The sequence below is a fragment of the Mustela nivalis genome (genome assembly GCF_964662115.1).
Source record: "Mustela nivalis genome assembly, chromosome: 16".
NCBI lineage: Eukaryota > Metazoa > Chordata > Mammalia > Carnivora > Mustelidae > Mustela > Mustela nivalis.
In genome coordinates this window covers 68,802,433-68,871,675 of record NC_139035.1, presented here as the reverse complement: position 1 = coordinate 68,871,675, position 69,243 = coordinate 68,802,433, and the positions used below count along the sequence as shown (strand labels likewise).

General features: G+C 50.4%; 4 protein-coding genes across 21 annotated transcripts; 1 reads left to right on the top strand and 3 right to left on the bottom strand.

The window, feature by feature from the left end:
• The first annotated feature begins 3,493 nt into the window (after positions 1-3,493).
• S100A9 (S100 calcium binding protein A9) lies at positions 3,494-6,350 on the top strand. Its single transcript, XM_082703800.1, has 3 exons — positions 3,494-3,659; positions 4,028-4,200; positions 6,005-6,350. Exons 2-3 carry the CDS (start codon positions 4,051-4,053, stop codon positions 6,239-6,241), a joined length of 387 nt encoding a protein of 128 aa, XP_082559926.1. The 5' UTR covers positions 3,494-3,659; positions 4,028-4,050; the 3' UTR covers positions 6,242-6,350.
• An 11,400-nt stretch (positions 6,351-17,750) lies between these two features.
• S100A12 (S100 calcium binding protein A12) lies at positions 17,751-20,321 on the bottom strand. Of its 2 annotated transcripts, none has more exons than XM_082703857.1 (4): positions 20,223-20,321; positions 19,900-19,993; positions 19,207-19,353; positions 17,751-18,007 (listed from the first exon to the last, which is right to left on the bottom strand). In XM_082703857.1, exons 3-4 carry the CDS (start codon positions 19,342-19,344, stop codon positions 17,867-17,869), a joined length of 279 nt encoding a protein of 92 aa, XP_082559983.1. In that variant the 5' UTR covers positions 19,345-19,353; positions 19,900-19,993; positions 20,223-20,321; the 3' UTR covers positions 17,751-17,866. The 2 variants fall into 2 exon arrangements, with proteins under 2 accessions (XP_082559983.1, XP_082559984.1); XM_082703858.1 differs by lacking the exon at positions 20,223-20,321 and adding an exon at positions 19,702-19,804 and having other exon boundaries at positions 19,900-19,941.
• Positions 20,322-36,904: 16,583 nt separating this feature from the next.
• Positions 36,905-42,179, bottom strand: S100A8 (S100 calcium binding protein A8). 2 transcript variants are annotated; one of them, XM_082703798.1, is made up of 4 exons: positions 42,147-42,179; positions 37,829-38,001; positions 37,236-37,398; positions 36,905-37,092 (listed from the first exon to the last, which is right to left on the bottom strand). In XM_082703798.1, the coding sequence occupies exons 3-4, from the start codon at positions 37,374-37,376 to the stop codon at positions 36,964-36,966; spliced, it is 270 nt and encodes an 89-aa protein (XP_082559924.1). In that variant the 5' UTR covers positions 37,377-37,398; positions 37,829-38,001; positions 42,147-42,179; the 3' UTR covers positions 36,905-36,963. The 2 variants fall into 2 exon arrangements, with proteins under 2 accessions (XP_082559924.1, XP_082559925.1); XM_082703799.1 differs by lacking the exon at positions 42,147-42,179 and having other exon boundaries at positions 37,829-38,274.
• A 1,186-nt stretch (positions 42,180-43,365) lies between these two features.
• On the bottom strand, positions 43,366-47,734 carry LOC309850178 (protein S100-A15A-like). Of its 16 annotated transcripts, none has more exons than XM_082703778.1 (4): positions 47,171-47,734; positions 45,850-46,011; positions 44,269-44,397; positions 43,366-43,824 (listed from the first exon to the last, which is right to left on the bottom strand). In XM_082703778.1, the coding sequence occupies exons 1-4, from the start codon at positions 47,717-47,719 to the stop codon at positions 43,648-43,650; spliced, it is 1,017 nt and encodes a 338-aa protein (XP_082559904.1). In that variant the 5' UTR covers positions 47,720-47,734; the 3' UTR covers positions 43,366-43,647. The 16 variants fall into 16 exon arrangements, with proteins under 16 accessions (XP_082559904.1, XP_082559915.1, XP_082559905.1 ...); XM_082703789.1 differs by having other exon boundaries at positions 45,850-46,060; positions 47,171-47,252; XM_082703779.1 differs by having other exon boundaries at positions 45,850-46,033; positions 47,171-47,247.
• Between the last annotated feature and the right edge of the window lie 21,509 nt (positions 47,735-69,243).

Genomic DNA, 69,243 nt, shown 5'->3' with positions numbered 1-69,243 from the left:
GGGGGTCAGACAGAGCCCTGGGGCCATGAGGCCAGTGGTATTCATGGAGCCCACAAGACTGCATCGAAACCCAGAGTCAGTGCAGGAAAGGACGGAAGGCCGGCTGAACCAGCCTCTTTCCCTAATGAATAAGAAAAGGGAGTCCCAGACACAGAAATGCTTTCCAAAGCCCATCCAACAAGTCTGGAGAAGCTAGGACTAGAGTCCAGCTCTTGGCCCCTCCCTCAGCCGTGAGCTTGCACCCAGGACCCTGCAGGCTGAAGGGCACAGAGCCTGGGGAAGGTTCACCTGTGTGCCCGTTACGGCCCCACTATAATACCTGGTTCGATACCGACAACGGAGAAGGGACAAACTTCCCTGAGACACAACAGCAGGCGGGAGCAGACCCGTGCAGACACAGACCCACTCTTGGTCCTGGGCACCGGGAAGGAAGACATGCTTACATGGTCGCTTAATTGTTTTAGACACAGCTGAGGAAACCGTACCCTTTTCTTTCAATGGCAGCCTCCAGAATCACTGTCTGAAACCAGGGGAATGGCCCCAAATCAGGCCCTAGCAGGAGGCTCTGAGATTCCCCAAGGAGAAGACCCCACTCCCCATCACCCCACATCCCAACCTCTGGCCTTGGTTGGCAGAGAGGGGGATAGATGGCGTCGGGGCAGCGATGGATGGAGCCAGAAATAGCCCATGTCAGGACCTCCACAAGCTCAGCCCTAGGCTCTCCTGAGCTGGGACCAGCCTGGGCCCAGGGGGCCACTGTGGTCTGCTGATACAAGGGCGCCCACTGCCCACCTGTTTCAAAGTCTGCCCAGCAGCTCACTCCCACCCGCTGCTGCTCCTGGTCTCTGCCTCCCCCATTTTACTTCAATCCTGGGTTAACCCTCTGCAGTCACAGACAAGGCTCTACGGAGAGTCACGGAGCAACAGATCAGCATGCGACTTCACGCTTCCTCATTTCTTCATTTATTCGTGCATTCCCGCATTTACTCATCCAACAGACATTCATCCAGCGCCAACGGAGCCAGGCCGGACCCAGGGCCGCAGAACTGACTTGCATGGCAGGCCAGACAGTCAGGGCCTTGGGCTGGGCCCACATTCCAAGCCGTGACCCTGGGGTCACGCTTTCTTCAGCACACACCATGCCTTCCTCTTAATGCTTTTATTTTTCTTTAGAATTAGTGGACCAATTTTATAAGCAGGAGTTTTCACATAAAACTGATATTTTCTGGGCCTTCGGGAGATGGGACGACAGCTGGTCCACTTTCCCACCACAGCCTGAGGCTGAGGACGGCTGCCCTTCCAGGAAAGAAGGGTCCCATTTGCCACGGTCTCCGCCACTCCCTAGTGTCCCTGGCCGGAGGCTCCAGAGCCAGCAACCTCCAGGGTCGGTCGCTCCAGTGCCTGCCTCCTGTGAAAACTCCTGCCTGGGGTCCGCAGCCAATAGCGCACGTGCTCTCGCAGAGCCCGCAGAGGGCGCCATGGGGCACAGGGCCGAGGTCCCAGGCACCTGCTGGGGCGCCTGGCAGATTCCCTAGCAGCCCGAGCTTCCAACGCAGGTGCAAACAAGGGAGGGCCAACCTCACCCTGCTCCCGTCACTCCGTCGGGGGTGACTGGCTCAGCCACTGCAGCACACATCCAACAAGGCTATGCTAAATGCTGGCTGTATGTTTGGCACTGTGCCAGGCCCTGCCCTTAGCGATCACCTGCCCAAGATGCAATTAGGAATGTGAGATTCAAGATCATGTCCCCTCCATGTGTGATGACTCATCCATCACGTTCCCCCAGCATCTAGCACTACTGTGTGGCACATAGTAGGTGTTCAACCAATACTGATATTAATGAATGAAACAATAACTAATAAGAATGCCTCCTACCTACTGAGTTCTTCCCCCCTTTACACGTACGGTCTCAATTCTCAAGACAGGCTGTTCTTTTCCTGTTTTAATGACCAAGAAGTGAGCCCAGAGAGGTCAAGTAAACTGCCTAAGGTCACACAGCCAGTCTGAGCTCTTACCCACAATTCCATGTGCCATCTCAGCAGAGCAAGGCAGGACATAGTCAAGACCACGGTGCAGCACACACAGCGGCTGCCTGGGGCTTTCAGGTTCATGAAGACGGGACAGAGACACTGGTGGAGGTGGAAAAGGACACCTTTCCAGATGCTTCCTGGGCCGGGGTGGGGGGCGGGGGCGGCACGAAGCTGCCACACTGGGCGAGATCCTTCAGCAAGTGTGAGGTCTCCCGTCAGCCAAGCCCTGGGCTGTGTCCTCAGGAGGGTGGGAACATGAAGAACCTCCCTAGAGGATCTACAGGCAGTTGTCAGAGAAAGGCAAAATATGTGCACAACCCAGGAGAGGACACGTTGAGAGTTGGAAGTTGGGGGAACGATTCTGGGGGGAAGAACAGTTGTTTTCAGTCGGGGAGAGCAGACAGGCTTTTGGCCGGGTTGGCGCCCGAACCAAGCCACGAGGGGTCGGTAGGGCTGCCCTCTGTGGTGGGTGAAGGACACTCGGGTGAAAGCCCCGAAGACAAAGGCCTGGGATGCGTGTGGCAGGTGGGCCCCGGAGACCCCAGGGGAGGGGCTGGAGAGGGCCGGAGGGGAGGCTGGTGGGGCAGGGCCGTGTTTCCAGGGAGTTTTTTGGGCTGTGCTAAGCAGCTCAGCTTTCTGCCCAGAGCAAGGGAGGTCTGTAGTCAGGGAGGGACGTGTCTTGCAGAAGAGAAGCTACATAAAAATATTTGTCTTCTAGGTTGTAAGTTCCTAAAGGCATGTCTGTAGAGACGCCTGAGGCTCTCTCACTCAGACTGTAGGAGGGAGGTGTGATCGGAATCACCCTTAAGCAAGAACCAGAATGACTGGGCCCAGTTCCTGCGAGGTCACCAAGCAGGCCCCGCTCTGGCCTCAGTTTCCTCCTCTGCCATTGAAGGAGCAGAAGGCTGGCTGAGGACAAAGCAAAAGCTGGTGCCTTGCACTCCCCCTTCACCCGCTCCCCTCCATATGTGTAGCATTCCTCAGGCACCCCTGACTGCCATAAAATGATAAATAGTTAACTTGCAGAAATCACAGACCTGCAATAAACGACCCTTGCTGATTGGCTTTGACTCCCGTCTCTGGTGGTCTTTTAAGGTGGGGGTAATACTCTATTGGCATTTCACCATACAAGGGGCTGGAGCACTTCCAACAACTCTCCTAGCCCCAACTCACACCCCACGAGTCTCAGAACCCCACGCCAACACCTCACCCTCCAAGGAGGGCTTATCAGGGAGCCAGGCAGACATAGGAAGACTCTGAGGGCCTGGCTGGGCCACACACAGGCAGAGCAGGGGCCGAGCAGTGAAGGCCACCCGGGGAGGGGTGGCTCACTGACTCAGGTAGGGCAGAGGGTTGGGGTGGAGAGGAAGTGAGCTCTCTAGCCAGCTTCCTCCCCAACAGCTCCAGGCCCAGGGCTGGGCATTTCACAAAAAAGCCCAAGGAACTTTGTGGACATTTCCTGTCCCGCCCCAACCCCTTTCCTGGCACTGACAGTCCAACTCAGGGTTGCCACACTGCTCACCTGTGAAGCAATCTTCGCACGAGAGCTGAGGGTCTGGCCAGGGGCCGCCTATAAATGTTGGGCACACACGGCACCATCACATCCCTCTGTGTGGCTCTGGGACTTGGGTAAGTAAGCTCTCAGCTTCCCCCAAAACCCCGACTCCTTCCTCACCTCCCTGCCACAACAGGTCTCCTCCCAGGCCTCCTCCTGGAAGCCCTCCTGGGCTGACCCACCCACTTGAAAATTCCCTCACCGTTTCTTGGCTCAAATTCTGCCAGAGCCCCTTGTCCTCAAACACCCTGCTCTTTAGCCTTCTCCAGACACCCAAGCCCACCCCTCCCATGTGTGGGGCGTATCTTCTCTCAGTCCCATCGCAGCTTCTTTTCCTTCTGTGTTTCTCCTGCTGTTCCTACGTGCAGCCTGTGGGAGGTGTCCGGGGAGCTCAGCAGCCTTTTCTTCTGAACACCTAAGCTCTCGCTTACCCGATCCTCAGACAGGGTGCAGGAATACAGGAAGATGGCGGACCAGATGTCCCAGCTGGAGTGCAGCATCGAGACTATCATCAACATCTTCCACCAGTACTCTGTGCACACGGGGCACAAAGACATGCTTAACCAGAAGGAACTGAAACAGCTCGTCAAAAAGGAGCTGCCCAACTTCCTCAAGGTAGGCAGAGGATCCTAGCAGGCCTGGGGCAGCCCGGGCAGTCTGGGCTGAGGCGTGGAGCACGAGGGGGCTCTCTGCAGGGCCAATCCTTCAGCCCAGCCTGCAGAGGCACCGGCTGCCCTGTCCCTAGAGTTGCTCCAAGTTAGAGAGCATAGTGACTGGCAGCTATGCTGTGTGCAGGACCCGTCCCGGGTTGGAGTGCGTAGTGGCAAACAGGGACCCATGGTTGGGATACACAGCAAAGATGTTGAGCAACAAAGAACGTAGATAAAGCCAATGCCCATCAGTGCCCCCAAAGGGTGCAAGACAGAGCGCTGTGGGTGACTTGGGCTGTGTGGGGGGAGCCGACTAGGTGGGTGGGCAAGGAGGGCCCCTCCAAGGAGGTGACTTTGGGCTAATGCTAAACTGAGGAGGGAAGAAACTGAGGACACCTCTTGGCAGAAGCGGGGAAGATGTTCACCCCCAGGGCGGTCTCAGTGCGAGGGCTGAGGGGCTCCAGAGTAGAAAACACACCATGTGCAGAAAAGCCCCTGTGGGGCAGTTGTGTGCACAAAACACACAGAAACATAATTAGTTTATTCCCCTGATCTGCAAATGACTTGGCAGCTGGGGGGGGGGGGGTAGGAGGAGAATTTGTTTTATCCAATCTTTCAGTTTTCTTTACAAGTTGGGGGACTTTGGGAAAACAGAGGCCTGGACTCAGAAGAGTGAGGTCTCTGAGTTCCAGTCTCAGCTCCATTCCTGGGGAAGGAGGCAGCCTTCCCCGAAGCCCCACACAGCTCAGGAGGCGATACAGAGGGAAGACTGGCTGCTCCCCACAGGTGCAGACACGGGGAAGCAGGGCGCTTGGTCAGCACAGACAGGAGAGGGTCCAGCCAAGAGCTAGTGGGGGGAGGCTCTCCTCCGTGTGACTCCCACACCTGGCCTAGCACCCACCTCCCTTGTCCAGGAGGGAAAGCTGAGACCCTGCGGAGCCGCCGCTCCAGAGTGAACAGGGAACAGGGCAACAGGGAAAAGTGCAGAAGAGAAGGCCGTGTGGAGGGGCTGCTGGAGGAGGAAGGGCATGGGGTCTGAGCTGGGCACCCACAGGGTCTGGGGAAGGGACTCGGCTGAGCTTCTCAGCCAGGGGGCGGGACCAAGGGCAGCCTGGCCCCCCCACCTCCCACCGCACCCCCCAGCAGACTTCGTCACACCCTTCGGGGTAAATGGACAATATCCACTGCTCTCTGGCCCCACACAGGATACAAAGCATCTTGTTCTCCTAGATGCTGCCCCCTGTGTAGGTTGAAATGAGTGTCACTAATGAGTAACCTAGAGAGAGAAGGGAGAGGCAGGAAAAGAGAAAGGAGCAGGACAGTCGGGCGCACGGACTGGAACAAGGCTGGGCTCATGACCCCCTTCGGCTCCCAAGCCTTGTCAGTCCGCAGGAACTAGTTCCCCTTTTCTGCGACGGCTTCCTCAAGGAGGGTACCCAAGTTCACCTGTTAAGCTTGTTATAAAGACCAAATGAGGAGACATTTCTGTGCGTACTAACTACGTGACCTCAAGCAAGTCTCTTGATCTCAGTTCTTCTGTAAAACAGAGAGAATCATAGTGCTCAGGTTATATGCAGAATAACTCAGCAAGTGTCACATGTTCAGCATCTGCTAGACCATGGGCGACCGCCAATGGTCATTTTTAATTTTTTACCTGAGGCCTAGGAGGCAGATTTCCTTGTGCCTTTGCCTGGGGTCATTGGCTGAGCCCCCGTCCCCAGCACTGGCCAAACCGACAGCCCTAACCGCCCTGTCCCCCCAACCCGCAGAAGAAGAATGACAATACCATAAACAAGATCATGGAGGACCTGGACACAAACGGGGACAAGCAGCTGAACTTCGAGGAGTTCTCCATCCTAGTGGGCAGGCTGACAATGGCCTCCCATGAGGAGATGCACAAGAATGCCCCTGAAGGAGAAGGCCACAGCCACGGGCCAGGCTTTGGGCAGGGTGACCAGGGCCACTGCCATAGCCACGGTGGCCATGGCCACGGCCACAGCCACTAGCCAGGAGGCCAGGACACCCTGCTCCTGCCCAACGAGGGCCCCAGAGAGGCCCCACTGCCTTAGCTGGGGGTCTGGGAAATGGGGGGCAAAATAAAGTCTTCTTCCAAGCAAGCACTGTGTGTCCTTCTTCCACCACACTTCCTGACTTGTCCTTCCAGGGGCCTGGGTGGCTCATGGCCCTACCCCTTAACGGCTGAGCCCCTTCACCTGCTAATGACAGAGTGAGAAGCCACAGCTAAATCCCTTGGACTCACTTCCTGACTGTTTCCCACTCCTACCTCGGTCCCCACTACTCAGGTCCCCTCAATCCGGCTCAGGACTTCCCTGTACTGACCGTCATCTGGCTCTCGTCCCCATAGAAGGCAAAAGGCGGATATCCCTTCCTCTCGACATGCAGTCCACCCCGCCTGCCCTGACTTTCCTGCACCCAGGGCTGTCTACCATCTTCCATAGCCATCTGTAGTCTCCTAAGAGACCTCGCTCTTCAGGGAGTTACCCACAGGTGCGCCCAGAGCAGTTGTGTCTAAGAAGGGAACTGGGTCGGCTGTGTTTGCCCGTCACCTGTGTCCTGGATCCACAGCACCCTCCCCATGGCCAGGCGCTGGAGCAGGTGCGGCAGGGATGAGAGCGGGTGAATCTGACCCGTACCCACCCAGTGCCCGCAAGATGGAGAGAGAAGAGCCCCTCCTGCTGGTTGGAAGAAAGAGCTCCAGTCCTGTCCCTGCAGCCATTAAGGCCAACCACTTCCACGAGGACGTGGTACTTTAGGTCCAGAGCTCCCTGCACAAGTGAAGAAAGTGAGACAGAGTGAGGAAGGGCCCAGTCCAGGACATAAAGCAGTGGAGCTGCTCAAAGTCGTGCAGAAGGAAGCCTGGAGGGCTCAGTCAGCAAAGCGTCCGTCTCCAGCCCAGGTCATGATCCCAGGGTGCTGGGTTTGATCCCCCAATCAGGCTCCCTGTTCAGCGGGGAGCCCGCTCCTCCCTCCACCCCTGCCCCTCCACCTGATCATGCTCTCTCACGCTCTCGCTCTCTCGCTCCCTCTCTGTCAGAAAGACAGCTCAAGTGGGCGGGACGGCGGGCAGAAGGAAAGGGAGAAGCAGTCCCAGGAGCCTGGGATCATCACCTGAGCAGAAGGCAGACACTTAACTGACTGAGCCACCAGGCACCCCAACAAATAAAATCTTTTAAAAACAAAACAGTGTGGAGACAAAAGGGCCTCGAATCCCATCTTCTCCATGGGCTGGCTGTCCCGGCTCTCTCCCCACTGCTGAGCAGGTCAGAAGAAGGTCAGGTTTCCAGTGCCCCACACTGGCTGCCTGCAGCCGGTCACTGGGCTGTCTGCCGGGCGGACTGTGCCGGCCTCTGCTCTAAGGGGCCGGGGCCTCTGCTGTGGTTACAGGGATTTGATGGCCCCACTTGAGGGTATGGTGTTTCCAGGAACTCCTCCAGTCTGTGTGAGCTTGGGGAGCAGAGTTTAGAAGCCCCAGGTCCCTTCCCTGCCTGACTCAGGGAGCTGAGACTGGGGAGACTCATCTTCTGATCAACCTTCTCCCTGACCTTCACGACCAGGTAGGAGTCACCTTCTGGGGGCAGTCTGGAGAAAGAGAACCAGCTGGGGGACCTGGGGATGCCCCAGGGTGGGGCAGGCACCTCCACCCCTCAGCGCCCCCTCCCTTTCCCAGTGTCCCATGAGTATGTGCGTGACCCTGCCTCCTCACCCGGCCGTGGTCTCCACGGGCCAGGCTGCGGCACGTGCGCTCCTGGGCCTCATTCCCAGCAGCGGGGCGGCAGCTGGTCCATGGAGGCGTCTCAACCAACAGTGACCCTGCAGGTGTTCCAGAATGTGCCACGTGCTCCTTTCCTGCGGGTGGTGTGCAGAAAAGAGGGAGGAGGCGGAGCGACCAAGACTGGTAGACGGAAGGCTTCTGGATGTCTCAACTGGAAGGGAGGGGGCAGCAAGGCGACGGGACTCCCAAGCCCCGCCCGGCTCCCTTCCGGCTCCCTTCCGGCTCCCTTCGGTTCCCTTCCGACTCTCTTCCGGTTCCCTTCCGGCTCCCTTCCAGCTCCCTTCCGGTTCCCTTCCGACTCTCTTCCGGTTCCCTTCCGGCTCCCTTCCGGCTCCCTTCCGGCATCTTAGCCTTCGTCTATCACCCCTAGAAGCTTCCCTTTGAGGAAACGGATTTGTCTTGAAAACAGTCTGAAAATCATTGCTTAAAACCCGCCTGCCCCCCATGCTTGCCTGATGCTCCCCCGCGTCCCCAGCAGGTGGTGGCCTGGCCTGAACCCCTCCAGGAAAGGGAGTTTCCTAATGTGGCGCTGACCCTGGGAAGGGTCTGCATCGCACCAAGCCAGAATCTGCCGCCTTGTCCCTGCCGGCCCTCCGCCCTGGTTCCCCCCCCCATCCTTGGAGGCACAGGGAGAATCTAGTCCCTCCCAGCCATGCAGCCACCCACCTTTTCAAAGTGCTTCCCCTAAAGAACACCCAGACTTTCTCCAGCCTCCACACCTGTGCACCAGGAATGCTCTCAACACCCTGGGGGCTCCAGCAGGTCTCCGAGGGCCTCTGTCACTGCCTCCATGAAGCCTTCCCTGACCACCATCTTCTGCAAACATGTAGAGGCTTACCCTCCAGGCCCATGGAACTCTCTGACTTCCACCACTGCACTCCTCATACAGACCTGGAAGCCCTTATCAAGTCTGATGATGGCCCCGAAGGCAGAAGTTACAGCTCAACTGCCCCAGGTGCCAGAATGAAACACTATAGATGAGCAAGTGGAAGTCAGGGGGTCACGGGGACAGGGGTGGGGGTGGGGGCAGTTTGCTGAAGAGGGTGGAGCAGCTGCGGGGCTGCAGGGGACAGAGCTTCGTAGATGCCAAGAGTTCCCCTTCTTCCGTCTCTCTGTTAGCTCAGTCTGGGAGTAGGACGGAGTTCTAGGATCCAGGGGAATGCCTGACAGTGAGCCCGCCACAGGGCCCTGAGGGATTGTAGGAGAGCTGGTGCAGCTGATTTAGCCCCTTCCATCCCAAAAAACTGGTTCTGTAAATAACCCTAAAAATTTATAGAACCACAGAAGACCCTGAAGCCAAAATCATCTTGAGAAAGAAGAACAAATCTCCAGGTATCCCAACCCCAGATTGTAGACTATACCACAAAGCTGCAGGAACCCAAACAGCGTGGCCCTGACATAAAAAATGGACACACAGATCAATGGAACAGACTACAGACCCCAAATAAACCCACGATCATATGGTCAATCAAGTCAACAGAGCAGGCAAGGGTATCCAGGGGGGAAAGGACAGTCTCTTCAACAGATGGTGCTGGGAAGCTGGACAGTGCATGCAGAAGAATGACACTGGGCCACTGTCCAACACCATACACAGAAATAATCTCAGAGTGGATTAGAGACCTCAGTGTGAGACCTTAAACCATCCAATTCCTAAAACACAGGCAGTAAACTCTTAGACTTCAGACTTTGCAATGTTTTCCTGCATAAATCTCCCCAGGCAAGGGAAACACAGGCAAAGAGAAACTACTGGGACCACATCAGACTAAGAAGGGTTCGCGCAGCGAAGGAAAAGATCAGCAAAAACAGATTCAACCTCCGGAACGGGAGAAGAAACTTGCAAATGGCATATCTGATGTGGGATTTATGTCCAAAGCATATTAAATGACTCAAGCACCTCAACACCAAAAAACAAATTTTAAAACAGGCCAAGTGCCTGAAAGGACTTTTTCCAAAGAAGACACACAAATGGCCAAAAGACACACGAAAACATGCTCAGCACCTCAGCCTCAGGGAACGCAAACCCAAACCACAGTGGGAGATGGCCTCACACCTGTCCAAACGGCTGCGTTAAAACAGAGAAGCAGCTGCAAGTGTTAGTGAGGAGGTGGAGAAAAGGGACCCTCGTGCACTGCTGGGGATGTAACCTGGGGCAGCCACTCTGGAAGACAGTGCTGAGGGTCCTCACAGTTAGAAACAGAATCACCGTGATTCTATTTCTAGGTATTTACCTGAAGAATACAAAAACACAAATTCCGAAGACATGTACACCCCTCCGGTTACTGCAACATTATTTACAGTAGACACTGTATAGAAACAACCCAAGTGTCCATCCGCAGACGAACAGATGAGGAAGGCGTGGTGTGTACACACGACGAAATGTCACTCAGCCGCCTAACGGAAGGAAATCGTCCCACTAAACATGGCTGGACCGAGAGGGTACCGTGCGCAGTGAGGTAAGTCAGAGGAAGACAAGTACCATATGATTTCACATGTACACAGAATCTAAAAAAAAAAAAAAAAAAAAACCAAAATGAAACAAACAAACAAATAAAACCCAAAAAAGGCATAAAAGGACTCAAATACAGAGAACAAAGTTGTGGTCGCCGGGGCAGCGGGGGTTGGGCGTCGGGGGGCGGGGGGAAACAGGTGAAGGAGAATAGGTAAATTTGACTATAACAGATTTCCAGCTGTGAAATAAGTACGTCACAAGGATGAAATGTATGGAACAGGGAACACAGGCTACAGTAACAGTGTCGTGCGGTGACTCTGCTGACGACGTGTGCCGGCTTGTGTCGTGCGCCCTGACGCGGCATCGCCCATCAGCCACACTCCAACTAAACATTAAGAGTAGAAAAGCCAGTCCTGTTGGGTAGAGAGGAGCTGGCTTCCTTCCTCAGGATGAGGGCTCAGATTCCCGCCTGACGTGAGAGTCATCCCCTGTGATTAAGGAGTCCTCCGGGAAAGAGGAACTTCTGGGGTTTCCCCTCCGCACAGCGGCCAAAAAGAGCAGAGCTCACCATGAACGCCCATCCCTGGCTCCTGTAAGGAGGAGCCGTCCCCTTGGCAGCAGAGCGTGAACTTCTGGATGACTTTCCGGGAGGGACAAGGAAGGGAGAGTGGCGGCCGGACCCTTCATGGCGCTCTGAATGTGCTCTGGGGGCCACGGGATGCTCTAGGACTGGACGAAGAGAAGGGTTCTCTGCTCATTCACTTGTTTGTTCATTCCTTCGCTCGACACACTGACGGGTGGGGGACAAGGCCTCGCCTGCAGGCCTCCTCAAATGATTTCCATATGGAGAATGCAAGGTTGGAGAGGTTAAAGTTCGGTGGGACTTTGAGGTAGGAACGTGACCCTTGAGCAGAAGCTGGAGGCAAATATAGACCCACTTTAAGCCTGTGCACCTCCTGGGATAAACAAGCAGGTGCTCAGATGAGGCCTAGAAGTGGGCAGCTGTGGGGTCTGGTCGGAAACAGGGAGCCCTGGGGGTGGCAGAGAAGTGGGAGAGGCCGAGGGGCCAGCCCGTGTCTAGGCCGGCAGCTTGCACTCTCCACGGGAGGACGGAGGGCAGGAGCAGTGTGGGCTTTAGGGAAGGATGTGATTGAACCACACTTCTATTTTCAAGTCTCTCTGTCTGTGGGTTATGGGATGGATTTGGGGTGGGAACGAGATGACAGGCCCAGGCCGGTGAGGAGGCTGCCAGACAGTCCCATGGGAGCTGACCGGGCCCAAGATGGCCCTTCTCAAAGAAGCGTCCAGCCAGGATCTCAGCCAGGCAGGCCGGCCCCCCACACTCTGCAGGGTGGAGAGGGTAATTCTGCGCTATTTCCCAAGACCGCGACAGGAAGAAAGGCCTCCATTTTCACCAGGCTGGTGAGGCAAGTTTACACAACCCTGACACAAACCCTCCTCTGAGGAAAACTCCAGAATCTAGCCTCCACACCCACGCCCTCCCGAAGTTACCGTAGAAAACCCTGTGTCACAGATTTTGACATTCCAATTACCAAAGCGACAGCAGAGCTGAAGCAGAAGGTTGCCCAAGTCCTCTTGCCTCCTGGGGCTCGGGCCCGAGATTGTCCTCCACCCCAGCGCTCCAGGTGGCTCCACGAGGCCCCAAACCCGGCCTGACTGGGCCCCACACCCTGCCTCAAAGGTCCCCTCACACACACGGGACAGGGAACGTGAGCACCTGAGAGGGCCAGCTGGCCTCTTCCTTGGAGCACCCCCAGTTTTCCCACTTTCACCCATGCACCCAGAATCATCATGTGCGCATCAGAGACGGGCAGCTGTTGCCGAGTCCCAGGGGAGCAGCCGGGGCCCAGTTCCAGTCCACCCTCCTCTCCCCCTCCCGCCTCCCCTGCCCCTTCTCCATGCCCCACACGCCTCCCTCCGTCAGTCTACATTCTCGCTCCGAGTCTTCTCCTCTTATCTGCTTTCTGCCCTCCTGGTCTTGGGGCTGAGACCAAGGAGCCAAGTGGGTAGGGCAATGCCTTTGAGAAGTAACTCGGGGTCCGATCTAGCCCGGCATGACGCCCCCAAAGCAGAACATGTGCAGCCTCGACAGCACCTAGAGAAATCATGAGGGGAAAGAGGAAGGCCTGCAGCCCTTGAGCCTGGAAAAGAGAAGCAAGGGAGGTCATGACAACTGCCTTCAAATGTTGCTGAGGTCGGGGAGAGGGGAGTCCCCCCGTTGCCAGCACCCTCTGTGCCGGGCCCACCCTCTCCACAGCCGCCAGGAGCGGCTCACTGCTTTCTGGACCAGGCGCTCTGTTAGAAAACACCAAGTCGGTCCCACGACACCAACACCGCTCCGTCACGCATGGATCCAGCGGCTGGACCTTGAGGAGCAGCGGCGTGGGGACATCACCCCGGGCGCTGGCCAGGCCTGCTTGCTTGAGTCCACGTCTAGAGGAGAGTCAGACAGTAAGCAAACCGAGGAATAAAGAGTCGGTGGTTTCAGAGGTGAGGAGCTGCACAAAGAAAATCGAAGAGGGAGATGGGATGCAGTGTTGGGCACGGAAGCAGCCAGGGCCTCCCCGTGGAAGCAGCAAGGGGGACGAGGCCCGAGAGTCAGGCTTGGAGAACTTCTGACGGGCTTTATTCTGCTAAGTGACACAGTGGACTTGGTCTGGAGGCTGTTGGGCTGCTCTGCGGAGGAGGGTCGGAGTCCAGAGTAGAAGTGTGGGGAGTGGCTAGGAGGCTGTGGCACTGAGCCTGGGTCTTCAGATCAAACACAGTGTTAGGTCCCTGCCCTCCAGGAGCCCTCAGCCTAACAGGGCAACAAACACCCAAGTAGATATTTTCAATAGGATGGTGTGGACCAAAGAAAAGCCAAGACGGGATAACCACAGGTGTCCTGGGGAGCTCGGAGGACCCACCTTCTGCCTGTGTCCTTGGCATGGGTGCAGGCGGAGAGAGAAAGAAGGTGAGGGTAAGCACCTGCGGATTAATGCCAAGGTGAGTTTTGAAAGGGCAAGAGTTGAGCTACTGTGTGCCCAGCGCTATGTTACCTAATCAGAGAAATCAGAGAAGCATAGAGTTCACTTCCTTTTGACTTAGATGACTTTTTATATTGGCCAAACTAAAACATGGAGTCCTAGTCACTTTTGCCCTGGGCTCCCGGTAGCCACCTCCTTGAGTGCATGTGCTTTCCTGACTTGCAAAGTCCTGATATGCACGTTGGCTTGGCCTGGCTTGGCTTGCAGTGGCCATCAGCCCTCCTGAGATGTCTCTCTGAAGGGGTAGGTGTTGCACCCAAGACGATGGAATTGGTGTCCCTTACTGAATAATACGCCGCTGCTCATAGCACTACCCCAATGTGCAGGCGAGCCCAGCATTCCAGGAATCTACTGGATCTGAGGGATCTGAGGGGGTGAGCTCCCCGGTGGATGCAACGACGACTGGGTTGGGCCTTGGTGGGCATGGGATCTGGATCCCAGTGATCTGGCGCCTAAACCAGGGTAGACGCCTTAAAGAGACAAGAGGCCACTTCAGGAAAAGAGGACAACAGCACAGCAGGTGCAGAATCGAAAAACTCCAAAAGTTCACAAGGAAACTAGAGAACATTCCAGAATGGCCACTTCTGAGTGGTTCTGAGACCAGAACCAAGAGTGGAGGGCAGGAGGTTGATGACAAGATGCTGCAGAGAATAAGTCCGGTCTCCGGTCCTGTGGTTCAGACCTGTGGTCCTTGGATCCGACCGCTTGATTCACGATGCCAGCTGTCATCTGGGGACAAGTCTCTAGTTTTGTCTGGCCCAAACAGCACTTTCCAGGTAGAAAGACTGAGGTTCAAACAAGGGAGGCCACTTGCTCAAACTCACAGAGCCAAGAAGCAGTGGCTCTGGGAGTCTAACCAGGCACATTGGAATCCAGGCTGGGGGCCTTCCCTTGCCCTCAGGTACCTCTGGCTGATGAACTTTTACCAAGTTTGGGGGCCTTAACATTTCTCTAAATAGGATGTAAGTTCAATAAGTGGTTCAGTTGGCTCTTTTGAAACTAAATCATGGCTGGTGAGTGTTTTCACAACAGCAAATACACTGGGTTTGTTCCCAGTGATTGGTTGTTTTCCAGCACATTCTAACAGGACTCCGTATCTCAGAACTGGTCACAGACCTGTGAGAGCTCTGGTCTGGGCAACAGCAGCCTGGTCCTGGTCCAACCATTTCAAGATCTTTAGGGAAAGACAGAACTCAGCTGCCCTTGGTTCCCTGTCCAGCCCTGGTCAACTTTATCCAACTCTATCCTAAAATTACCCTCATCTTTGCTTGGTTTTAAAATACCCTTCACTGCTGGGCTTGCAGCAGCAAGCAGCTGACCAGTGACAGCCATGACTTCCTAGACAAGTCAGTGTCTTGCAGTGACCGCTGCTGGCTGTTGAGGGCTTGCATGGTATCAGGAGCTGTGCTGAGTGCTTCCCCTGTTCTGTTAGGTTGTCTGGTCCTCACACCAACTCTGGAAGAGAGGGACCATGGTTATCTTCACTTTACTGATGGAAAACTGGGACTTGGAGATTTTGAGTGACTCATTCGAGGTCTCATGGTAAGTAAGTGGTGAAACTAACCCTAACCCTCATACTCTCGACCGCCACCCTTTTATGTGCAAGAACACACTTCCTTCCAATGCTTCTAGATCCCACCCGAAGCTCTCCCCTCTCCCATCAAAACATCTGGAATGTTAACTCTGGGTGACACCTGAGTGTTCACCTAGTCTAAAATCTTCAAAATGAATTTCTTCAATTCTTTTGGATTCTTCAGAAATGAGAACAGAAGTCCAGAGAGGCAAAGTGCTTCACCTACTGGGGTCACCCAGCAAGTGAGGGCTTTCCTGACTCTTTCCCTGTCATCATCTAGGCTGGGGCCATTCCAAGATCCCCTTCTCTGGGTTCTAAATTCCTTCCTCTTCTGCCAATCCAACTTCACCCCATCTCAGCCTACGACACTTTCCTCCTGCCTCAGCTTTTCCTCAGATCCACATCCCACAGATGTGGCAGGCAGCCCACCAAACCTCCAACCCCAGGCCTCAATGGTCAGGACCGGTCACTCCCTGGATTCCGTGCTCAATCCCAGCTTCCCTCAGCAAAGAATAAACAGAACGACAGACCCACCCCTTCCCCAATACAAAGATCCCCTTCTTAGCTGTCATTCCTGGGCTCCAGAAAATTACCTAATCTTCCTGCTGCAGACAAGCCAGAGGGAGCAGCCGCGGGAGGGTCGCCCAGAGCCCCGGGCTGGATCCTGGGGCTGCTTCTGCAGCTTCCCAGGCTGCTCAGCTGCTGGCGTGAAAAGTCAGAGACTGGGGGCTTTAACAGTACACACATACTTCTCATGATTCTCGGGACTGGAAGTGTGAGAGCAGGGTGTCAGTGTGGTCAGGTCATGGTGAGACCTGTCCTCCTGCCTTGAACACAGCACCTTCTGCTGTGTATGCTCCTGAAGAGAAGGCCAACTCTCACTCTCTCTCTCTCTCTCTCTCTCTCTGTCTTCTTCTTATAAGGGCACTAATCTCATTCGGAGGGCCCCAGCCTCACGACCTGATCTAACCCTAACCCCTGGGAGGCCCTACCTCCAAGCACCAGCACGTTTGCCCATAACAGTTCAGTGCTCTGACACCAGCTGCACGGAGTGTGACCTCAAAGGGACAACCACCTTCGGCAGACTGAACTCAGCCCCAGAAGGGGCTGAAGACAGGGACGCCCCCAGGGACTTCTACTGACTCAGATGAATGCACTTCTCACCAGGAGGCATTGACCCTGTCCCTCAAGGACACAATCACTGCCCTTAGGGTCCTCTACAGTCTCTGGTAGGACAGAATCCTACCGACAGCCACACTGGTGTCCGTACGTTCACCCATGTAAGAGAGGTTCACGAAACCCCGTCATGTGCCAGGCACAGTGAAACAGCACCTGCCCCACGGAGGAGACCGACGTTACGCAATCCCGTGAGGAGATGCCGAGTGACAGCAGGAGAGAATACAGAGGGAGAGCTGCACCGTTCTAGGGTATTGAACAAAGAACCTGGCCCAGACCACAGGAAGGAGAGAGGCTGGCCGGTGAAGGGCTCCTCACCAGGCCGCATGCTGGGTGGAGCTAACCCCCATCTCCCTGCTCCCACGTCCCTTGTCACTCCCAACGCCTTCCTGCCCCCGACCCACACCCTTGAAAGAATCAAAGAAATTCATGGAAATTCTGTATCATTTTCCCCCTTTCAAAGTTCTACCCCAAATTTCATGTCCAGGGGTCTACTCCTCCAGGATACCTCACTGACCCCAACACCCAAGCCCAGGCCACTCTCCTGTTCCCCATGCCCCCTCTGCTTCCTTCTGCCAAAACAAATACAACAATGTGTGGGGATTTCTGCTGCTTGGGTTTGCAGCTGGCAAGGACTTTGTCTCTTGTCTCTGCATCTGCAACATCCAACCCCGTCTCAGGGAAACATCTTCGGAGTGACCCTGGACTTCTCATTGCCACCTTCAAGTGTATGCAGAGCCTGAGTATGCTTTAACTCCAGCACTCCCGCCCCCCTAGTCTGGCCCCCTCATCCCTCAAATGGGCTGGGGCTGCATTTCCAGGGTGATCGCCGTGAGCTACACGTGATCACTGGCCTTGTGAACAGTGACTGTCAGCATGAGGGTGGATTTCAGAGTCTTAGAAAAAAGGGAAAGAATGCAAAATATCTCAATAATAACCTCTATACTTCTGGGGTGCCTGGGTGGCTCAGTCAGTTAAGCGTCTGACTCTTAATCCCATGATCTCTGGGTTGTGATCTCTGGGTCGTGAGATCGAGCCCTGCATTGGGCTCTGAACTGAGCAGGGACGGGGGAAGGGGTCTGCTTGAGATTCTCTCCCTCTGTCCCTTCCTCTGCCTCTCTCCTTCCTTCTTTAGCTTACTTCATACCACTTACCACTGTCTCCCCCACTCATAGGATGTGCTTTTATTTGTCTATTTGTTTGTCTGTCTGTCCGTCTGTCTGCTTGTTTGTCTGCTCTCCTCCCCAGCTGGACAGGGTTTTGTCTTCGGTCTCTGGCTATCACAGACATTCAGGGAATATTTGTTGAACAAACGAAAGAAGGAGCCAAACAGTGGACGTTTAATAGCTGGTGATAAACGAACAAACAGACAGGGCTTCCCAAGGCTCTAAACGAGGTCTGTCAGACTCTCGGGGGTGAGGTATCCTCCAGTTTGGGGACCGCGGACGTAGAAAGAAAGAAAGTGCACACTACTGAAAACTTTTTGAGAATACGTTTATTAACTCTCCCTTTCCACGTGCAGGGCTGGGCTGCAGTGACTACAAGGAACGGTTTTCTTGGGGACTCTGCCAGAGAAAAGCCCGTGAGAGCTTCCTATTCCTTGTGCATATCCTCGTGGGCAGTAATTAGCACACGGGCCAGGAGGGATACGAATTCGGGGAAGCTGACCTCTCCATCTTTATCAGCATCCAGCTCTTGGAATGTCTGGTCGATGGTAGCTTGATCTTTGGTGTTCTAGAAGGGGCATGAGAGACAGGTGAAATGCCAATTGAGTATTACCCCCATCTTAAAAGACCACCAGAGACGTGAGTCAAAGCTAATCAGCAAGGGTCGTTTATTGCAGGTTCGAAACTGGACCTCTGCGCCGCTCGTTGCCGATAACGCCGAGAGGTCCAGAGCTGGGTTGGTGCAGGGTTTTTATAGACAGGTACAAACAAGTTTCGGGTGGGGCTGAGCTGATTGATTGACAGTTTGAACAGGTATACTTGGCGTCAGTGAATTGGGTCAGGGGACCCCGTGGGAAAGCAGACAAAGCAATCTTACAGAAGCAGAACTGGCCGGTTAGCCCACGCATGCGGGGGGGGGGGGGTGGGGGGGGTGGGGGGTGGGAGCAAGCACTATCAGGATATTGAAGGCCTGGTTACTATCAAGACAATTGGGAGTCTCCTGGTGGAATGTTACATTCCTGCTATCAAGCATCCCTGTTAATGAGATTTAAGTTTAGAAGAAATTTAACTTTATTTACTTTTCCTTCTACCTCTGCCTCCTTTGGTTCTTTATGGAGGGGAGGGTGACATTAGGGCTATTGATAAGGTAACTTCTTTGTTGTAAATCTCAAGGACATTTGCAAACCAAGGGAGACTCCTGTCTTGCAGGATTGTGATCTCAGCAAGTTAACTATTTATCATTTTATGGCAGTCGGGGGTGCCTGAGGAATGCTACACATATGAAGGGGAGCGGGTGAAGGGGGGGGTGCAAGGCGCCAGCTTTTGCTTTGTCCTCAGCCAGCCTCCTGCTCCTTCACAGGGAGCTCAGACTCTTCCTCCCCTTTCTCCAGGCCTCTCGCCCCTCAGAGCTGGGCTCAGGGAGGCCCAGGGATGATTAACTCATTCGCCAAAACTGCGCTGGAAAACCCAATGTGACAAAACAGAAAGGGAGGGACGCAGCTGTCATGAGCTAACCCTCGAGCCACACAGGTCTCAGCCGGGTCCCTGCAGCTCACCAGTCCCCCCAGGTGAGTGAGCCATCCCAGAGGGAGAGGTGAAGAGAGCCTGAGGTGACAGAGTGAGTTCTGGAGAGAAGAAGGTGCACACGCGTGCACGTGTGCACGCACGCGCACACACACACAGTCCCACAGCTCAGGAGAGCGCCCTCAGGCCAACCCCAGCCCAGGCCTTCAACGAGTGAGTTCGGGTGTGAGGGACATCACCTACCTTGAGGGCATTTGGAAGTTCTCTTGTGATCAGCTGCTTCATCTCACCCTTGGAAAGCTTGTCAGGGTCGTCCCTCCGGACTGAGAACTGGTGGAACACGTTGATGATCCCCTCCATGTGGTCCTCCAGCTTAGTCATCTTCTCAACCTTCAGAAGACACAGGAGGTCCAGGGCGGGTCCAATCCCACCTGCCCCCCAGTCCCCTCTCTCCTCTTGTTCCGGTTCAGACGAGGGATGACTCCCCCGCCTCTGCTTGGTGTTCTCTCTGCACCCTTTGGTCTGCTGTGAATTTTTCATTTGTAGTTAGACTTCAGTTTAAAGTCTAAAAGAATCAGCCCCCATGGCCACAGTGTCCCGTGTCCCCCTGTCTCCTAGGGAGTGTCACTCAGGGTGCTGTTCACTCAAGCACACGCAGGAAGGGTTTGGGGGCTGGCCAGGCTCTTCCCTCTCCCCAGATGACGGCACTTCAGCCCCAGGTCTCCTGCGGACATTTACCAGCCTCTTCCACCTTCACAACCCCAGGTCCTGAGCCTGGCTCTACCTGGTGCACCAAGGACTGGTCTCCTTGAGGCCAAAATGCCGTCAGTCCGGAGGTGCTCTGGCAAGTAGAACGTTGTGACTTCCAACAGCCTGTGGTCACCACCTGCAGTCACGGCCCTATGAACCCCCCATAGCCAGGGACAGGACACTCACCTTCAGCGTGCTGGAGAGTGGCAGTGCAGCAAGCAGTCAGTGCTGGTGAGGAGTACGGGGCCCGGAGGCTTTTATAAGGCACCGCAGGCTTCACCTTCAACATGGAGTGAAGAAATCTCTCTGATTCATCTTGCAATTGCTAGACAATGCTTTGTTGCTCAACGGAAGCTCCAAACCTGTGGCTTTGACTGGAACGTGAGCCCTCCAGATGGCTCCCATGGCACACGCCACCCACCCCTGCTCAGCCTGACACAGACCCCCAATCTCACCACCCCGCCCAAAGGGCCCTCAGCTCTGGGACGGGACCCCGCCTTCAGGTTCACCTCTGTCCCCTGTGTTAAACTGTGGCCTTTTACTGGGAAACCCTAGTAACAGGAATCCTAGGAACAGGTTTTGCTGTCTGGATGGCACATACCGGGAAAGGGAAGGACCGGGGAGAGGCGTTTGCTGAGTGTCTATTACAACAAAAACAATAATGATAATAAAAGCCATCAAAGTGGACGTGCACTCCCGGAACAGGGAAAGGGCACTCAGTTAGTAATAAGGTATCAAGAAAGGTTCATCACTTGTAACAAATGCATCATATAAAGACGAGATGTTAATCATGGAGAGACTGACTGTGTACAGGTATTTAGGAACTGTCTACAGTGTCTTATCCACTCTTCCATAAATCAAAAACTGTTCTAAAAACTTGAGTCTCTGTGTTTTGAAAAGTGAGTCCATACTGGGCTCTCCAGACGCTGCTTCATACAAACCGTCACTTGATCCTCTGAACAGTGCTGTGGGACGAGAGCCCATTACACAGATGAAGAAAATGAGTTTGGAGGAGTAAGGTATCAAACCCAAATTTGTCTGCTTTCAAAACATTTGTCATTGATGTCGTGTTTTCCCTAAATCAGAATAGGGTTTGTTTGGGGTTTATTTTGGTTTTGTTTTTGTTTTGTTTTGGGGTTTTTTGGTTATCAAAATATAAAACATGCTCATACATTTTGTAAAAATTATAATTTGGGGCAGATTTAGACACTCTTCTATAAGACTCTGATTTCCCTTCCAGTTTTTTGCCTAATACAGTCAAGTCTTGACTAGCTTTTTCAAGAATTCTTCCCTCCACGTACCCCTACACCCCAATCACTATGTGGGGAGTGCCGTACTTGACTCAAACACAGAGAGCACAAGTTCTGGGGCTGCCTTCCCGAAATTCAGAACAAAGTGGGTGCCGACACCTTCCTCAATAATAGCACAGGGAGTTCACCACCAATGGGCCAGGGCAGGGAGGGGGGCTGAAGGGTCCAGAGGGGTGGGGGAGTTGCCAAGGGCCAATTGCCCAAGATTAGAGACCCAGATCCCACTCTGGGATGGGCTGCTTTGGTGGCCACAGTGGGCAGCTGTGGAAGGGTGTTGGGGAATAGCTCTGTGCCCTTGGGCAAGCCCTTGACATCTGTGAACCTGTTTCTTCATTTGTGTTGTCATCTTGCTGTCCCTTAGTTCTCAGAGTTGTTATGAGGCTGAATTGGGAGAATATGTAAGAATGTGCTTGAAAAGAGTAAAAAGTGATCTTTACACTTGTTTTCCCTACAACCTTACCTCCTTGACTTGGATGTGGATCACTCCGGGCAGCCCAGCCTTCTGGGGGCCTGGCCACTGGCCACTGGGGCTTCCGGAAAGGGAAAGAGACCTGACCACGACCATGGTAGAAGAGCCTACACACCAGTCTCCCATCCAAGGAAGACACCTCACCCACCCAAGCAGGGGCCCCAGATCCGTGCCAACCAGCAAAGTCTCGGGAAAAACAAGGGAGTCGACGCACATCCGGCACCTGGCACATTTCTTTCTCCCTTTTCCCCCAACCCAACCCTAAGGAAAAGGTAGGATTAGCCCCAAGGAGAAAGGCCAAGCTTCTGGGATGTTTCCTCTGGCTCCATGGTGTCCCACTGCTGGCCTCAGTTCCAGGGGCCCCCAGAACTGTGCCTGAGACTGACGGCCTCCTGGCCACCACCTGGGCTGGTCCTGTGTCCCGCACACCACCGGAAGTCCTCCAGGCCAGGACTGAGCAGGAAGGCGCAATCAAGGAGAATGGAAAACATGGAAACTGTTCTATTCAGAGTTGGCTGTGGATAGTGATGAGGGAGCACGTGGCTGGCTGAAGACAAAGCAAAAGCTGGCGCCTTGCACCCCCCTCTCCATCCGTGCTCCCTCTGTCATCTGTGTAGCATCCCTCAGGCAGCCCTGACTGCCATGAACAATAAGCAAATAGTTAACTTGCAGAGCTCACAATCCTGCTAGACAGGAGTCTCCCTTGGCTTACAAATGTCCTAAATCTCACTAACAAAGACGATTGATAGCAGGATTGGGACATCCCACCAAAAAGTCTCCCAACTATCTTAATGTTAATGGCTGGTCTAAAGACAACATTGATCCAGCAGCAAGGGCAAGGCCTCCGGTAGGCCTGGGACTTCCTGGCATCTTGTAGGCATCTTTAGCATATGAAAACTCTGTTGAGACCTCCCTTCCCCTCAGTGGCAGGGTACATAACCTGCCACCCCTCACAACCCAGGGAAGCAGCTCTTCCTGCCCACGGGTCCTGTCCCCGTGCTTTAATAAACCACCATTTTGCACCAAAGAGGTCTCAAGAATTCTTTCTTGGTCATCGGCTCCAGACCTCAGCCCACCAAACCTCACCTAGGTTCTAGAACTTCATCAGATAGTACTGTCCTATTGGAGATGCATCATCAACATCTGTCCAGACCCACAGAGTGTGTCCCAAGGGAGCCCCACCCAACGGGGCACAGTAGTCAACGGCTCCCTGCTGGCTCATGGACGGTGGCAAATAGACCACACTAATGCAGGATGTCGGTACCGAGGAACTGTGATGTACAGGAACCCTCTACACTGTCTGCTCACTTTGTCCATAAACATAAAACTTCCCCAGTCTATCCATTTAAAAAATTACATCTAGAGTCACTTACATTCAAGAGTAATAACATACGACACGATAAATAATAAGCTTTTCACAGAAACATGGAGCCAGACTGACACTTTTGCAAATCCCTCTGGGAAGTTAGTCCGAGTGCTTTGACAGTGTTGGAAAACCTTGCAAGAACACTTTAGCTACTCATAAAAACATGAATTCAAACCCTTTAACCTCAATTTGGAATCTGTAGGTGCTCTGATGGGGATGCCCTGTAAAAGCCCATCACAACAATTTCAAATTCGTGTAATGTAAAGAGACGATGGGTTGAGCTGGGAAATCCGAGGAAAGGTACATGGGAGTTTCTGGTAAAATACTTGCAATTTTTCTGTAAGCCTGGAATTATCAAATTAAATTATATCAAATTGAAATTACATCAAAATTTAGAATTACCCTTATTAGTTTCAGGAGCATGACCAAAAAGAGTCTCGTATCCCCATGTACAACACCTTTTTATCATTAAAATTTTTGCAAGGGCTAAAAAAATACCCAAGAAAGTACTCATGACAGCCCAAATGACTCCTTTAGTCACAGTCAAGAAGTGGGAAGAGGGGGCGCCTGGGTGGCTCAGTGGGTTAAGCCTCTGCCTTTGGCTCAGGTCATGATCCCAGGGGCCTGGGATCGAGCCCCGCATCAGGCTCTCTGCTCAGCGGGAAGCCTGCTTCCTCCTCTCTCTCTGCCTGCCTCTCTGCATACTGCCTACTTGTGATCTCTCTCTCTCTGTCAAATAAATAAATAAAATCTTAAAAAAAAAAAAAAAAAAGAAGAAGTGGGAAGAGGCTGACCCAGACCCGGAGGTGGAGCCGGGCGACCTGAAGGGTCAGGATGGCAGCCGTCAAGTCGGGTTTAGGGTCCAAGTCTGCCTGAGCCTGACTCCGAGGAGAGACAGTAAGGCACTCCCCGCACAGCTACCTTCTCTAACAGGGAAACAACTCCCACGCAAGCAGGGAGAGGGAGGAAAAGTGCCATTGCTTGAAAGGATGGGACACTCTGGGTCTAAAAGGGGTCCCATCCCCGGAGATGGGGAGAGAGCCTTGTGTGGGCTCTGTAAGGGCCTATTTAGCCAGAGAGATTCCATGTGGTTAAACAATGATCTTGTTGTTTATACAGTAAAACTTAAACTGTCCCTGACCCCCCTACCCCTTCAAGGAACAAGGAACTTACTTAAAAACAAGTCCCGGAAACCAGTCCCACATAACAAAGCCCAAATACAAGGGTGGGTCTGAAATGCCAATTGAGTATTACCCCCACCTTAAAAGACCACCAGAGACGTGAGTCAAAGCCAATCAGCAAGGGTCGTTTATTGCAGGTTCGAACCTGGACCTCTGCGGGCCGCTCATTGCCAATAACGCCGAGAGGTCTAGGAGCTGGGTCGGTGCAGGATTTTTATAGACAGATACAAACAAGTTTTGGGTGGGCTGGCAGGAAGGGCTACTAAAGATGGCGAAAGTTCCCGCCACAAGACCTGAGCTGGGACAGGAGAACAAAGGCCCAAGCAGGAATCTGAGACCCCCGCCCCGGGCTCCTGTGGACCAATGGGATCCCGATGAGCGGCGGGATATCCAAATAAGGGAAACTTGCCAAAAGACCCCTGAGCTTTCCCCAAGACCCCTTAAAAGCCCCCTCCTCCCTGCCTTGGGTGCGACTTCCGCCACTCTGCTTTCCAGAGTCGCGGAACCTCGCCCGAGGGTGCCCACCTCCTCCCGGCGCAACTTTCCTGGCTCCCCTTCTCCTGAGCCCTGAAACTTCGCGGGGGAGCGTTTTTAATAAATCTTGCCTTGCACCCACTGTGCCTGGTGTTGTGTTTATCTCGCCGGAAAAAAACTTTACAGTTTCGGGTGGGGCTGAGCTGATTGATTGATAGTTTGAACACAATGGGGAGTCTCCTGGTGAAATGTTACATTCCTGCTATCAAGCATCCCTGTTAATGAGATTTAGGTTTAGAAGTATTTACTTTTCCTTCTACCTCCGCCTCCTTCGGTTTTTCATGGAGGGGAGGGTGACATTAGGGCTATTGATAAGGTAACTTCTTTGTTGTAAATCTCAAGGACATTTGCAAACCAGGGGAGACTCCTACCTTGCAGGACTGTGATCTCTGCAAGTTAACTATTTATCATTTTATGGCAGTCAGGGGTGCCTGAGGAATGCTACACATATGGAGGGGAGCGGGTAAAGGGGGGGTGCAAGGCACCAGCTTTTGCTTTGTCCTCAGCCAGCCTCCTGCTCCTTCAGGTCAGGCCAGGTGGAGACATCCAATCAGTGGGGACACATACTGTCTCCTAGCTACCAAGAAGTGTGGGCCCCCGCACTTTGGGTGCCTTTTGGGTGCCAATTCTGACCAAGGTGATAGGCTAGTTCAAATATCTACTATAGGATAAATTGTAATTCAATTAGTCATTTATGTGTGACCTAGCAGGACTGTGCAGCTTCCTCTGTGTTACAGTCTCATTGGCCACCCATGCATGGCCAGGCCCAACCACATGGCCTTTACCCTTAAAAGCTAGTCTGTAAGGCAGAGAGAGGTCGCCTCTTTGCAAGCGACAGCCCTGGCCGGTCAGTTTGATTCTCGACGCTTAGTGCGAAATAAAGCTTTGCTTGACCTTCGCTTTGTATCAGTCTCGCTCCTTTGACCATGGACCCAACAGGCTCGAGCCTCTGAGCCGGCAAGGGAAGAAGGGACCCTGGCGAACACCTCCCTTGCCTCCCTCGTATCAGCGGGCACAGGGCCAGCAGGGGGAGCGGGGTGGCACAGCCTAGCACCCGCGGGCTCATCCTGGGGGGACTCAGTCCAAGCTCCCTCCCTGGAAAGAGAGGCAAGAGCACCAGGAAAGCAGGGGTGTTGCTCCTTTTTGTTTTAATTAGAAATTATTTTTATTATATGATAACATTTTTCCTTACATTTCTACTTCAGGGATTCGTCTCATACCTTTTGCACAGTTGCCTACTGAAGGTCAGGGGTGGGAGTCTGGCAAGTTTTAAATTTTAATTGAATTGGGTTTGGGCTGCACCGCACAGAGCTCCCCCCGTTCTGTACATCACAGAGTCCACCAAGGTGACCGGAGTTACCACCTGTGGCCTCACCACACGGCGCAGAATTACTGAGCCTGTGCCACGCGGTGCCTATCACCCCCGGACTTATCTATCCTTTAACTGCATGTTTGCGCCTCTCCCTTCCCCCCGCCGAGCTCACCCACCCCTCTGGTAACACAGTGTCTTCTCTCTGTTTACAAACTGTTTCTGGTTTTGTTCGCTTCTCCATTTGTTTGTTTTTTAGATCCCACATACGAGTGAGCTCTTGTATTTACCAGGTGTTTATCCTGCTCAGTCTGACTAGTTTCATTTCAGGTAAGATAGGCCCACCCATGTGGTCACAAATGGCAAGATTCCATTCCTTTTCATGGCTGGATAACATTCATTATAAATATATACCACATCTTATTGATCTGTTCACCTGTCACTGGAAACTTAGGCTGCTTCCACGTCTTGTCTATTGTAAATGATGCTATTTGCAATAAACACAGGATACATATATCTTTTCAAATTAGTGTGTGTGTTTGTTTGAACAAGTAAGTTTTCACCTTTATCCTCAGTTTTGGCAAGCGGAGTGTCAGTTCACAAAAGATCTTGGGGCGGGGGGGGGGGGGGGGGACATCTGCCTAAGTGGCTCTAAGAGGCAAAGCTAATCCCTGGGTCAAATTTCAAAAAGGATCCCAGGGTTTTCAGGAAGGGAGACACCAATTCCTCTATACCTTCCCCCATTTTCCCATCAAAATCCCCAAAATTAGCAGTTAGAAAGGGGTTCCAGGTTGAACAAGGATGACCACGACCAAGGAAGAGAGGTTAAGGAGGCCTCCGGAACCCAGACTCCCCTGCACGGTTTGCATTAGCCCAGTTTCCATGGCAACATGAACTGAAAGGAACTACAGAGCCCCAGGACCCCACATGGGCACCCCTGAGGCCCGGAAGTGGACCCAGGCCACCCCTGCAGTGCGCCAAGGCAGCCGTGGGTTGGGTTCATCCCTAAAACAGTGGCCGGCTTCAGCTGCCCGACCTTAGAGCCATGAGAAGGACCTGCCCTAGGGGAACAACTGAGTGAGACCCCAGCCCTCACCCCCTTGGCTTGTTGAGGCAAAACAGGTCCCAGTGAGGACGCAAGGATGCCCCTGGGGTGTTGGGACATTTCTAGGGTAGGGGAAGCCACCAGAGGAGAAACTAAGCAACTGACAAGGAAAAGAATACATGTGACGGTATTTTTATCCTGAAGGGAGGAAAGATGTCACAGCCAGAGTTTGGAAACCCATTCAGTCTACCCGACATCATGGGCTACTTCTCCTCCACAATTAAACGGCTGATATTGGGACGAGGCTCTGACCTTGGCTGGAAATCTGGTGGGAGCGTCTGCCCAAGGTCCATGCTGCCTTTCTTTCTTCCTTTTCAGGTGAAATAACTCCATTATTCTACACCTTTACTGAAGCATAATTGAGGTCCCAAAGTGCACATATTTAACGTGTGCAGTTTGCTGAGCTCGGACGTGTGCACACACCCATGACGCCATGACCACAGGCAGGGAGGGACTAGACACATCCATCACCTGAAGTTTTCTTGTGTCCCTTTGTCTTAGTTTTGATTTTTGTGGTAAGAACACTTAGCACTGGACCTACCCTCTTAAGAAACGCTGGAGTCCACACACCGTGTGGTTGACCACAGTCCAGCTGACACCGAGAGCTGCTTGTCTTCGGCAACTGTGACCCGACGCCCGCCTCCCCATGAGGACTGCAGGCTGCTCGTTCGTATGTGGCTTTCTCTCCCTCCCTCTGCTACTCCCTGCCAGACCCTTTTGAAATATGCCAATGACTACATGAAGCATCTACGTTTATTATAACCCAAAATAAAACACAAACACCTGTGAGTCTACAGGATGCTCTCAGGCATCGGACAAGCCCCTGGGGACTGGCAGAGTAGTCCAGAGAGCAGAGAAGGAAAGTGGTGAATTCTAAGCCTCCGAGAGCCCAGCTGAGGTACCAGAGTGATCACATCTCCCTGGAGGACAGGCTGGCCCACAGGGCCTGGGGGAAGGTAGTGCCAGGAATAAAGGGCCCCTGTGACTCCAAGCAAACCTCCAGGGCGAATGGTGGGCCAGTGAGGTGCCAGATGCCCCAGGAACAGGCTCTCCTAGTTGGGAACCAAGCTGAAAGTTGTAAAAGTGGCAAACATCAGAGAAAAGGAGAAATGAAAGAGGTCATGACATACCCTGCAGGATCTTCAAGGGCTTCATGTGGAGAAAGCCCAAGGGAACACAAGGCAGTTTTGCCCAGGCCCAGTCATGGGGAGCCAAGCTTTCACAAAGGGCTCAGCACTGAGGGCCAATTCCAGAAGGGCAGGAGAAGGCTGTGGTCCATTGCAAGACAGAAAAGACAGAGGGACACACTTCACTTGAAAAAGCAGCCAAGGGCCCTGTACAGGCCAGGACACCACGCTGGGACTTGAGGTCCACTCAGAACATCAATCCAGTAGGAACTTCTAAAGCTCTGAAGGTCAGAGAAGGCGCTATTTATGAGACAACCTCTGAGGGCCTTGAAAAAATAAAGTGGCCATCCTTTCAACCTTACCGGTGGAGAAGGTGGCCATTTCCTGGTGCCCTGAGCCTGCTCTGTGAATCTGCCTTGAGCATTCAGGATAAGGCTCACGTACCTGGAGATGAGAGTGTGCAGCTCCCCCTCCCACAAGGGTTCAACTTAGTTAATAGGAGGGCTTCCTCCTCCCACACCTGCAGAAATGCTAGGGGAAGGCCATCCAAAAGGAAGTCAGGCTGCATCGTACTGCAGAGAACAAGGAGAAGAAAGAGGGATCCCTCAGCAGGGATCAAGGGCCGTCCCTTCCCCGCCTGCGGGAGCCCCAGAACTGGGGAAGTCCTCGACCTGTGGCTGAGACAGTATGGGTGAAGACTTGCACTGTGTGTGCGTCCCATACTACTGGCTCAGAGCCTGTACCAGCAGCTGTCCAGCCCCAGGCCAGTCAGGCCCATCAGGGACTCCACCAGACTGAGTGGGAATCCAGACAGAGCCAATGTTGGGGTTTATGCGTCCATGCAAGCAATTACTGCCCTTCAGGAGATAGCGGGAAACCTGCTCCTCACGCAGGTTCCCCTGTAGGGTTCCTGGGGGTCCCCACTCCCGCAATGTGAACTGGTTTTCAGCAAGGCAAACCATTTCTTTTTCTTTCTGTTCTTTTTTTCTTTTTTTTTTTTTAATCAAACCCTTGGACAGCACAGAGTGGTTTGCAAAATACTCAGGGAAAAAGAAGGCAAGAAAAGTGTTTTTTGTGTTTTTTTTTTTTAAGATTTATTTCTTTATTTGACAGACAGAGAACACAAGTAGGGAGAGGGGCAGGCAGAGAGAGAGGAGAAAGCATGCTTCCCGCCAAGCAGAGGACCTGATACGGGGCTCGAACCCAGGACCCTGAGATCAGGACCTGCGCCGAAGGCAGAGGCTTAACCCACTGAGTCATCCATATGCCCCAAGAAAAGTGTTTTGTTTTGTTTTGTTTTTAATATTTTATTTATTTATTTGACACAGAGAGAGATCACAAGTAGGCAGAGAGGCAGGCAGAGAAAGAGGAGGAAGCAGGCTCCCTGCTGAGCAGAGAGCCCGATGCGGGACTCGATCCCAGGACCCTGAGATCATGACCTGAGCCGAAGGCAGAGGCTTTAACTCACTGAGCCACCCAGGCACCCCAAGAAAAGTGTTTTTTGAATTTGTTCAAAATTTAATTCTCTCTGTGACCCAAGACACATAACAGAAAAGGAAAATGCATCAGAAATTAATCTTGCAATTCCAACCTCAGACTGAATTTCTAAATTTCTGAACCTTTTCCTAGAGGAGGGGATGCAAGGGTAGAAATGTCTCCAGAGTCCTGGCATCTGGCCCCACCTGCCCTGCTTCCAGCCTGGGGGTTTCAGATCCAGACACGGAGAAGGCTGTCAAGCCTGCAGAGAGAACTAAAACATGCCAGCAAGTGAGTGTGCTTTCTGGTAGTGACACTGGTAGTCTCAGAGAAGCACCAAGTCCCACCTGGCTGGGGTACATGGCTAAAATTTCTGCAAGAGTAGCAGTTATTCAGAAGGAGAAATGGAGGAGGCAACAAAATGCAGAATCGAGAGTGCTCTGAGAAGGGTTCATTTACTTCACGAAGCCTGTGCCTCCAGCCTTCACACCCCTTCTCATTTGTTTTCTTGTCTTATAACGCTGGCTAGGGCCTCTGATGCAATTATTCAATAGAAGTGGAAACAGGAGGGCACCTGGGTGGCTCAGTGGGTTAAAGCTTCTGCCTTCAGCTCAGGTCATGATCCCAGGGTCCTGGGATCAAGCCCCGCAACAGGCTCTCTACTTAGTGAGGAGCCTGCCTCCCCCTCTCTCTCTGCCTGCTTCTCTGCCTACTTGTGATCTCTGTCTGTCAAATAAATAAATAAAATCTTTAAAAAAAAAAAGAAGTGGAAACAGGGTCATCCTGTCTCCTTCCTGTCATTAAAGGGAAACATCTAATGTTTTTCCATTAAGGTTGAGATTAATGATTTTTTTTTTTAAGATTTTACTCATTTTATTTGACAGACAGAGATCACAAGCAGGCAGAGAGAGGGGGAAGCAGGCTCCCTGCTGAGCAGAGAGCCCGATGCGGGACTCCATCCCAGGACCCTGAGATCATGACCTGAGCCGAAGGCAGAGGCTTTAACCCACTGAGCCACCCAGGCGCCCCTGATTTGGTCTTAATACACACATTTTATCATGGAGGGTCCTAGGACCAAAGCAGAAGAGAAACCCAGAGCCTACTGTTTTGGTCAGATATTTTGCTCTAGAAAGTGCAGGGTTAAAAAACGTGCCATAGCAAAACACAATGCTGAGGAAGCTGAACTGGATGGAGGCTTTGCTGGGGCTACATTGCAGAGGGCCCTCTATATGGGTTGGAGAGGGGCCTCCATATGGGACTAGGTTCAGCTGTAAATTAGGCCTGTTCATGAGGAAGGAGAGAAGGCTCCTGCCCACAGAGAAGGGAGGCCACAGACCACTGCAAAGAGTTACTACAGGTCGGCACACCTGGGTGGTTCAGTGGGTTAAAGCCTCTGCCTTCGGCTCAGGTCATGATCTCATGATCTCAGGGTCCTGGGATCAAGGCCCACATCAGGTTCTCTGCTCAGCAGGAAGGCTATCTCCCCCTCTCTCTCTCTGCCTGCCTCTCTGCCTACTTGTGATTTCTGTCTGTTAAATAAATAAATAAAATCTTTAAAAAAAAAAACAAAAAATAGAGTTACTACAGGTCTACACCCTGACCTGATCAGCCAGTTCTGACCTCAATTTTGCAAATCAGAGAATTATTCACATGGGAATTTCCACAGCTCTTAAGACTGGAAGGAAGGCTCCCAACTCAGGAAGAAGGGAGAGTTGAAACAGTCCCTAAGAGCTTAGGGAAATCAAGATGCTAATCTTGTTATTCTATTGATGTCTGGAGGATTGCTCACACCAGGAAAAAACCCACAGTAAGTCAGTTTCTGAGGCATGCCTGGTGATGTCCTGGACAGAGGAGAGGGGCCCAAATGACAGACTCATTCTAGCATCTGCCGTGCTTTGCTACTCACTCCTGGATGGCAGAGACCCTGTAGCGGATGAGAACAAAAAGTCCACAAACAGAGGAAGGGTTGCCCTGTGCCCACTCAGGATGGAAACCCACTAGAAGAGAGCGTTCTGGAGTATTAACCAAGAATCCTCTTCTGGAGACAGGGATCCGACCCTACCTCTGCCACTTGCCAGATTAATAAATTCTATCAATGTTCTTAACCTCTCTGAATCTCCTCATATGTAAAATGGAAATAGTACTTACCTTGCTCATAAGACTGTAATGAGAAATAAGATCAACTATCATGAAGTCTAGTGCTAAAAAGCAAAATTATCAACAAATATACTGGGCACAAGTCAAAATTCTTGTTTTAACTCATTAATGAGAGTCGGCATAGATTTCTTAAAGCTGATTTGAAGAGTACTCAAGGGGACGCCTGGGTGGCTCAGTTGGTTAAGCAGCTGCCTTCGGCTCAGGTCATGATCCCAGCGTCCTGGGATCGAGTCCCGCATCGGGCTCCTTGCTCGGCAGGGAGCCTGCTTCTCCCTCTGCCTCTGCCTGCCATTCTGTCTGCCTGTGCTCGCTCTCTCCCCCTCTCTCTCTGATAAATAAATAAAATCTTAAAAAAAAAAAAAATGAAGAGTACTCAAGGATCTATACGGTCAGGAAAGGAATGCCTGAGTAAGACTCTTAAGAGAGAAAAGACTCGACTTCCAACGGGGTGAAAACACCATGACAGTAAGAGGGTTAACATCTCTACAAGCCTATGAAATCCTATCATCACATCAAGCTGTACCCTTTCTGACTCGTTATTCAAATACACTGTGCCAACTGTGTTACATTTCCCAAAAGAACAACAAGTCACAAGGACTTGCTTCTATTCTAGACAGACTGTAGCATAAGATCAAAGATGTAGGCAACCACCATTTGTCTTCTTCTGGGTTCAAGATGATTTTTTTTCCTTTCATACTGACACCCAGCAGCAACCCAGTAATTGTTGGTAGCTTTCCCTGCCTTTTCCCATTTGAATTTAGGCTGCATTCCCCAGTTCAGGGGACCAGAGAATAGGCTGGTAGATAGACCCGTCCAGACTGGTTGTGGCTCCCAAGTGGAGAGACACATGGGAAGCCTCTTCCATTGGATTAAGCTCTTTTGTTCAAATGTTATATACAAACTGCCCAACTTCACATCCTCTCCATGCACTTTAGGACTTTGGTCACAAACATGAGGAACTTGGCTGAAGTCAGGAGCCTGGGTGGAGAAGCAGATTTCAGACAGGTCATCCTTACAGCCCCGGAAATCTCAGCGGCCGGATCTGCCTCAATTGGTGAGCCAAGTTCTCCTGGTGGACTCAACCATTGCATGAGGTTTCCTGCTAAACAACTTATTTCTCAACTCCCCCTGCCTTGTTCTTCTTTTGTAGCTGGGGAAACAGGAAACCAAATCACCTTGCTCTGGGCTACAAGTCCTGTCTTACTCTGCCCAGTGGTTCCTGTAATGGGCACAGTCTGTTTATAAGTTACAAGCTTCCAAGGGCTACCTCCCTCAACCCCACCTCTTTCTCCAGGCTGCCAGTGCCAGCTGAGCCACCTCCCTTGCCCAACCATGAGTTTGGGTATCGACTGTTGACAGCCCCGTGTCAATGCAATTCTTCACAACCAGTGGACCATCATTTATGGTGAAACTCCAGAGGGCATCCTGGGCCACCTTCTCCATGGTGTCTCCAAGCTGGCACAAAGAAAGTAGACTCATTGGGTTTTCCAATAAAGACAATTAATAATGGTAAATCTCTGCCCAAAGGACCCACTAATGGCAAGCCCAAAAGTGCATTTTCAAGGAGAATCAAAGGCACTGGGATACACAACTCCACCATGACTCAGACACACACATGCACACCACCACCATCACTGGATAACTGAGAGACAAACTGGATTGCTCTCCCCTTTGGAGCACTCTCCCATGACATTTCCTAAATGCTGAGTGAGGCCTGGGTATGGCTTGTTGAATCTGTAAACCTTTCTCATCCTCTTCTTCCTGGACCACATTTGGGCCAACAGCTCACCTTTAAAGTATCCCTCAGAACCAGCATCATCTCCGTTTCTGCAATGCAGACAGTGTGTTCTCGCTCCCAACAAATGGGAGCACTTGCTTTGGGGGTGGATAAAGCTGTCCTTCAGGAAAACTGAGAAGACAGCAATCTGGTCCCTGAGCTTTCCACTTGCCCAGCCTAAGCCCATCTCCATGTTTGATGGTAGATTCCCCCATCCCATTCTAGGTCCCAATCTCTTAGTTTTTTAAATTATGACACACAATGTTACATAAGTTTCACAAGTACAACATGGAGATTCAACATGTTATGTTGTGCTCAGAAGTGTAGCTGTCTCAGGCTCCTCGGGGGCTCAAGTCATGAAGCATCTGCCTTTGGCTCAGGTCAAGATCCTGAAGTCCCGGAATCAAGCCTGCATGGGGCTCCCTGCTCAGTAGAGAACCTGCTTCTCCCTGACCCTCACCCTGCTTATGTTTGCTCGTTCTCACACTCACTCGCTCTCCCAAATAAATAAATAAAATCTCTTAAAAGAAAAAAGAAGTGAGGCTACCAGTTGTCACCATATGCTGCTATTCCAGTACCATTACTATGTTCTCTCTGCTGTGACTTTTATTCTGATAACTTCTTCATTCCGTAACTAGAAGCCTGTTTCTCCCACTCCCCTTTACTCATTTTGTCCACCCCTCAACCCTGTTCCTCTCTGGCAGCCATCAGTTCACCCTTTGTATTTATGGGTCTATTTCTGCTTTTTGTTTGTTTGTTCATTTGTTTTGCTTTTAGATGAAATTGGACGGTATTTGTCTATGTCTGACTTACGTCACTCAGCATAATACCTGTTGTTGCAAACGTCATGATCACATTGATTTCATGGCTGAGTAGTCATCCATTGTACATATAGACCACGTCTTCTTTACCTGTTCATCTATCAGTGGACCCTTGGGCTGCTCCCATTTCTTGGCCATTTTAAATAATGGTGTAGTAAACACAGGGGTGCATGTATCTTTCTGAATTAGTGTTTCAGTTGTCTTTGGATAACTACTCAGTAGTGGAATTACTGGATCATAAAGTATTCTTTTTATTTCAGAGGAACCTCCATACTGTTTTCCACAGTGGCTGCACCACTTTGCAGTCCCACCAACAACAGTAAACAAGGACTCCTTGGGCCCCAATCTGAAATATTTGTTGGCCGCCAACAAATTTCTCCAATATGTTAGCTGATATTAAAACTGACTACTGGGGCGCCTGGGTGGCTCAGTGGGTTAAAGCTTCTGCCTTCAGCTCAGGTCCTGGTCCCAGGGTTCTGGGATCAAGCCCCGCATCTGGCTCTCTGCTCAGCAGGGAGCCTGCTTCCTCCTCTCTCTCTCTGCCTGCCTCTCTGCCTGCTTGTGATCTCTCTCTGTCAAATAAATAAATAAAATCTTTTTTTTAAAAACTGACTAGTAACTAAAGCTTTGGTTGATGGATAAGGGTTTAAACCATTATCTTTTCCTACTTGATTGCACTGTTATGTGATTAAAGTCTACTACAAACAAAAAGCCCAATGATCTACAGTGAGTAATCTTGACCACTGGAAGCCAGTCAATCTGAGTGACATCTTGTTGGGGGAGGGGGTACTTGTTCCCCCTGAAATCCTGGGGGAATTGGCCACCTCCTCTTCTCCCCTTGGGCACAGAGTACTTCTGACTTCTCCAAAGAACCCCTTCCCCACAGTTGATCTCAAGCTTCTGGGATCAGAGGCACACAATCACCCCAGGGAGGGCTCAAGCGTCCCTGCCATGTTTACGCAGCAACTCAGTGCCTCCGCATGCAGAGGGATCCGCTTCCAGCTCCAGCTCCGTTTCAGAGATGCACAATAGACCAAGTTAAGAACTCTGGTTTACAGATTCTGGTGACAGCTCCCGAGCCCCATCTCCATCACTAGCACCTCTGCCCCATCACCTATGTGGGCATAACAGAAAATTTCCCAAGGCATAGCCTGGAAACTCATCTTGGGGGTGGATACTGGTGAGAGGTGCCCCTTTCATCGCTGGCCTTCCCACTCTACCAGAGTGAAGATCAGGGGTGATCATGGATAAGCAGAGGGTTCACCACCCAGGGTAGCATTTCAGTGCCCTCTTCTGTGACTTGAGTCATTTGCCTATGCCTATGCCTTTCTTATTTCATCACATTGTGTCGCTCTCGACCCGCAAGAACGACCCGCAGACGAGGTTGAGTGGCAAACTTCTTTATTGTCAATCTTGATTCGGGAACCCTGAACACCGATTACAGCCCCAAGTTATAGGATACAATGGATAGAAAAACAACCAATCACCATACCGCACACTATAACATCCAATCAGTAAGGGTAAATAAGGTCCAATCAGAAAAGATACAGGTGACTACAATCCAGATCATGCGGGGAGCTCGTGCCTACTGACGTGAGCCCCCGAAACTTATTGTTCACTCTGTTTTTGTGCCGTTCCCATGGTCGTGGTTAATCTTATACTAGTCCCGATACTTCAGTACAGGTTGTGCGTTGCCTGGAGCGCTCCCACATAAACATTCACCTGCCCTTCTCCTCAAGCCTCGCCTAGTACGTGACTCCCAGCTTCTGCTGCATGGCTCTCCACAACATTGGGTGGTTGAAACCAGAACGAGACGGAAAGCTTCCAAAATCTCAGAGGAGAAATTATAAGTGTGGGACCTGGGGGGCTGTTAGGGTTACTTAATGCTGGACTCTGGACACCCACCTCTGGCTCACCACACACAGAATCCATCTCTCTCCCTCACACTTGCACATCTACTTAGTTATCTCCCTAACTTCCCGAGAGTCACATATAAGACATTTTGCTCTAAACTAAACTTTAGTGCCCAGTGTGAGGGGCACCTCGGTGACTCAGTCAGTCAAGCATCTGACTCTTGGTTTTGGCTTGGGTCATGATCTCAAAATCATGAGGTCAAGCCCCACGTAGGGCTCCACACTCGGCACCTGGAATGTGCTTAAGACTCTCCTCCCGTCCCTCCGCCCACCCCACTGTGTGCTTTCTCTCTCTCTCTAAAATTTAAAAAAAAAAAAAAAAAATCTTAAAAAAAAAAAAAGGAAGAAAGCAATGTGAGTTTTCCCTACACCACTCTGTTCCCATATCTCTCATTTGGGAACAAGCAGGAAAATCATCAACTACAGTGTCCTGGGTGTTTTCAAACCCTTAGGTCCTAGAACTGAGCCTCCCTGTGATGGGACTGGAAGAGAAGGGACTAGTTTGAGGAGAAGGAGGGGAGGAAACCAGACGAGTTTGCCAGCTGGAGCAAGGACAATGGAGGTTTTCCTTTCTCCGGGCTTTCCTCCCTCCCCGAGTTGGAAACCAAGTTGGCAAGATAAAGAAGGCAAGACATCAAACAAGGCCTGAGGTACCAACGAGAACTTTATTCTTTGGCAGGGACAGCCCCAGGGCCCAGGGCTCTGCTATTCCCGGTGAATGTCTTCGTGGCTGGCCACGCCCACTTTTATCACGAGTATGAGGAACTCCTCGAAGTTAATTGCACCATCACTATTGATATCCAACTCTTTGAACCAGGTATCTGCATCCTTTTTCTGTCAAGATGAAGGAGAAAGTAGCCGAGTGTGAAGACCTCGGAAGAGCCTAGGCTGAGATGTCTACACAGGGTGGCCCTGGGGACCAGGGGCCTGGGACTTCGTCAGCCAGAGAACCCCACCCACACCCAGCCCCTCCTCACCTTCAGGAACCGAGGGCACTCGGTCTCTAACAATTTCTTCAAGTCATCCCTGTAGAGGGCGTGGTAGTTCCCCTTCTCCAGGGAGTACTTGTGGTAAACGTCAATGAGGCAGTTCATGGCACTCTCCAGTTCTGTCAACATGGTGCCCAAGAGTCTGCCCCACCTGGAACAGGGAGCACATTGGGAATCCCAAGATGGGGACAGTGCCTCTGCCCCCAGCAGAGTGAAGACTGAAGGGATACTCAGTACCCCAAGGGCCTTGTCCTGGCCTGCACCATTCAAATAACTAAACCCAGCGGGTGGCTGTGGCTGTAATGGGAAGGGGTGTGGGAGGGGGAGGGTACACACACACACACACACACACACACACACACACACACGGTGCCTGCCTTCTCTCCCTGCGTCCTCAACCAACCAACAGTGCCAGAGGACCCGGCTCTGTCTTTATCCCTGTCTCACTGACATCCTCCAGGAGCTCTGGGTCTTGCTCCAGACCTCCCTGAGCTTTCTCTCCCCTTCTCGGCTCCACCTCCGGCCCTCCCCGTGGGGGTCCAGCCCCAAAGCATGGAGCAGACTGAAGCAGTCTTACTTACCAGGTCTCCCCGAAACTGAGTTGGCAGAAAATGTGCAGGGCTCAGTGTCCACTCCTTTTTATAGCAGGCCAGGCTTTGGCCCGTTGCCAGGACTCTGGGCCACGTGGAGAGAGCCCCTCCCTTCCCAAGTTGCCACAGCCTCTGGTTTCCCAACCAGGTGAATGGGGAAATCACTGCACAGAGCGAAAATTTCTGATGGGACGTGGGGGAGCAGGAAAAGCGGAAAGAGGAAGGCATCTGCCAGGCAGTAGTGCCCAGCAGGAGGAACCAGGAAGAGGCCACAGGGAAGACTGCTTTGGAGAGCCATTGGCATCATCTGGCTTGGCCAGCCAGGATGCCCACTCTTGAGCCCTCCTTACTGTTGCTGCTACTGAACCCGTGCACCGAAGGCTGTCGTCTCTGAAATGGAGCTGGAGCCGATAGCATCATTTTGAGTATTTGCGTAAATAAGCACTTTTCTGCACAGCTTTCGTCGGATTCCTGGAAGGGTCCAAAGACCCCTAAAAGGTTAAGAAGACTTGTACTAGCTGCTGGATTTTAGTAGAGAAAGCTGGTCTGTTTCTACAATTGCTTTTGTTTGTGTGGTTGGACTCCATGGGATGTGTGCTGGTCTATCAGGCTCTCCTGCCGCCCACACCACTTCCCAGCTCTCTTGCTCTGGAAGCTGGGGGTGCATGGTACCCCGGGACACAGAGGCTAGGTTGGGGTCCCTGTGCATGCAGGAGGCACTGAGTTGCTGCATAAACATGGCAGGGACCCTTGAGCCCTCCCTGAGGTGATTGTGGGCCTCTGACCCCAGAAGCCTGGGCTGAAGAGGAACTCAAGTCTGTGGGGATCAGCTGGGGGGAAGGGGTTCTTTGGAGAAGTCAAAAACACTCTGTGTCCAAGGAAAGAAGAGGAGGTGGCCAATTCCCCCAGGATTTCAGGAGGAACAAGTACCCCAACAAGATGTCACTCAGATTGACTGGTTTCCCGCGCTCAAGTCTGTGGTGCATCTTTCTTCGTTACAAAGCACAGAGGGCCTCAGAACATGCCTATCAGGAAGGTAGTGCACAGAACCCACCCAAAATGCAGCCAGGGAGGCTCACACCCGGGAAGGTGAGGCAGTTCACCCAGAGCTTCCCAGTGCACATGTGTCAGGGCACCAAGCATCATGAGCCAGAACATGACCCAACAAGAACATGACTCTGCCAAGAAAGCTCTCCTCTCTTCCTTCCTGCATTCAGCAGGTAATGACCCGGTGCCATCATCACCTCCTGGGAGGAAGTAGATGGGATTAGCTTCCCTCTCCTGTTTCCACAGCCCTTCAGGTTTCATTGCATCATTAACTTTATAGCTGTGTGACTTTGGGCCAATTACCCTCTCTGTGCCTTAGTTATCACAATCATTAGAAAGAGATAAAAAATAGAGTCTCCCTGCAACCTACAGAATGGGAGAAGATATTTATAAATCATACATCTGATAATGGGTTAGTTTCCAGAACATATAAAGAACACCTACGACTCAACCACAAAATTACCCTCATTGAAAAAGGACTTGAATAGACATTTCTCCAAAGAAGACCTGCAAATAAGTACATGAAAAGATGCTCCACATCTCTAATCATTAAGGAAATAAAATCAAAACCACAATGAGATATCACCTCAGACCCGTGCGATTGGCTGCTATTGACAAAAACAGAATGACAAGTGCGGGGGCGTTGCAGAAATTGGGGCCCTTGTACACTGTTGGTGGGAATGTAAAATGGTGCCACTGCTGTGGAAAACAGTGTGGCGGTTCCTCAAAAAGAAACAGAATTACTATATGACCCAGTCATTCCCCTTCTGAGTCTACATCCACAATAATTGACAGTAGGGCCTCAAAGAGATATTCATATATCCGTGTTCATAGCAGCATTATTCACAGCAGCTGAAATGGAGAAACCAACCAAGTGTCCATCCAAGGATGAAGGAATAAACGAAATGCGGCATATTCACATAATGGAATATTATTGGCCTCAAAGAGGAAGGAAGCTCGGACACTTGCTACAACACGGATGAACCTTGAGGCCATCACGCTACATGAAAGAGATCCATCACAAAAAGACCAGTATGCTTTAATGCCACTTACAGGACATCCCTCGGGTAGCAAATTCGTAGAGACAGAGAGTAGAATGGTGGGTGTTAGGGCCTGAAGGAGGGATAATGGAGAGACTTAGTGCCTCTAGGGTTTCAGTTGCAAGATGAAAGCGCTCTGGAGATTGGTTGCACAACAACATGAACGTACTTAACACAACTGAACACTTAGGTGGTAAGACTTATATTATACATATTTTGCCACAATTAAACATTTAAAACTTTTTGGGAAGCCTGAGTGGCTCAGTGGGTTAAGCCGCTGCCTTCAGCTCAGGTCATGATCCCAGGGTCCTGGGATGGAATCCCCCATCAGGCTCCTTGCTCAGTGGGGAGCCTGCTTCTCTCTCTGCCTCTGCCTGCCACTCTGCCTGCTTGTGTTCTCTCTCTCTCTCTCTGACAAAAAAACAAATAGTACTTTTTTTTAAATGTTTTTAATTTTTTAAATGCTTCCTCCTGAAAAATAAATGGAAGCTCCTTATATGTTATTGTAAGGATTAACAACAGATGAAAAATATTGATGATGGGGCGCCTGGGTGGCTCAGTGGTTAAAGCCTCTGCCTTCGGCTCAAGTCATGATCCCAGGATCCTGGGATCAAGCCCCACATCGGGGCTCTCTGCTCAGCAGGGAGTCTGCTTCCCTCCCCACCCCCCAAAGCCTGCCTCTCTGCCTACTTGTAATCTCTATCAAATAAACAAATTAAAATCTTAAAAAAAAATAAACTGATGGTTTGTGAACTTATCTTATGTATTATACTCGGATAAAAAGTGTCCACAAAGAATGTGTCAAGTACTTGGGTTAGTGCAGTGCCAGTGAGTGCTGGGTGGGCGTGTCCTCTGGCAACTGTCCAGCCGGACTGTGAGCCCTCAAGGACCCAGACTGGACCTCCCGTCTCTGTCTCCCCAGGACCCAGCACAGTGCCTGGCAAACACAGTAACAGCAGCAACAATCAATAATTAGAACAAGTAATAGCAAAATAACACTGGTTGGGCTTCCACCATGTGCCAGGAACTGTTGTAAACTTACAGTGCTGTCCCTACATCAGCCCACTTCATACGCTCTGTAAACCATGAGGTAGGTACTATCATAATCCCCATTTTACAGACGAGGAACAGAGGGCCACAGAGAGACACGACAAAGTGACTTTTCTGAGGCTCTCCTTAGGATTAGTTCATGAGCTTGGGTTGGGGCTCATGCTGACCTGTCTTGTGGGGGTGAGGATGAGGTTGATGTAGATGATGTCATCCCAGACCCCTGACCCTTCAAGAGATGCCTCCCTTGGGACACCTGGCTCATTCAGTCAGTGAAGCATCTGCTTTCAGCTCAGGTCATGATCTCAGCATCTTGAGATCAAGCCCCGCATCGGGCCCCCTGCTCAGCGGGAAGCCTGCTTCTCCCTCTCCCTCTGCTGCTCCCCCCTGTTTGTGCTCTCTCTCCCTCTCTCTGACAAATAAATATTTTTTATAAAGAGAGAAAAAGAGAGCTGTCTCCCTAGAAGTTAGTCCCTGAGAACAGTCCCAGTGGAGATAGTTTTCTTTATCCAGAAATCAAGAACACAAGACCCCAGGTCCAGTGGTGGAGACCCAAGGCAGACAGAAGCCATGACCTCCTCCCAGCATCATGTGCTTAACAGTAGAACTTGCTGACCAGCAAGACCCTGAAAGTTGCCCCGGAGAAGCTCCCCCGGACCCCCAGGTAGAGTAGGGGGCCGGCTGAGTGACCCTGCAGAAGCCGGCATCAAGAATTGGGTAAGCGCTTCAGGGGAAAAGGTAGAGCCTGTAATCAGACCAACGGACATGGGGCAACCCAGGGGGAACTGAAGCTGTTCCTACCTACAGGAAAGAGTTCAGTCCTGGGTATGTCCCAATTAGCGCCACCAACCCTGTGCCCAAGGCCGAGGAAATGAGGACAGGGTTAGAGCGGGTGTAGAAACCCTGCCCCCACCCCGAGGACACAGGGTTAGAGCGGGTGTAGAAACCCTGCCCCCACCCCGAGGACACAGGGTTAGAGCGGGTGTAGAAACCCTGCCCCCACCCCAAGGACACAAGGTTAGAGCTGATGTAGAAACCCCTGCCCCCACCCGGGAAAGGGCAGATCCAGGCTGAGCCACCCCTTTGCAAGCAGAGGTCTGCGGAACCCAGCCGTGGGTGAGACAGGCCAGAAGGCTCTTCCCCTGGGCCTGGGGCAAGGGGGCAGCCTGGCTTACCCGGCCATCTGCACCTCTGGTCGTGACTCAGAGGCCCATGGGAAGCAGCACAGGGCCCAACCCCCGGTACAGCAGGACACGCACCTCCCAGGGGAAGTGCAGACCCAAGGGAGCGTGCAGGAAGGTTGGGAGGGGGACAGCTGGGCCCAGCCGAGTCCTGAGCATCGGCACTAGCAGACAACAAGTGTGCAAAGGGGATCAGTGGCAGGCCCGGCCCAGGAGCCGTGGGGCAACACGGTGCTTCAGAGCTTGACTGGCCAGAAACAAAGGCCCCGGCTCAGCCCACAGAGCACCGCCCTGCTGTGGCACACAGACCCAGCTGAGGGAGGGAACCCAACCACGTCCTGTAAATGACACCCACCCCCCGTATCGGGCACAGGGGCAATGGTGACGGCCCATCATTCTTGGAAAACTCATTGATGTCACAGTACTCTGAGCACAGGGATTCCCAGACCACCCTCTGAGAAGAAACCTGCCCAGGGCCTAAAGGCAGAGCAGACTGACCCAGAGAGATTTTTGCATCAGATTCCTGGATGCCCAGGGAGAGAAAAATAAACAGAAAGATGGCCAGGGGCAGGTCCCTGCTGGGAGGGGTCAGAGACCATAGGACTTGGTGAGTCATAATAGCCCCGAGTGGAATAATGCCCACATCAGCCTTTATTAGTAAAACCCAGACCCAACCCTTCTCTCCTCCGGGAAGACTTCCCTGATTGACAGTAGCCTAGGTTCCACTCATGTCTCTTCACAATACAGGCTGGCATGTTGCCCTTTGCCCTAGTCCCTGTCCCTGACTCAGCACGTTCAAAACCCACCTCACAATCTCCGACGCCACCCAGCCCATGCCAATTACCCACATCCTCCTCCGGTCCTGCCTGGCACCTTCGCAGGCCCACGCCACTCCTCCTTTGCACCCATCCTACCCTGATTCCTTGGGTCTCCTCCAGAGCAAGGAGACCCTCCCAGAGGGTCTTTGTACAGTGTGCCTTTACCCTCCTGACTCCTGTCCCATTCTGTATCAGAGGTCAGAACAGTACCGGTGAGGCCTGTCAGACAGCCGGTTCCCCAAGAGAGTCCCCCCCGACTCAGACTGGAGCTCTGGAGGCCGGGGGCTGTGTCTCCCCACTCAGGCAGGAGCTGGAGGCGATGACCCCCAAGGGAGCAGCCGATCTCTCTGGACCCACAGCAGATACCCAGAACTATGACCAAGGAATTCCCAGCATGTTTGTGGGATGGCTTTATTCTCTTCCCTCACAACTGTGCATTGCACACACGTGTGCACAGGGGAGTGCCCGTTCTGGCACATGCCAACAAGTGGGGCAAAGCTCTGCAGTGGCTCTGGCTCCAACTCCTGGGCAGCACCTGTGGGCTGGGCGGGCGGGCGCATCTCTATCAGTGCAGGCTAGGCAGATGGGTGCGTCTCACCTAGTGCGTCTCTATCTAGTGCAGACTGGGCTGGCACGTCTCTATCTAGTGCAGGCTGGGCAGGTCCAAGCATCTCTATCTAGTGCAGGCTGTGCTGGGCGCAGTAGCAGGCGCACAGCCGCCGGTGGTACAGCAGGTGGTAGTCCGTCAGCAGCCGGCCCAGGACGAACAGGAACTCATCGAAGCTGATCTGCTTGTCCTTGTTCTTGTCTGCAGCCCGGAACAACTCCGAGAGGTAGTAGGGCTCCTTCCGGCCCTGCAGAGGGGCACGGAGGTCAATGCCTGCCTGGCACTGCCCCCCACCCGCCCCACAGCCATTGGCCGTGCCTCCACCGCCCTGCAGGGCCCAGCATCCCCACACCCCACCCCACCCCACCCCACTCGGGCGGAGGCCAGGAAAGCATGTGGGGCAGCATCAGACTCCAAGGAGAAGAGGGGACAGGGGCCTCTGCAGGCTCCACACAGGGCTGTGTGGGCGGACCGTGGAGCCTGGGGACCACTGGCCCGCTGCTTGGCCATTGCTGCGCTGTGCTGAGTGGCCTCGGGCCTCCTGACGCCCTGGACCACCACTGGTGGCTGCTTAAGCCTGTCTTCCCAGCTCCCCTGGAGTTGTCCAGCAGCGATAGCCTGGCCCAGCGGCTTCAGGATGGAAGGCAGTGCCCCCTCCTGCACGCAGGGAGCTCCCCAGGGCACGGCCCACCTGCCCCTCATGTCTGGCATCTCCAGGACTATTGCAGGGAAACCAAGGAGGGGGATCAGATGTCTGCACACTGTGGCATCTGCCCAGGAACTGTTTATGACACTGAGCCTGCGTCGCCTGCGGAAAGTGCTGCATGAGGCAAAGAATAAGTCCTGGGCCCTGGGGCTGACCAGCACGTCCCAGAGCGGGCAGGCCGGAGGGCTGAGGGTCAGGAATGCTAGAGGGGAGGAGCAAAAGCACTTGGGATGGAAGGGACAGCTGGAAGGAAAGCGGGGTTCAGCAGGCAGCCCAGGGAGGAGAAGGAGCCCCAGGCAGGGCCTCAGAGCTGGTTCCGGCAGGATTTGGCCGGTAGGTGTGGGGACCCAGAGTGGAGTCCTCTGGAAGCCTCTGGGGAAGGGAGTTGTTGCTGGGGGGGCCTGGAGGGGGGCCCTATCCCCGTGGGCAGGTGTGCATGTCTACCCCCCCCACCACCACCCACCACCATCTAACTCACCTAATCTTATCTCCCCTGCTAAGCTGGTTGAACTGAGCCCCTGGGGCTTCCTGCATGGGCGGGCTCTCCCTGGCTCTCCCTCAGCTCAGCACCCCCACCAACTCAGGCCCAGGCTGCTGTCTGTCTGCCCCGTGCCCTGTGCTTCTGTCTGTCCCTGAGGGCCCGGTTCCCTGGGCAGGGCTGTGAGCTCCAGGTGAGATGGTCTGGCCGTCCTTGCCCAGCCCCACGGTATAGGTAGATGGCTCTGGAAAGAAAGTTTCCCTAATCCCCTCTGTGACACTCCAATAAACCCAGGGCAAGACCCTCCTCTGATGTTTCCCAGAGGTAGGTAAGGGAACACGCTAAGGAGGCAGTGCTCCTTCTGGAAGGTGGTGGCCTCCAGTCAGGACCCAGACCTGACGTCCTCTGGAGAGGACGGTCCAGAGACCTCTGAGGCATGACACCGAGGGCAGAGGGCAGCAAACCAGACATTCCTGCCAGCCTTGCAGCCTCCCAGGCGCCTGATAATACAGGGCCTGATCGGGGAGATGTGCAGCCTGACAAGGTTTCCGAGCTCCTGGGCTGATCCGGGAGCCTCTGCCGGCCCTTCGGACAGCAGCTAGAAGGAAGCACTACCTCTCCTCCCCTACCTGGCTTCTGCCCAAACTGTCCTCACCCAGGCACGGTGACGGGGAGGTTTGTACTAGTCGCAGGAGAGGGGGCCTGGGGCTAACTAAAAGGGCAGGTTTGGGGCAGGATCGCTGACCGAATGGGGCGGAGGCCAGATGGCACACTTCGGACCTATTCTCTCCGGAAACTGGATGAGCAGAGGGATAAGCAGTTTGGAGACGGGACTAAGTCTCACGGACCGACAGCGCCTGGGCTACACGGGCCGGCAGGGAGTCTCCGCAGAGGGAGGAGGAGAAATAAAGCTGGGCCACATCCACCTCCCTCAGCCAGGGACCCTGCCCTCCCAACTCCCTCACCGCTCCTCCCCTGAGGAGGAATTCTCCTGGGAGACAGCTCCCCATACCTCTCCCCTCACCACTGCTTCCAGCCTCACCACCCACCCTACACTTCATGCCCACCTGACCCCAGACCCCACCCACCAGGCTCTCCATGAAGTGGGGTACATTGTCCGTAAGCAGAGCCTTCAGCTCCTCCAAGTTCAGAGTCTCCACATCCCCCTCCCGGGCGGCGTACTGATGGTAGCAGGCGATGATCTGGAAGAGGGATCCCTCCATGGGCGTGTGCATCCCGGCGGCTGGGCCCTGGCGGGGACAGGAGGCGACTCTGGGGGAGAGATGTATCCCTGGAGCCCTGGGGACAGAGGTGGAGCTGGGGGAGGGCAGCACCTCGGCCAGGCCAGCCCAGGGAAGATGGGTGCTCCCTCTCGCTCCGCCCGCCTTCCCGCACCGTGCCCCAGGTGCCCTCCCTGCACTCCCTCCGCCCCCCTGCAAACCCTGCAAGCAAGCAGGACAGGGCCCTGCCCCTCCCCGGAGACCGCGGGCCGCACTCTCGGCCCCTAGACCCTCCTCTCCACGTAACGGTCACCATTAATCAAGGAGAATGCGGACTCCGTGGTGCAAGACACAAATGGAGTCCCCCACAGTGACCTCAGGAGGTGTGACCCACCCGGAGCCAGATGCAAACCCGCTGGAGGACCACAATGACCCTACTGGGACACCCATGCCGGGCACGCGTTCCCCGAACAGGCCGGCCGCCCACCCCTGCTTCCTGGGACCGGCCCCCACCTCCCGCGCTCTCCGAAGTGCTGACCTGGGCTGAGGGGGCAGGGCTGCTCCGAATCCAGGGCCGCCGGCGGTGGTCCCAGCGGAGCCGCGGCCGCAAGCGCGGGCCCAGCCGGCAGGTGCTACCTCCCGCCCCTCCCGGGCGCTTCTAACTGCGGCCGCCCGCGGCCCGACCCCTCCGGTCCTCCAGCAGCTCCCCCGCCCGACCGCATGCCTGAGGGGACGTCACACGACCCTGCTCCCTGCGGGGAACGCGACCCGCTCCGGGGACGCGCCTTCCCTCCGACCCGACCCGAAGCGGCTCCGCCCCGCGGCGCTTCTCGCTGGCCACGCCCACCTCCCAGCGGGTGCCCCCGGGGCCGGGGCGGGACCCACGCGGCGGGCCTCCCGCGCCCGCCCTCAGCGGCCGCACCCGGAGCCCCGCAGTGCGCGGGGGCCTCGTCCGGGGCCGGGGGGACGGCGTGGGGCCAGCTCGCGCGCTGAGCGTCCGGAGCGGACGGCGTCGCCCACGGCACGATGCCCCGCGAGCGCCCCCAGCCCGGAGGCGGGCCCGGGGCGCCCGGGAAGGAGCCGCTCCATCCCGGAGAGGAGCCGACGAAGATCTCCTCGGGGAGACGCGTCTGCGCGGGACTCGACGGAAGGGCGCCCGGCAGGGGGAGGCGCGGCGGAGGCCGCAGACCTGTGGGGGCCGCGCGTCACCCCTGCACGGCCGGAAGCTCGGACGGGGTGTGCCGCGGCGGCGGCGGGAGGCGGGGGAGAAAGGGCGGGACCGGCCTCGCGGCGGGAAAACCGCCGCCCGCGGGGCGGAAGTGACCCTCCCGCCGGGCGCCCCGCTGCCGGCGCCGCCGCCGGGCGTCTCCCGGAAGGGGTCGCCAGAGGGCAGGGGACGGCGCGCGGGCGGCCCGAGGGAGGAGGTCGGCGGGAGCGACTTGGTCCTCCAGCCCGCAGGGGGCGCCCTCCTCCGCCCGACGCCGCGACTGCGCAGGCCGCGCGCGTCTCGGCTCCCAGAGTGGAGCCTCGTTTGCAAAACGGGAAGCGCCTGGGCAGGCCCCGGAGTCCACGTGTTTACCGGGCGGAGGGTCAGAGAGGACAAGCGGGCGGCAGAGAGCGGGGGACCAGGCTCTCGGCTGAGCGGGGAGCCCGAGGCGGGGCTCGATCCAGGACCCCGGCGTCGTGACCGAAGGCAGAGGCTTTGCCACCCAGGCGCCCCAGTCACAGATATTTTCATCGAACACCTTCAATGTAGCCGTAACTGTCCTGGGAATTTATCCCAAGAAAGCAATTAAACAGGCATTAAAAAGCAATACGGGCGCCTGGGGGGCTCAGCTGGTTGCACCACCGCCTTCGGCTCAGGGCGTGATCCCGGAGTCCCGCAGTCGACTCCCGCTTCGGGCTCCCAGTTGTGCGGGGAGTTTGCTTCTCCCTCGGACCTTCTCCCCTCTCATCTCGCTCTCGCTCTCTCAAATAAATAAATGAAATCTTAAAAAAAAAAAAAAAATACGTAGTAAAATGTTCACCACTGCATTTTTTTGTAGCCAAGAAACAAAAACAAAAACCTTGAAACCACCTAAGTAACAGATTCGGCATACCAAGACCTCCTCGGACCATCACGGGGTAGTGATCTGGCTGTCACTCAAGGAACTCCATTTCTAACCCATAGGTTGTTTGGAGGAGGAGATGGTACTGCTCCCCGCTTCACCCTGACGTTTCCTCAACCAGGACAAAAAGAGACCCTACACCACCCCAATGCACAGTGATGACCTCCTTCCTCAACTCTGCTATAACCACCCTTTTCACCTAATGCTAGACTGTGGGCGTCTTCCCACCCACCTAATCAAGCTTGGCCTGATTTCTAAGGAATGCCAAGTGATTACTTGTTTGGATGTATCAAAATACGTTTAATTAATCCATTATCCGTAGACATTTAAATTAGTTTAAATTTATACATTTCAACCAACTCTTCCTTAATATTGCTATTTCTTAAAAATTTTGCCATGTGTGTTAGGTGCTGGAGAAAAGGAGGTAGAAATGGACTTACATCCCCTTCCCCAGCCAGAGCTGAACCCTGGTGTGCCCTGAACCCTGGTGTGCCCTGAACCCCAACCCCAGACCAGAGCCACCACCCACCTCCCAAATGCAAGCCCCTGAATGCCCAGCTCCATAGCTGCCCCACACAGAGGTGCCCCTGCTGTCTACTACTGCCATATGCAGACCCATGAGAGACCCTCTTAACCATGACCTCCTTCTGTGGGGGGAAAGAACAGGCATACCCCGGCAAATTTCCCCACCCTAATATAAAAGTCAATAAGTGCCTTTACATATACATTAACCTGTATATGTCCATATATTTACCTTTACCTGTGAGACATGCTTTCCTGTGCTTGCACATTGCTGTTTAGTGAGTTTTCATTTCAATTTGAAGAACGATCTTGAGCATTTCTTATAAGACTAGTGATGAGCTCCCTGTTTTGTCTAGAAAGCAAGAGAGGAAAAACCAGGACCTGTGGCTTCCTGGGTGAGTGCTACCAAACATTGAAAGAAGAATGAATGCCATTGCTTCTTAAATTCTTCCAAAAAAAATAGAAGGAACACTTCCAAACTCATTTAATGAGGCCAACATCACCAGATACCAAAACTAGGCACAGACACTACAAAGAGGGCAGCTGGATGGCTCAGTTGGTTAAGTTACTGCCTTCAGCTCAGGTCATGATCCTGGAGTCCGATCAAGTCCTGCATCAGGCTCCCTGCTCCATGGGGAGTCTGCTTCTCCCTCTGACCTCCCTTCTCATGCTTTCTCTCTCACTCTCTCTCTCTCTATTTCTCTCTCTCTCTCAAATAAGTAGATAAAATCTTTAAAAAAAAAAAAGACACTACAAAGAAAGAACTACAAGCCAACATCCTTGATGAACATACATGCAAAAATTCTTAATAAAATCCTAGCAAAATGAACTCAGCAGCACATTAAAAAAATCATGCTCCATGACTAAGTGGGGTTTATCCCAGCAATTCAAGGATAGTTCAGCATTCAGCATATGTAAAGTGAAGTTATAGCATGTCAACATAATGAAAAATAATACATAATTATCTGAGTAGATGCAGAAAAGGCAGTTGACAAAGTTTAACACCCTTTCACAATTAAAACTCAACAAAATAGGTACAGAAGGATCTTAACACCACATATGAAAAACTTACAGGTAACTTCATAACCAATGGTGGAAACAAACTAAACGTGTCCTTCCAGGATCTAGAACAAGACAAAGACGTCTACTCTTGCCACCTCTTTTTTTTTTTTTTTTTTTTAAGATTTTATTTATTTGACAGAGATCACAAGTAGGCAGAGAGGCAGGCAGAGAGAGGAAGGGAAACAGGCTCCTTGCTGAGTGGAGAGCCTGACGTGGGGCTTGATCCCAGAACCCTGGATCGACCCTGGGATCATGACCTGAGCTGAAGGCAGCGGCTTTAACCCACTGAGCCACCCAGGCACCCCTTGCCACCTCTTTTAAACATGATACTGAAAGTCCTGGTACAGAAATTAGACAAGAAAAAGAAATAAAGGCATCCATATAGAAGAAGAAATAAAATTATCTCTATTTGCAGATGACATGATCATACATAGAAAACTCTAAAAACTAAACAATAATGAACCTGTTATAAATAATAAACAAATTCAATAAGGTTGTGGGATACAAAGTAAACATACAAAATCAATGTATTTTACACAAACAACAAACTATCCAAAAAAGAAAAAATTTTAAAAAGCAATCTCATTGAGACGCCTGGGTAACTCAGTTGGTTAAGCCGCTGCCTTCTGCTCAGGTGATGAGGGATCAAGTCCCGCATAGGGTTACATGCTCAGCAGGGAGCCTGCTTCTCTCTCTGCCTCTGCCTGCCTCTCTGCCTGCTTGTGTGCACTCTCTCTCTCTCTCTCTGGCAAACAAATAAAAAATCTTTAAAAAAAAAAAAAAGAAAGAAAGAAAAGCAATCTCATTCACAATAACAAGAAAAAGAACAAAATGCATAGGAAATAACTTACTCAAAATGTTGAAAGAACTTCACATGAAAATACTGATGAAGAGAATTTAAAAAGACATAGACAAATAGGAAAATATCCTATGTCCATAGATTGAAAGAATTAATATTGTTAAACTGTCCATACTGCCCAGAGTTATCTACAGATTCAATGCAATCCTTATCAAAATCCCAATGGCATTTCTTATGGAAATAGAAAACAATCCTAAAATTCAAATGGACCCACAAAAGACTCAGAATAACCAAAGCAATTGTGGGCAAAAAGAACAACGTTAGGGGTATCATACTTGCTAATTTCACAATTCGTTACAAAACTACGATAAACAACAGTATGATATTGGCATAAAAACAAATGAAAACCAATTGAACAGACTAGAGAACCCGGAAATAAGTCGACACGTAGGTCATGATCTTTGACAAGAATGCTGAAATGAGGGGCACCTGGATGGCTCAGTGGGTTAAAGCCTCTGCTTTCGGCTCAGGTCATGATCCCAGGGTCCTGGGATCGAGCCCAGAGTCGGGCTCTCTGCTCAGCAGGGAGCCTGCCTCTCTGCCTACTTGTGATCTCTGTCTGTCAAATAAATAATAAACAAAATCTTTAAAAAAAAAAAAAAAAGAATGCTGAAATGAGGAAAAGGTAGTCTCCTCAGTAAAAATGGTGTTGGGAAAACTGGATGCAGAAGAATGTGGAAGAACGAAGTTGGACCCTGATCTCACATCATACACAAAAATCAACTCAAGGGGCGCCTGGGTGGCTCAGTGGGTTAAAGCCTCTGCCTTCAGCTCAGGTCATGGTCTCAGGGTCCTGGGATCAAGCCCCACATCGGGCTCTCTGCTCAGCAGGGAGCCTGCTTCCTTCTCTCTCTCTGCCTGCCTCTCTGTCTACTTGTGATCTCTGTCTGTCAAATAAATAAATAAAATCTTTAAAAAAAAAAAAAAACTCAAAATGGAGTAAAGACTTGAATATAAGACCTGAAGCCATAAAATTACTAGGGAATAACATAGGAAAGAGCTTCTTGACATTGGTCTGGGCAATAATTTTTTGGATGTGGAGACCAAAATCACAGCCAACAAAAGCAAAAATAAACAAATGGGATTACATTAAATTAGAAGCTCTGCACAGCAAAGGAAACAACAGAGTGAAAAGGCAACCAACAGAATGGGAGGAAAAATTTACAACTATATATTTGATATCCAAAATATGTAAGGAAGCCATACAACTCAATAACAAAGCAAAGTTTTTTTTTTTTTTATAATCCAACATTGGTGGGAATGTAAATTGGTAAAATATTATGGAAAATAGTATGGAGGTTCCTCAGAAAATTTAAAATAGAACCACCTGATGATCCCGCAATCCCACTTCTGGATACGCCCAAAAGAAATGAAATCAGGATCTCAAAGAAATAATCACTCCTATGTTCATTTCAACATTATTTAATAATAGCCAAGGTAATGGAAACAACCTAAATGTCCATTAAAGTATGAACAGAGAAAGAAAATATGGCATGTATATACAATGGAATGTCATTAGCCAAAAAGAAGGAAATTCTGCCATTTTCAGCATGGGTGAACCTGAAGGACATTGTGCAAAGTGAAATAAGGCAGACACAGAAAGAGAGATACTGCCTGATCTCACTGTACCGGGAATCTAAAGAAGTTGAACTCACAGAAATCATAGATAAGTGGTTACCAGGGGCTGGTGGGAGGGGAAATGGGCAAATGTTGGTCAAGGGATACAAAGTTTCAGTTGTGCAAAATGAATAAATTCTGAAGATGTTATGTGAAACCAAGTAACCATAATTAATATTTTATTGTATACTTGAAATTTGCTAAAGGAGTAGATCATAAGTGTTCCCACCACATTCAAAATGTAATTATATAAGGTGACTAATATGTTAATTAGCTTAATTGTGGTCATTATTTCGCAATATATTATGTATATCAAATCATCAAATTGTGCACCTTAAATATATACAGTTATTAACTGTCAAATATTTCTCAACTTAAAAGAAGAACAACACCCTATCTTCTAGAAGATTATAGTCTGGGGAGGCAGATACCTAGACAAAGTGCTTAGAAAAGAACCACAGGCTCAGTGCCAAACAGACATCCCCACAGCCACCAAGGCACAGTCCTAGCCTTCGCCGCCATCCACTTGTGAAGCCCAGTCCTGAAAGCGACACCTTGCAGCACCCACAAGCCACTACAGCAAAGGACTCGCTCTCTAGTTAGAGAACAACTCACTCAGAATTGGCCCTGAGACCCAAGACCTCAAGAAACTATTAGGCTGGGGTAGGGGGTAGATTTCGAACAATTATTTTTTTTAAAGATTTTGTTTATTTTATTTATTTGTCAGAGAGAGAGAGAATGAGAGCGAGCACAGGCAGACAGAGTGGCAGGCAGGGTCAGAGGGAGAAGCAGGCTCCCTGCCGAGCAAGGAGCCCAATGTGGGACTCGATCCCAGGACGCTGGGATCATGACCTGAGCCGAAGGCAGCTGCTTAACCAACTGAGCCACCCAGGCGTCCCGAACAATTATTTTAAAAAGTAAAGTAATACGGCCACTTTGACACAAAGATAATAAATCAGGTTGTGATGGTTAAATATTGAGGCTCCACTTGGGATTTTTGCCGGTTCTCATCAGTGTTTATCTACTTTCTATTTTATGGGCCCGTTTTCTCTTTACAATTGGAACCAACTGGTATCGTAGTCAGTGGCCTCACTGGGATCTGGAACCACCAGTGACGGTCTGTGCTCGAGAGGCATTACTAGATGCTTTAGAACACTTGGGGGAATGTTTGACGTGAAAGGGAGAGAGTGACATTATTGCATTTTCTGAGTAACTTAATTTTTTTTGCTGTGTGGAAAATTAGAAGAATTTTGGGTTATGGAGAGTGCCTGGCTGTTTCTGTAGGAAGTGAGGAGATTCCTAAATATATAGGAATAACTGCACGAGCACCTCCTCTGTGTGGAGCACAGACCTCACACCCACCCGGTGATCTTGCCTGTGTAAGGGTCGCTGGACAAAGAACAAGTGAGCAACATAAGGAACCTTCTCCAGGCAACAGAGCTAAAAACTCTGCAGAGGCACAATTAATACCTAGACAGTCTGACTCCGCGGCTCCTGTTTCTCTTCTCCTTTTTCAACAGCTTTATTGAGATATGATATCATTGACATGTATTTAAGGTGTACAACTTGAAGGTTTGAGACATGTGTACATCGTGAAATTATTACCACAGCTGAGCCAACTAACACACCCATCACTTCACATCATTACCATTGTATGTGCGTTTATGTGGAAGATTTAGGCTTCATCATTTGAGCAGATGACAGGTGTGCAATACAGTTTGTTAACTATCATTGCCATGCCCGGCATCAACCATGTCACCTTGCCTCTGAGTAACAGGATCCAGCTGGGGGAGGAGTCCTGCTGTTTTGGAAAATTGCTGCTACCAGGGCACACTCAGGAGGAAGCTACCCCATAAGGATAAGTTCAGGAGAAAGAAGGAACACAGCCCGAAAAATGTCAATGAAGATCAGAGAGAGAGGGAGGGAGGAGGGGAGGGTATGTCTGTGAGGGAAGCAGAGGCCAGACCAAGAAAGACTTTGCAAATTTGGAGTTTACTCTACATGGGATGGGAAGCCAATAAAAGATATACCATATTCATGGACCAGAAGACTGCTATTGTGAAGCTGTCATCTCTTCCAAAAGTCACCCATAGTTTCAGTACAATCCCTATCCAAATCCTAGTGGGGACTTTTGTCGAAATTGACAAGCTAATTCTAAAAAGTGTACGGAATTCAAAAGGCTAAGAAGAGCATAGACGATTATGAAGAGGAGTCGGAGGAGCCACAGGAGTAGATTAACCTAATGGATTTATGACAACGGGTACCACAGGGGCTGCGGGGAGGCCACAGAGACAAGAGCCGCACAGCCCGGAGCCAGAACCTGCCGATCATCACGCAGCTTGGCACCCCACTGTCCACTAAACCAGGTGCTCAAATCTCTGATCTGCAGTGGATGGTCCAAGTTCTGGTCAGAACAGAACCAGAATCCTGGGAGCCCTCACCCCACCCCTACCGCCACTCGGGCTGATTGCAAGTGTACAGTGGCGTCCAAGGCTCCACAAAGAACAGGACATAATGTCAGGGACCTGCTCTGCCCAGACCACCACACGAAAACGAACACGTCCCTGGACTGAAGTGACTGGCTTTAACAGAAAGCCAACAGGCAGCGGCACCCTCCTCTCAGTCCAATCCCTGGATACAAAGTTTCAGGATGCAAGACAGAGAAAAGAATGGTTGGCTGGAGAACAGTGGCAGCAGCTGACATCTGACATCTGGACTCTCAGCAGATGAGCTGAAAGCAAAGGGGCTTTGGCACAGGGTGTTACTATCAGCCTGAGCAAAAGCACTTGAAGGACAGGACAGGCGGCCTTCGGTTTGGGAACTTAAATCAAAACACAGAATAAAAAGGCAACCTATGGAGTGGGAGAAGATATTTGGAAATGGCATATCTGATAAAAGGTTAATATCCAAATATATAAAGAACTTACACAACTCAACACTCAAAAAACAAATAATCTGGGCACCTGGGGGCCTCAGTGGGTTAAGCCACTGCCTTCGGCTCAGGTCATGATCTCAGGGTCCTGGGATCGAGCCCCGCATCGGGCTCTCTGCTCGGTAGGGAGCCTGCTTCCCCCTCTCTCTCTGCCTGCTTCTCTGCCTACTTGTGATCTATGTCTGTCAAATAAATAAATAAAATTTTTTTTAAAAGTAAAGATAAGGGACGCCTGGGTGGCTCAGTTGGTTAAGCAGCTGCCTTCGGCTCAGGTCATGATCCCAGCGTCCTGGGATCGAGTCCCACATCGGGCTCCTTGCTCAGCAGGGAGCCTGCTTCTCCCTCTGCCTCTGCCTGCCATTCTGTCTGCCTGTGCTCGCTCTCTCCCCCCCTCTCTCTCTGATAAATAAATAAAATCTTTAAAAAAAAAAAAAAGTAAAGATAAAAATAAACAAAGGGGAAAATTTTTGTTGCAGGCAGAAGAAACACTCTAAGCCAACATCCTTTCCCTGACCCCTGGCCCACAAACCACCGTGGATTACTGACTAGTCATGATTGTCAACGTCTCTACACTCCTTCCGTTTTACAGAGTGTAGACTTCACCTCATTTAACTCTCATAAGACCAGGGAAAGAAGAGCTAATGTCCCTATTTTATATAAGGTAACGGGGGCACGAGGGGCAGGTGATGTGAGCGTATTGTAATGACCTACGAACCCCTTTATCTGTGGCTTTGCCTTCCCTAGTTGTAGTTACGCGGTCACCTGTAGTCACAGAACGCTGATTACAGGATGTTATCATAATTGCTCTCTCTGTTATTCTTGTTAGTGTCTTAGTAGTTTCCAAATCCATATAACTAGCGCCTAGTTTATAAAGTAAGCTTGACCATAGGCGGCACGGAGGGAACTCCAGAGGGTGTCACCGTGTGTGTGTGGCTTCAGGCACCCGCCACGAATAAGCGGGGTTACTTCGTCCTAAGGAAATGTCACTGCCGTGCTCACCGGCCCTGTGGTGGGTGCAGTCTCAGGCCTGTGGGCCGCGGGGAAGGTGGGAGGGCTCAGCGGCCTGACCGTGTCAGGGAGCCGGGGTCCTCAAGCGGACGGCGTCAGGGGGCCTCCCACGCCCGCCTCACTGCCGCCCGTTAGACTCCTCCTCACACAGGTCATGGGGGGGGTGGCGGTGAAATCCCCCTCCAAGCCGGATTTGTCCCTGACGTCCGGATCTCAGTGGTTTGTGAAGTGGGCTGAATGGTCCGCCGCAGGTTCTCACTTCAGGTTTCCCTCCTTTGCTGGCCGGTAGGCCTGCGGAAGGGAGACGATGACCCAGCTTTGCCTTCCCAGGTGTGCGACTGGGGAACGGCCCGGGCTGGGGTGGGCAGAGGGCAGAGCCACACGCAGAGGCGGCGGGCATGGCTGAATGGCCCTGAGGGGACTGGGTATCCCCTGGGTCCAGGTGAAGTCAGGGAAGAGAATAAAGTGTTGAGGAGAGCGTTGGGAAGTTCTGGGGATTCCAAGGGCTGGGAAGGGGTGTGGGGGCTGAGGTGGGTCGCCTGTGCAGGGCGGTGTGACATCGCAGAGTTTGATGGACCCTGAGTTCAAGGTGCAGGGAAGGAGCAGTCAGACCTTGTGTCTGTCAGCATCGCGAGCAGGGCTAACACTCCCCATCGAAAACGCTGCCAAAAAGAAAGGCACAGAGCTCTGCGTCCCTGAGTAGGACAGAAGGAAGAGAGTAGAAGCCCCATCTGTTGGACCTGCCACAGGCCAGTGGTCACCTCCCAAGGGGAAGCCTTCACACACCATGTTCCCTGCGACCTCCCAGGTCTCTGGGCTCAGGGCTAGCGGGGGCTTGCAGAAAGGCACCAAAGAGCTCAGTCAGTCCTGCTGTCCCCCAGCCTCGGGACCCCCATTATTTTGGACACCTTGTGAGGCCCAGCCAGAGGAGCCCTCCAGAGCGCATTGAAGTTGAGGCTGGTTGCTGTTAAGGTCATGGTGCAAGTGAAGCCAGAGGATGACGAAGCATTTGCTCTTGGGACTTGCAGGCTGGACTGTTCTCTTCCAGACCTAGACAGGCTGAGGCCAGAGTAGAGGCGACTAGCGGTCCCAGGGCTGGGACAAGGGGAACATCACAAACATGCAGGGACTGGTTGTGAGGCCCCTGGTGTCTCTCTGAGCATCTTGAAGAGACCAGAGCCCAGAAATCCAGGGGAGGCCACAAACCATGGATTAAGTAGGATTAAGGGACTGAAGAGACAGAGAAGACTCTGGAAATCCTACACTCAGATCTGGCCACAGCTGCCTACAAAGACATTCTCCCCAGGAATTCTGTGAATCACTCTGGATGTCACAGAGCCACCAAAAGCTGGGGCAGAAATGACATGAGAGATTATCTAGTCCAGCCCCTCAGAGGATGCCGAGGCCTGGAGGAAGAAAAGAAATGCCTCCCTCCTGACCCCTGGCCCACGGCGTTCCCCTGGGAACAGCAGAGGGCAAACTGGGGCACCACGCCTTTAATCGGGAAGAATCAAAGAGGCCAATGGGGAACCACAGAACCCTGAGGAAGAGGCAGGGAGGAGAGGACACAAGAGAGGGGCATATGGGGTGAAGAACAGTCCCCTTTATGGTCCTCACCTCTGGGCCTGTCCCATCAACTGCTCATGTGACCCTGCTCTGGGTGGAGACTCACACCAGGACTCTGTCCAACCCTGGCCCACTGGGAGTCCCGTGGGGTCAGACTCGGACTGGCAGATGGTGACAGAGGGAAGGAACAAGGCTGCTATGCCCCAGGAAATCGAGTGTTTGGGGACTGCAGGTGGCACCAGAGTCTCTGATTACATGATTACATGTCCTCTTTCACCATTACTATTCAACACAGTACTGGAAGTCTTAGCCTCAGCAATCAACAACAAAAAGAAATAAAAGGGGTGCCCAGGTGGCTTCAATGGGTTGAGCCCCTGCCTTGGGCTCAGGTCATGATCTCGGGGTTTTGGGATCAAGCCCCACATCGGGCACTCTGCTTGGCGGGGGAGCCAGCTTACCCTGCTCTCTCTCTGCCTTCCTCTCTGCCTACTTGTGGTCTCTCTCTCTCTCTCTGTCAAATAAATAAATAAAATCTTTAAAAAGAAATAAAAGGCATCCAAATGGACAAGGAAGAAGTCAAACTTTCACTATTTGCAGAAAAATGTTACTCTATGTAAAAAAATCCCAGAACACTAAAAAATTGCTAGAACTAATATATGAATTTATCAAAATCACAGGATATAAAATCAATGTACAGAAATCTGTTGCTTTTCTATACACCAATAATAAAGCAGCAGAAAAAGAAATCAAGGAATTGCTCCCATTTACAATTGCACCAAAAACAATAATATACCAAGGAATAAACCTAACCAAAGAGGTAAAAGATCTAAACTCTAAAAGCCATAGAACACTTATGAAAGAAACTGAAGAGGGTGCCTGGGTGGCTCAGTGGGTTAAGCCGCTGCCTTCGGCTCAGGTCATGATCTCAGAGTCCTGGGATCGAGTCCTGCATCGGGCTCTCTGCTGAGCAGAGAGCCTGCTTCCCTCTCTCTCTCTCTGCCTGCCTCTCCATCTACTTGTGATTTCTCTCTGTCAAATAAATAAATAAAATCTTTAAAAAAAAAAGAAAGAAACTGAAGAGAATACAAAGAAATAGGGAAAAATTCCATGTTGTGGAAACAAAGAACAAACATGGTTAATATGTCTATACTGCCCAAAGCAATTGCACATTTAATGCAATCCCTATCAAAATACCACCAGCATTTTTCACAGAGCTGGAACAAACAGTCCTAAAATTTGTATGGAGCCACAAAAGACCCTGAAACAGCTGAACTAATCCTGAAAAAGAAAAGCAAATCGGGAGGCTTCATGATCCCAGACTTCAAGCTCTGTTACAAAGTTGTAGTCACCGGGACACCTGGGGGCTCAGTCAGTTAAGCATCTGCCTTCAGCTCAGGTCCTGGGATCCTGGGATCAAGCCCTGTGTTGGGCTCCCACTCAGCCAGAAGTCTGCTTCTGCCTCCCCTCCCCTCACCCCCTCCTGCTCTCTCACTCTCTCTCAAGTAAATAAATAAATTCTTTTAAAACAACAACAAAAAGCTGTAGTCATCAAGGCAGTATGGTACTGGCACAAAAACACAGATCAATGGAACAGAGTAGAAAACCCAGAAATGAACCCACAACTCTATGGTCAACTAATCTCCAACAAGGCAGGAAAGAATATCCAATGGACAAAAGACCGTCTTTTCAACAAGTGGTGCTGGGAAAACTAGGCAGCCACACATGAAAAATGAAACTGGACCATGTTCTTATACCATACATAAAAATAAATTCAAAATAGATGAAAGACTTAAATGTGAGACATGAAACCATCAGAATCCTAGAGGAGAACACAGGCAGCAACCTCTCTGACCTTGACTGTAGCCTTCTTACTAGATATGTTACCAGAGGCGAGGGACTCAAAAGCAAAAATGAACTATTGGGACTTCATCAAGATAAAAGCTTCTGCACAGGGAAGGAAACAATCAACAAAACTAAAAGGCAGCCAACAGAATAGGAAAAGATATTTGCAAATAACATATCTGATAAAGAGTTAGTATCAAAAACCTATAAAGAAACTTATCAAACTCAACACCCAAAAAACCCCCAAATAATCCAGTTAAGAAGTGGCCAGAAGACACGAATAGATATTTTTCCAAAGAAGACACCCAGATGGGCAGACAAGAAAAATGCTCAACATCACTTATCATCAGAGAAATACCAATCAACATCACAACGAGATACCACCTTACACCTGTCAGAATGACTAAAATTAACACACGGAAAACAAATGTTGGTGAGGATGCAGAGAAAGGGGAACCTTTCTTACACTGTTGGTGAGAATGCAAGCTAGTACAGCCATTATGGAAAGCAGTATGAAGGTCTTCAAAAAGTAAAATAGAATTAACACATGATGCAGAAATTGACTACTAGGTATTTACACAAAGGATACAAAAATACTGATTCAAAGGGGTGCATGCACGCCAAAGTTTATAGCAGCATTATCAATAACAGCCAAACTGTGGAAAGAGCCCTAATGTCCATTGACTGATGAATGGGTAAAGAAGATGTAGTATATATATACACAATGGAATATTACTCAGCCATCAAAGAAATGAAATCTTAACATTTGCAACAACATGGAGTAGGAGGACCCAGGGTTCACCTCTTGTGGCATGGCTACCAAGAGAACACCCAAATCAGCATAAATAACCCAAAAAGTGACCTGAAGCCAGATGTAGACAAGAGGCTACAACGAAGTGGACCCACCCCCTCCAACATGCTCTTGGCAAGATCTCATAAAGCAATGCCACAAGCCTGGCAGTGTGGAAGCAGCCTAGACAAGGGCCAAGACCACTACAGAGGGAGTCTTGCTCCAGGGAGAGGGGAAGATAACCACACACCAGTCTGACTGTGACTCCAGCAGTGGGCTAGGGACAGACAGCTCGTCTGACTGCAGGCCCCACCCACCAATAATTCATTTTTGGCAAACACCTGGTCTTACTCAACTCAAGCCCAAGGCAGCCCCAGACTGGCCACTAACATCACAGATACCAGACTCTGCCCACAACAGACAGAGAGCCATTGCAAGCTGGACTAAAGGCAAACACAGCTCCACCACAATAGTAGGGCACCCCTGTAGCAACACACATAGGAAACACCCCTGAAGGACCATTTTTTTTTTTAAAGATTTTTATTTATTTATTTGACAGAGAGAGAGATCGCAAGTAGGCAGAGAGGCAAGCAGAGAGAGGAAGGGAAGCAGGCTCCCTGCTGAGCAAAGAGCCCAATGCAGGGCTTGATCCCAGGACCCTGAGATCATGACCTGAGCTGAAGGCAGAGGCTTTAACCCACTGAGCCACCCAGGCGCCCCCTGAAGCACCATTTTTGAGTGAAAAGGAGACATTGCACTCAGGATCCCTTCTTCATAAGGCCACAACTTTCGATTGTGGGAGACATAGCTGACTTTCCTAGCACATAGAAACAGACACAATAGACAAAATGAGGAGATAGAGGAATAACGCCAAATGAAAGAGTAGAACAAAATCAGAGCAAGAAACATAATCAAAATGGAGATAAATATTGTGTCTGATAACAAATTTAAAGGAATGCTCATAAAGATACTCGCGAGACTTGAGAAAGGAGTGCAGGACCTCCATGAGACCCTCCACAAAGAGATAGGAGAGCTAAAAAGAACCAATTAGAGATAATGAACTCACTAAATGAAAATAAAAATAGAAGGACACCTGGGTGGCTCAGTTGGTTAAGCCGCTGCCTTCAGCTCAGCTCATGATCCCAGTGTTCTGGGATCGAGTCCCACATCGGGCTCCTTGCTCAGCAGGGAGCCTGCTTCTCTCTCTGTCTCTGCCTGCCACTCTGTCTGCATGTGCTCGCTCTCTCTGACTAATAAATAAATAAAAATCTTTTAAAAAAAATGAAAGAAAGAAAAAGAGACCACCTGGAATAAATAGCAAACAAGAGGAAGTAGAACAGATCAGCAACCTGGAGGACAGAGTAATGGAAAGTAATCAAGCTGAGCAGATAAAAGAGGGGAAAAAGTACACAAAATGAGAATAGACCACAGAACTCAACAATACTGTCAAGCATAACTGTTGTATGATAGGGATCCCAAAAGAAGAGAGATAAAAGGGGCAGAATATTAATTTGAAGAAATAATATCTGAAAACTTCCTGAATCTGGGGAATGAAAGAGAAACCCAGATCCAAGAGGCAGAGAGCCCCCAACAAAACCAATCCAAAGAGGTCTGTACCAACATACAAAGTAAATAAGATGGCCAAAAGTAGAGATGAAGAGAGAATTTTAAAAGTAACAAGAGAAAGGAAAGCAATTACATACAATGGAAAGACCATAAGGCTTTCAGTGGATTTTTCAGCAGAAACTTTGCAGGCCAGAAGAAAGCAGCATGATATGTTCAAAGCACTAAACGGAAAAAATATGCAGCCAAGAATACTTATCCAGCAAAGCTTTCATTTAGAATAAAAGGAGAGAGAAAGTTTCCCAGAAAAACAAAATTAAAAGGAATTCATGACCAGGAAAAATTGATGACCAGCAAAACCACCCATGTCCCCATCACACACAATGCCATCGGCCTGTGGGTCCCAAATTCACAATCCTACTGCCCTCCTGCCCATGTCAGAATGCACTGCCAGCCACCTGCTCAATGCCAAGTCAACATGTCTTCACCACAGATTGACAAGGACTCAAACTGACACTCTTGCCCTCAAATTCCAACCCCTGTGCTCAAGTTTGTGCATAAAAGTGAGCATAATTATAACAGCAGAATGAAGCAACCCAAATAGTGACACTAATTCTGTGGAATACATATATAATGGATAAAAGGAGTGTGCTAGGCCAAGAACATCAACAAGCACATCAAAGAACAATACATACAGCATGATTATGGTTACATCCTGGTTACAAAAGAAACAAACCCAGGAAGAATAAAACAAAACAAAAGCAGAGAGGATGACAAACCATAAGAGATTCTTAATCATAGAAAACAAACAGAGAGTTGCTGGAGGGGAGGGCGGCGAGGGGACAGGGTAGCTGGGTGATGGGCATTAAGGAGGACATGTGATATAATGAGCACTGTCATATAAGACTGCTGACTCATGGGGCTCCTGGGTGGCTCAGTGGGTTAAAACCTCTGCCTTCGGCCCAGGTCATGATCCCAGGGTCCTGGGGTCGAGCGCCACGTCCAGCTCTCTGCTCGGCCGGGAGCCTGCTTCCTCCTCTCTCTCTGTCTGCCTCTCTGCCTGCTCGTGACCTCTATCTGTCAAATGAATAAATAAAAAATCTAAAAAAAAAAAAAAAAAACTGCTGAATCACGGAACTCTACCTCTGAAACTAATAATACACTATATGTTAATGAACTGAATTTTTTTAAAACCTCCAAAATTAATTAATTAATTAATTAAAATGGCCTCAGCAGAGGGGTGCCTGGGTGGCTCAGTCGATTAAGCATCCAACTCTTGATTTTCACACAGGTCATCATCTGAGGGTTGTGAGATCAAGCCTGGCATCAGGCCCTGCACTTGGTGTAGAGCCTGCTTAAGATTTTCTCTCTCCTGGAATGCCTGGGTGGCTCAGTCAGTTAAGCTTCTGTTTTCCGTTCAGGTCATCATCCTGGAGTCCTGGGATCAAGTCTTACATCGGGTTCCCTGCTTAGCGGGAGTGTGCTTCTCACTCTGCCTGCTGCTTTCTCTCTCTCTCTCTCTGACAAATAAATAAATGAAATCTTTTAAAAAAAAATATTTTGGGGGCACCTGGGTGGCTCAGTTGGTTAGGGTTAGCTCCTTCAGCTCTGGTTATGATCCCGGAGTCCTGGGATCGAGTCCCACATCGGGCTCCCAGCTCCATGGGGAGTCTGCTTCTCCCGCTGACCTCCCTCTCATGCTCTCTCACTCTGTCTCTTTCTCTCTGAAATAAATAAATAAGATCTTTTTTTTTTTAATTCTCTCTCTTTCTGCCCTTCTCCCCACCCTCCACTCCCTCTCTTAAAAAAAAAAAAAATATATATATATATATATATACACACACACATATATATATATGCCTCAGCAGAGAGTACCCTAAGGCATCTGGTGGAAATGAATGCAAATTTGTCATAGAAGAACCCATCTCCAACCTAGACACTTGAAAAATAGCCACAGATAAAATTTCCAGAAACACGAGCTCACAGTCAAAAAATTACAAAATACATAAGGATATTAGGCAACATGAACAAGAGCCAGAAGAAACAGAGATGAGAATTTGCCCCAAAAGACTCCAATATTGAAACATTAGCCACAGAACATAAAATAATTATGTGTATTACATTTAACAATAAAATGAGTTGATATATTAGCAAAGGGCAAGAGACTAGAAAAACACCAAGTATATTTGAAGAAAAATAGAGAAATGAAATGCAATAAAACATAAATTAAAATAAAGTACAATAATTAAAATTTTTAAACTTGATGAATGGATTTAACCACAAACAAGAGACAGCTGCAGAGGCAATTAGGGAACTATAGAAGAAATTACCCAGAATGTCGTACAGAAGGACAGAGAGATGGAAAACATGAATGAGAGTTCAAGAGATAGGGAGGAGAGAATGAAAGCTCTAACATGCAGAGTTCCAGAAAGAAAAGAAAGGAGAGGAGAGGAAGAAGTAATAATAGAGCCAAGGAAATAGTTACAGAAACAGTGGATGAGAATTTTCTAAAACTGAGGAGAAACAGCAATCCACAGCTTCGGAACAAGTGAATGAACCCCAACTAATGAATCCCAAGCAGGTTAGATAGAAACAAATCCAATCCTAGAAATATAATACTGAAACTATATAAAAACAAAGAAAAAGACAAGATCTTAAAAGTAGTAGAGCAAAAAGAGGACTAAAGGACTAAAAATTAGACAGCTGATTTTTTTCAAAACCAAAAATAAACAACAGAAGAAAGTGGATAATAATTTAAATAAGCAGGGAAAAAATTCAACCCACCCAAAATATCTTCCAAGAACAAGTGCAAAATAAGGAAAAACAGAACCTAAGAAAATTTGCTACCAGAAGATAAGAAAATGTTTAAGGATGAATTTCAAACATAAGGAAAATTGAACAGATTAGTGGTGAAGTGTATGGCTGAATATAAACGTATTTAAGTCGTAATGCCGACTTGGGGAGCCAGAAAAAGAAAACCAATGAACCTGACAAAGACGGTGCGTAAACCAGGAAGGGGCATCATAATCGGGTATTTTAAGGTCCTGCCAAATACTTTACACTAACAAACCCAATATGCGTGTGACTGTGTCCAAGGTTAGCACTGAAGTAACAAGAGTAGACTCTATTCCAGGCTCACGCACGAATTAGGAAAAAACTGAAATGAGTGAAAAATTACTTCAGTCAAATATGATTGAAAAAAGAAAAATAGAGAATAAGGGAAAATAGAAAGGCATAAAATAAGACGGTAAAAATAACAAATACATCAGTAATTGCAATGCATCTGAATGAGCTCAATATTCCACTTAAGACAAAAAGGTTATCTGATCAGATTTTTAAATCTCCACGTGCTGTTCACAAGAGACAAATCCAAAGCAAAGGACTCTAGTTAATAAGAGCAGAATGAAAAAAGACACAACATGCAAACATTAACCCCATAAAAACTGATCGATATAAAGTATAACATGTAAAAAGCATTATTAGAAATTTTTAAAGTCACATATTAATAAAAAATCCCCCAAAGATATAACAACCCTAAACTTGTTTGATTTAATGATGTACCCTGAAAATACATAAAGCAAATAGTAACATAGTAAGAAATGAATAAATTCACAAACTTGGAGAGATATTTCAACATACTTCTTTCAGTAATTGAGAGAACAAGCAGACAGAAAGCTCTATAAAAAAGAAGGAAACAGTGCTCGCTTCGGCAGCACATATACTAAAAAGAAGGAAACAGGGGCACGTGGGTGGCTCAGATGGTTGGGCATCTGCCTTCAGCTCAGGTCATGATCTTCGGGTCCTGGGATCGAGCCCCGCATCATGCTTTCTGCTCATCATGGAGCCTGCTTCTCCCTCAGCCTCTGCCTCTCTCCTTGCTGTGCGCTCTCTGTCTCTCTCTCAAATGAATAAATAAAATAAAATAATAAAATACTATAACAAAAAAAGAAATGGGGGAAGAAAACTTTCCCCACTCATTGTTTGAGGCCTTTATATCCAAACCTGACAAGGATAACACAAGAAAGGAAAATCACAAACCAATCGTACTAAGAATAAAAATCTGAAATACAGTACTAGCAAACCAAATCCAACAATATATAAAAACTGACATGTCACCGGGGCACCTGGGTGGCTCCATCGGTTAATCCTCTGCCTTTGGCTCAGGTCATGATCTCAGGGTCCTAGGATCAAGGCTCTCTACTCAGTGGGGACCCTGCTTCTCCATCTCCTTCTGCCTCTCCCCCACTCATGCTCCCACTCTCACTCTCTCAAATAAATAAATAAAATCTTTTTTAAAAAGATAATAAAGTTTGGGGCGCCTGGGTGGCTCAGTGGGTTAAAGCCTCTGCCTTCAGCTCAGGTCATGATCCCAGGGTCCTGGGATCGAGCCCCGCATCGGGCTCTCTGCTCCGCAGCGAAGCCTGCTTCCCTTCCTCTCTCTCTCTCTGCCTGCCTCTCTGCCTGCTTGTGACCTCTGTCTGTCAAATAAATTTAAAAAAATAAAAAAATAAATAAATAAATAATAAAAAGATAATAAAGTTTTAAAAAACTGACATGTCATGATCAAGTTGGGTTTATATCAGAAATATAAGCTTGGTTTAATCATAGAAAATAAAGTTATGGGGCACCTGGGTGGCTCAGGCATTGAGCATCTGCCTTCCACTCGGGTCATGATCCCAGGGTCCTGGGATCAAGCCCTGCGTCGGGCTCCCTGTGCAGCAAGAGGCCTTCTTCTCCCTCTCCCACTCCCCCTGCTTGTGTTCCCTCTCTCACTGGTGTCTGTCTCTGTCAAATAAATAAATAAAAACATTTTTAGGGGCCCCTGGGTGGCTCAGTGAGTTAAGGCCTCTGCCTTGGGCTCGGGTCATGATCCCAGAGTCCTGGGATCAAGCCCCTCGTCAGGCTCTCTGCTCAGCAGGGAGCCTGCGTCCTCCTCTCTCTCTCTGCCTGCCTCTCTACCTACTTGTGATCTCTCTGTCAAATAAATAAATAAAATATTTTTAAAAAATTAAAAAAAAAAACTTTTTAAAAAAGGAAAAGAAAGTCATATAATTCATTTCATTAACAAATTAAAGAGAAAATTCAGCAATCATCTTTTTTTGTAAGATTTTATTTATTCATTTAGAAAGAGAGAGCACATGAGCAGTGGGTGGGCCAGAGGAAAAGAGAAAATCTCAGGCAGACTCCCAGTGAGCATGGAGCAGGACATAGGGCTGGATCCCAAGACCCTGAGAGGGGGACCTGAGCTGAAGCCAAGAATTGGCTGCTTAACCAACTGAGCTACCCAGGTGTCCCACCAGCCATCATCTTAACATATGCAGAAAAAGCATTTTTAAAAATATCAATTCCTAAATTTTTTTTTTTTTTTAGTAGACTCCACACCCAGCATGGAGCCCAGTGTGGGGCTTGAACTCAAAACCCTGATATCAAGACCTGCACTAAGATCAAGACCTGGATGCTTAACTGACTGAGCCACCCAGGCACCCCTCAACTCATTTTTTTTTTTAAGATTTTATTTATTTATTTGACAGACAGAGATCACAAGTAGGCAGAGAAGCAGGCTGAGACAGAGAGGGAAAGCAGGCTCCTTGCTGAGCAGAGAGCCTGATGTAGGCCTCGATCCCAGGACCCTGGGATCATGACCTGAGCCAAATGCACAGGCTTTAACCCACTGAGCCACCCAGGCGCCCCTCAATTCTTTTTTTTTTTTTAAGATTTTATTTATTTACTTGGGAGAGAGCATGCATGAGAGAGCACCAACGGGGGAGAGGCAGAAGCAGGCTCCCCACTGAGTAGCAAGCAAAGTTTCTGAATATAAAGTCAATACAAAACTCAGTAACAAAAAGGAAAGAAATTCTGTCACATGCTGTAATATGGATGAACCTTGAAGACAGGACGTTAAGTGAAATAAGCCAGTCACCAAGAAACCCAATACTGTATGGTTTCCCATGCATGAAACACCTGAAGCAGGCAAACTCACAGAAACAGAAAGTAGCTTGCTGGTTCCTGGGGACCAGGTGAGGGAACAAAATGGAGAGCTGTTGTCTGAGGGATGTAGGATTACACTTCTGCAAGATGAAAGCCATCCGGAGACACGTTGTCCAACAATGTGAACATACTAAATGTACAAACCTGTACACTTAAAATACCAAAGATAGGGCTTGTCTTGGCTCAGTCAGTTAGGCCTTCGACTCTTAGTTTCGGCTCAGGTCATGATCTTGGGTTCAGGAGATCAAGCCCAACATAGGGGTCCATGCTCCGTGGGGAGTCTGCTTGAAGACTCTCTCCCTCTGCCCCCCCCCCGTTCGATCTCTCTCTCTCTCTTTCTCTCTCTCAAATAGATACATACATCTTTTTTAAAAATTGTTAAGATGAGGGGGCACCTGGGTGGCTCAGTCGGTTAAGCCTCTGATTCCTGATTACAGCTCAGGTCAGGATCTCACGGTTAGGGGATTAAGTCCAGAGTCAGCCTCCACACTGGGCATGGAGACTGCTTAAGATTCTCTCCCTTCCTCGCCCTCTGCCCCTCCCCCCTCAAAAAATGGATAATTGGTAAATTTTGTTATGTTTTATATGAAATAGGAAATGTTTCAGTATTTTAAAACTCAATTACATTTCTATACCAATAACAGAAAAAAATATTTTTTGAACATGCCATTTGCAACAATGTCAGTAAAACTGTACAAGTCAGTGCCTGTGGGTGAGAACAACAGCATGCTATTCAAAGACATTAAAGATCTAAATAAACAGGGAGGTAAACCTTCTCATAATCGTGGATTGAAAAATTCAATATTCTCCACATGGTCCACAGAATCCGTGCAATGTCAAACAAAACCCCAAAATCCCAAATTCTGTGACATTAACAAGCTCAACAAGCTCACTCTAAAGCATATATTTTAAAGTAGAGGGCAGAGAAACACCAGAGCCTGCAGCGGGTTGGAAACCAAACCTGTTATGTACCTACGTGCAAGAGAGAGGGACCCGTGGCACTACGCTCCTGAACTCTGCCCAGTGACTTGAGCAATGTGAGGACATTTGTGTCCTATGCGAGGAAGACCATCGAGGATGACACAATTGCACATGGGAGGTTTTTAATGGACTAGAAGATTGAGGACTGTTTCCTTTGGGAAAATAAAGACAAAGGAATACAATCCCCAAATAATAAATAAGTAAATAAAAATGGAGGGCCAAGAATAGCCCAAGAAAATGACGAGCGAGGTGAAAGGTTTGCTGTACCACATATCAAGGATTATTATCAAAATATTTTTTTAATGTCTAAATGTAGGATGGTACTGGCAGAGAAGTATATCAATCGATGGAACAGAAACAAAGAAACAAATCCATACTACATGTACTGCGTACCTGAGATTACAGAGCGATGGAGAAAGGATGG

What these genes read in the sequence shown, in the direction of transcription:
- S100A12 (XM_082703857.1), bottom strand. Translation starts at nt 19,344, where the DNA reads ATGACTAAGCTGGAGGACCACATGGAGGGGATCATCAACGTGTTCCAC. An exon ending in AACTTCCAAATGCCCTCAAG is followed by an intron (nt 18,008 to 19,206) that starts GTAGGTGATGTC and finishes TGCCCCTTCTAG; the next exon opens with AACACCAAAGATCAAGCTAC.
- S100A9 (XM_082703800.1), top strand. Translation starts at nt 4,051, where the DNA reads ATGGCGGACCAGATGTCCCAGCTGGAGTGCAGCATCGAGACTATCATC. An exon ending in AGCTGCCCAACTTCCTCAAG is followed by an intron (nt 4,201 to 6,004) that starts GTAGGCAGAGGA and finishes CCCAACCCGCAG; the next exon opens with AAGAAGAATGACAATACCAT.
- S100A8 (XM_082703798.1), bottom strand. Translation starts at nt 37,376, where the DNA reads ATGTTGACAGAACTGGAGAGTGCCATGAACTGCCTCATTGACGTTTAC. An exon ending in AGTGCCCTCGGTTCCTGAAG is followed by an intron (nt 37,093 to 37,235) that starts GTGAGGAGGGGC and finishes TCATCTTGACAG; the next exon opens with AAAAAGGATGCAGATACCTG.
- LOC309850178 (XM_082703778.1), bottom strand. Translation starts at nt 47,719, where the DNA reads ATGAAAATATCTGTGACTGGGGCGCCTGGGTGGCAAAGCCTCTGCCTT. An exon ending in GTGACGCGCGGCCCCCACAG is followed by an intron (nt 46,012 to 47,170) that starts GTCTGCGGCCTC and finishes TGTCCCCGCCAG; the next exon opens with GGCCCAGCCGCCGGGATGCA. An exon ending in CCCACTTCATGGAGAGCCTG is followed by an intron (nt 44,398 to 45,849) that starts GTGGGTGGGGTC and finishes TGCCTCATGCAG; the next exon opens with CACTTTCCGCAGGCGACGCA.